Here is a 71,870-nt window from a genome sequence, read left to right as displayed (position 1 = left end):
TGGTTGAAATCTGTAGGCTGCTCGCACAGCGTGCTGAATGATTTAAGCCTATTTTGCTCGCTCAAAACTATTTTTAGTCGCAAATGCGAGTGTGGTGACGGACGGAAAACACGCCGCTATTATTCGGCCTTGCTTTTAACTTATTCCACCGAATACCGAATGTGTGTTTTTTTGCAATATTCGGCCGAATATATTCAGTTACCGAATATTCGGTGCATCCCTATATTTCACTATGTGTATTATACCCCCCACAGGCTACAGCAGTTTAGCCCTAATACACCATCTAAATGCCCAAGATGTAAAGCAGATAAAGGTGATATGATACACGTTTTGGAGGTGCACACACTTGGAAGGATTTTGGAATAAAGTTTATAAATATCCTGGACCCCAGAATATCAATTTTGGGTGATGTAGAAATGTGCAAAGAAGTTAATAATGATGAAAAAAATTAACATTATTAATAATGACAGCAGCAAAAAAATGCATATTAGTTAATTGGAAATCCAAATATGCACCTCCAATAACACAATGGTGGAGAGAACTACTCTCATACTGCACTCCAGAAAAAATCATGTATAATGTTAAAGGTCAATCAATGAAATTTGACAAGATATGGGGCAAACTTATTAATAATATAAAAAAGATAGAAGGGCAGATATTGCTTTAGATTAATTTATGGATATTTCTTGTGTGTATGCAGGTTATGAGAGAATATATTTTTGTTTTTGAATTAAGATTATAATGAAATGATGTTTGTAGGACAGAGAGAATGTTGAATATGTACATATGATGGGTGGGGAAAGTACGGGGTAAAGGAATGAGTAAATGTTAAAAACAAAACAGAGTAGCAGGTGGCACCTTGTACAGTAGCCTCGACCACCAGTGTGTGAATGTTTGTGTGAATGGGTGAATGTGACAAAGTGTAAAAAACGCTTCAAGTGGACGGCTGACTAGAAAGGTGCTATACAAGTGCAGGTCCATTTATCATTTAACATTTTATTGAGAACATTTAAGAACAGTGCTGCACGTTAACTTTTGTCTGCACATTTCTTTTGTCGTCATTGTTGCTGAGTCTGAGGTGTGAGTCATGTGCTCTCGCTCCGCCTCCGCCTCAGGTACCGACATTTGGCACGATTCATTTTAAGTGAATCGGTACTCGGTAGTACCAACGTGAAATGGTACCAAGTACAAAAAGTACCGAGTTTCAGTACCCAACCCTACAGACAAACTAAATCAATATGGACAGCATGGCAAAACAAGAGAGGACGAAACAAACTGAGATTTAGAATTTAGAAAAAAATATGAATAAAACAAACAACAAAAAAAGACTAGAAATTAACTAAAAATAAATAAATAAATGTGGAGTTTAGGCCACCTGAATTAACTAAAAATAAATAAATAAATGTGGAGTTTAGGCCACCTGAAGTGTTACATCACGGTCATTTAACCAAGCCCTGGTCAAATGTCAGTTTTAATTTTGGATACTACTTATCTATTTCTTACTCCTACTTTTTGTGCTCCATTCTAACTTTCTAGTGGAGGATCATGGTCAGTTCATGCTCCTGTGATGTGTTTATCATAGGTCCATTTTCAAATTTGTCCTTGTTTTCTCTCCACACACAAACAGAAATCCAAACCAGTATCTCTACAAATGTGGAACATGTACATGTGTTGAAAATCAGAGTTTAAAATGGCAGCAGAGATAGGAATCCCTCGCTGTTTTCTGCCGAGGGACAGACCGTAAAACCTCAAATTTGCTGCTGTTTCACAGTAGATTGTGAACAAGCTGCATTATTCAGTAGCTGCAATGGAAATCTCTCCATGTGATCCTCTCCATTTGGCCAGTATCCACAGGAATATAAAAAACACACACGCACAGGTTTTGTAGAAAAATGGTCCCAGAAATTCAAAGTGCATCACCAGCAGCAGCAGCAGCAGGATTTTTAAACACTCGGCTAATTTCCACTCGTGCAGACAAGAATCCAAACTTCTGCACATTCCTGCCCTCTGGGAATAATCTGTCTTTATTTCTAATGAATTGCACTGAGATGCATGTATCCCCTGCATCAACAGATCGCAATCTGAATCCAGCAAGCCATGTCTCATAAATTATGCGCTCCCTGAGCTTTTGATAAGCTAATAGACGTCTGAGTGGAGGCAAATTGATGCCGCGCTCATGCGATTCAGACGGAGAGACACGATTCACTATTGATTAATGTTTAGCAGCGGCTGAACGGTGGCCTATCTTGAACATCACACCTCTGTTTATACGACAGAGCACTTTCCTCTCTATTGTTCATTATTCATTAGTCATCTGGACTGCCTGTGGGACTCCCTCCCATCTGCTACGGCTCCATTTCCATATGCCTGGCTCGACCAAGCGAGGCATACATCTGATATGTGGAGAGAGACAGAGAGAGGAGGGAGGGAGGCAGCAGAGGGAGGGTATAAATTCATCTCTTTTTACTCCCTTCATCTCTCTTTCAAAAGGTAATGCATTCATTGATGTTATCATTGGGGGAATTGATGAAATGATAAAACTGGAAATAAATTGCTGCTTTGAACGGAGACGGCAGAGGACTGGGACACAACAGGACTGGTGTGTGAAGAAAGAAGTGTGTTTGAGTGCTGTGGGTGGGCGGCAGGGGAGGGAATTTAAAAAGAAGAGAAGAAGAAATGTATAATTAGGAGTTGGCCGAGCAGGCTACCTACATGGAAAATTCACATTGAATGATCTGACACAGGAAATGCTAAAAAAAGATTCACAGAAGTTTTCTCATTTTTCAATTTCAACGTTGGTTTAACACCTTTATCTCAGCTCGAAACTAAATGAAGGTAATAAGGCATAAAATGGAACAATGGAGCTACTTTGTGCCTTTTTTTGAGGACTGTAATATTCAATATAATCGTGCAAGACATAGAAAACCAGTAATTGAGTTTCAGTGTTCCAGCAGAGTTTGATACTTCTGCTAAATTAACTAAATTTACACCAGAGCTTCTCAACGTGGAGCAGCTGCATGTAGACAGAGCTGTGACTCCAGTGTTTGATATAATTTGTGATAGAAAATAGATTTAATATTCTCCCTTCGTGTTCTGTGAAATGAAAAGTAAAAGTAAAATTCTCAGATTCACATGACAACTTGACAGCTTCCTGAAAGCTCAGCTTGTTGTTTTTCTTTTAGGAACGTGAGACATAAAAACAGGGTAGAAAAATGTGTATTAAATGCTGACTTAGAACCTGAGACACTGAAGACTACAAAAACCTTCCAGTTGCCAGAAAATGTTGCTGTTGTACATACCATTTGTACGTATTATATCAATGTTTCTAAAGTGATGTAGAATATAAGCTGACTTTGTCATCTGCAAGGGAAGGGGATGGTGGATGACGTGACACCTGCCAAGATACAGACCACTGTTTGAGACCAACAAACAACAAAACCAGCTGTGTTTTAGTGACCTGACGCTAGTTAAGAAACGTGGTTCTTTTGTAGTGATCTTCCATCAAGGAAAACGCCACGAAAGTGTTTGGTTTTTTTGACCGATTGTAGAGAGCAAGTGTCGCACACTCCAGCTCCATATGCATTTCTTTTAATTTGATGACGTTTTGGCCTTTGGGCCTTCTTCAAGATCAACTTCTTAAAGATCAACAAATGTTTGTTGATCTTTAAGAAGTTGATCTTGAAGAAGGCCCAAAGGCCAAATTGTTGATTGCAGAGACACATGTTCTCTACAATCAAGTCTATTGCCAGTGATCAGCACCTCAATATAATTCTTGGTGTGTGTTACTTTTATATTTTAATGTTTTCTTACAGGGACATTGCTAAGTTTCCTGCAGGGATCCTACCACGAAAATAATTTTCTTGTTTGTTTTGTTACCATGACACTGCTGCATTTCCTGCAAAAGTTTTGTTTGTTTGATTTTTTTTTTACTGTGACATTTTACAGCTGCTGCAAAGGACTCAGCCTTTAAAGGGTGCTCACTCTACCAGGTGAGCTTGAGGTCACCCTTTTGACCCATCATCCTGCATTTCATGTCAGGATAGCGCCATGGAAAGCTGGGTGTTATGAGCCAAAACATGATCTTTTCCTAACAGTAACCAAGTGGTTTTTATGCCTACACATTTAACGACAATGTTGTTGAACCGCAAAGAAATGTGAAAAATGTAATGTGTCCACTTCATAATAATGTACAAATGTAACATATCTATGGTTTGTGGAAACATACAATGCCAACATTTATTCTGGAAATTGGGTCGATCTTGAGAGATATTAAGAATTATAATAACATGGAGTGGCTTGTTGTCCAGCCCTTTGCTGTGGTAACACACCTGCAAATTCAATAATATTCATGTCTGAGGAGAGGAAGTTGGTGGGGACATGATCAACATAAACCATTTTGGATTGACTTAGTTTATCACAGGCAATAAGTGCATAAAAACGATCAGGACGTGAGTGTGAATTCTACAATGAATCTCACCAACTCTGACATTTCATAAAACATATTTGTAAATGTGCTGAAGTTAGTGCTAACCAGCCTTCTCTCTAAAAAATACAGAATCAGTGGTTTTGTAAAGGGTGAGAAAATATTGGCTTATGAAAATTTAGAAATGTAAAATTTCAACCAGAGCCTGCTCTGTCAGTCAGCTGCTTATACTGTAACTGTATTCTCTGCACACATGGGTGAAACTGCATTGACATTTCTAACAGGAACTGACTGCAGGTTAAGGTTTTTCCTTTGCCCTCTGGTGTAATATTGATCTGTATGACACATACAATATGTAATCAATCAAACTGTCTCATATCCATCATATCAGAGGCGGATGACATTGACTGACCAATACTGTTTGTTTTTTTTTTAATCAAAAACAAAATTGATTGATATTGTTGTTACCCTCATCTGACTGTGACCTCATTCTTTTTCCGTACAGTAAGTCGTAAAATTAACACAAAAGTAAAATACTCAGTTACAACTGAAAATGAATCATATACGTAAAATGTAAAAGCTTCACACATCTTCCCCTCGGCAGCACAGATGATCTATACAATCAGCACAGTTTCAAGGTGGACACCCAAGATTAGTGTCACCCATTCAGTATCTGACCAAATGTCTCTCCTTCTGTTCCTGAGTTATGATGCTGAGTAATAGCCAGTAAAGTGTTCTTGTTCATTATGATGTCACAGTGAAGTTGACCTTTTAGATGTAAATGTCATCATTTCATCATTTTATCCTGTTACATATTTCTTGAGTTCCAGCCAAAAACATGCTTTGTAAGGTCACAGTGACCTTTGACCTTCAACTACCTAATTCTAATCAGTTCATTCTTGAGTCCATGTGGATGTTTGTGCCAAATTTGAGCAAACTCCCTCAAGGTGTTCTAGAGATATCGTGTTCACAAAAATACAACGAACACAAGGTCACAGTGACCTTTGACCACAAAAATATAATCAGTTCATCACTGAGTCTAGGTGGATGTTTGTGCCAGATTTTAAGAAACTGCCTCTTGAGATATCACCTTCGCAAGTATGGGACCAACAAACGGAAACCCAAAAAACAAAATGCCTCTAGGCATAGCTATTGCTGGCAGAGAGGCATAAAAATGTACTTAAGTAAAAAAATAATAAAAATAATAATTTAGCAAATAAAATCATACAGAAGAATGTCAGAAAGTCATCTGGTACATGTTACGGCATCAATCAGGAAACTGAGAATTAGAATGAGAAAAAAATGACCTTAAAGAATCTCGTCAAAATCGCAGGTACATAATTAAATTAAAATCTATAAAACTGGAAATTCTAGGGTTTTCCCTTTACTCTTTTAAGAGTTTAGGGATTTTCATGCATTTTAATTGGTCGAAGGGTCACATATTCATCTCAAGCTTGAAAGAAATCCTATAAAACTCTTCAGATAATGTTTCAAATGCATTGCTCTCAAGCTAAAAACATACATAAACCCTTTCCCACCCAAATCAGTGCATATATGTGATTTTTTTTAGACACAGGAAAAACCTGCTAATAGAAAATAGACTTAGATCTTTTCTACTGCCAGCAGACAAGTATGCTTTTCCAGGTGTGTCATGTTCAACGTCACAAATTCAAATTCAGTGACGACTAATGTCAGATGATGTCTGAGCACAGTTTGGATTGAGATGGATGGAAGTTGTGGCAGTGGGTTATTGCAACGCACAGAAAAAAATTAGTACATCCCCTTAGCGCGTCCACTCCAGTTCTAATCGGACTATCCCACTAAAAACCCACTACAGACAACAGTTAGATGTTAGTGGGTGTTTTTGGGTTTGTGTCCAGTGGGAAAGGGGCTATAATGGAGATTTCGATTTTAACCTGACAATCAACATATTTTATGACCCTATCTCACATGATCAGTAAAATCTTTAAGGCAAAGTAATAAGTAACTACAGCAGTCACATCACCTTAGAGGAGTAAAAAGAACTGGTACAGTATTTCCCTTCATACTTATGTCGAGTACCTAAAATGGTTCAGAGTAATTCACCGAACCAACACAAAGTCACAGTTTGACCCAAACTTCACCCATCAGCCACCTCACCGCTTTGTGACGACCATGAGAGGATTATCAGAGGAGGTAATCTCATGTTCTGTCACAGTAAACTGCACCATAGAGGGTTTTTAGAGCTCTGTGTGTGTGTGGATGTGTGTGTGTGTTCAGCCCTTAGGGGCAGGGCTGTCAGTAACGTGAGACGTGGCCCGTGTTGATGGTCGGGGGGTCCGTCTCTGGAAGGTTAATGAAACGCAGCTCTCTTCTTCCTCACTGCGTCAGGGAAATTCAAACCCCCACTGGAGTCGCAGACGACCGATATATCTGGCTGATCCTGGACTTTTATTCAATATTAGATATCAACTTCTGACATGATGTAAGTTTCTTTCTGAACAAAACTGCAGAGAAGTCGTCTGTGAACTAACAGAGTCACTTTTCTGCTTTGTGTTTTAACCGTTCATGTTGTCTCAGTGTTGCTAGTGCACAACTAGCAAAAGTATTTGCACACACAAGAAAACAAAGAAGAATTCAAACTACATAACAACTACTACAAAATTTGAAAAGGAGGAGGCGGAGCATTCCAAAATTTCAGGTGCTATGGCCGCAAAAGCTTGAGGACGTCATGTCTTAAGGCGAGTGCCAGGGCCTGAATCAAAGGTGTTTTTCATAAAAAACAATCCAAGGTATGAGTATTGTTGTAACAGGATAAAGGGGTGTTATCCTCGGGTGCCGTGAAACAAGTGTTGTACCATAACCCATAATTGTTGTCTAGTGTTCATGCTGGTTCAAATAAACTATTTGATTGTATTTTCCATCTTTGCTGAATGTTCCTCATCTTCTCTACATTCTTACTTGTATTCAACATTCATATCCCACTCATACATTTTTAAATGTTCAGAAAAAATGCCCTCCTCAGGTTTTATAATGGGTCTCCATGGGACAAAGCGAGAGTGAAGAGGGGCTCTAAAATTGTCTAAAAAATTTCCCTTTAACTTGCTGCCATGGCCACAATATTCATTCTACATACACAATTCATACACAAAATGTAGGAAAATTCCTTCCTGTCCTTATGGAATCACTCACACTTACACAATTGGCTCAGTGAGTTTCCAAGCGCAGGGAGAGACAAATTTAAATCAAGGATTACTCATTATGTGTATCATTTAACTTTTAATTACATTCATACTAATCAAACCTATTTACACTTTTCGAACTATTCCTACTACTTCGCCTTCTTCTCACACATTTCAGTCAACGTTGCAGTGAAGCGTCAACCTTTCAAAGAATCTAAAATATTTCTCATCATTCATACATCTTACTATATAACGACGAAAACTCTGTTTGCATGTGTGTGTCTGTTCCATGTTTTTCTCCTCACTGACTTGGTCAATCCATGTGAAATTTGGCACAGTGGTAGAGGGTCATGGGAGGATGCCAATGAAGCAATATTACATCAATTGGCCAAAGGGGGGCGCTATAGCAACCGATTGAAATGTTAAACTTTGAATGGGCATATCTCATGCCCCGTATGTCGTAGAGACATGAAACTTTGCACAGAGATGCCTCTCCTCATGAGGAACAAATTTGCATCAAGAACCCATAACTTCCGTTTATATAGATTTTCCGCCATTTTGAATTTTTTGAAAAACACTTAAAATCGACCTCTTCCTAGGAAGTTTGAGCGATCTGCATGAAACTGGGTGAACATAATCTAGGGACCAATATCTAAAGTTCCCTCTTGGCAAAAGTTGGAAAACTTACTAAAACTGAGCTTCTATAAGGCAATGAATATTGCGGAGGGCGTGGCTCATCACATAAAGGTGTATAACATCTCAAGGGTTTCACCCATCACCACGCAACTTTGTAGGCATATGACCACACATAATCTGAGGGGACCCCTCCATTATTGACCCCATCAAACAAAATGGGGGCGCTAGAGAGCTCATTTCTTATCTAGGCCTAACCGCCATATGGATTTTTACTAAACTTGGTAGATATGTAGAACAGGACGCCTCAAGGTGACTGGAGAAATTTAACTCTAATTGGCAACTGGGTGGCGCTATAACAACAGAAAAATGCTTAAAAATGGCTAAAATGCAACAGATTGCTGTGGCTCCCCCTGTGGACCAATGTTTTGGGGTTTTTCTAATTTTTGGTATGACTAAGTCATGGTATGGTATGCTGTACATAATCACGGAAACTGTCAGTCAGTCATTCTGTCTGTCCCACGTTTTTCTCCTCACTGACGTGGTCAATCTACGTGAAACTGCACATAGGCATTGAGGACTGGCATAGGTAGAAGGTGACAAAGCTACCAATGGGTATGGACTAGTTAATAGTATTATTCAAAATTCAAAGCAAGCAATGTAGTGTAGCATCAGCAACTTAGCAATGAGCATTCACACACACAATTTCTTAAGAAACAGCAATCTCAAGTTAACCTTAGCTCTTCTTAAACAAGCAACATTAAATACTGCTTACATGTCCATCCATTATAACATGAATCCATATAGAAGTATAATATTTAATATTCGATGTATGATGTATTCTAGATGAGCACATTTCCTTTTGATATTTGGTGAAAATGCTTTTGAATGCAGAGCTTTTATTGGTAATTAAGTATTTTTACATTGTGGTATCATCATACTTCAGTAAAGGATGTGACTGCTACACGTGTATGTTGCTTGTGATAAAAAGTTATTTCTCAAATTCTTCTTTCTTCCTCATTATCTCCTCCCTCGTTTCCTTTTTTCCCCCTCAAATCATTCCTTTCTGTTGCTCACACATCCTCATTCCTCCTCATACCACCAGTTGTTCTCCTGAGTTACATTGCACTGTGCTGTATTCCACACAGTGATGACCGCCCAGATGTTTAACGCAAGGCGCTGCAATTATCACGCTCTATTTCTGTGCACATGTGTACGCATGCAGCATGTGCACCCAACGTGTATTTCGGCGGTCGAAAACTGGCGTCCTCTTCTTCACCTAACAAACATTTAAAAACTTCTCCTGCTCCTGGCTGGTAAATGAAATTTGACACTTTGGTTATCTTCTTGCTCTCAAATAGCTGACTCACTTCCTGTTGTGTGTGTGTGTGTGTCTGTCTCGTTTCTATATCATAAACTTCTGCAAAATCATGTCACAGTTCGGTTATGCATCAGTGCTGTGCACCGCGAGTGTATGCAAAGGTGTGTGTGTGTGTGTGTGTGTGTGTGTGTGTGTGTGTGTGTGTTTCTAGTTTTGTCTTTTTTTTTTACTGTAAAAACACTCAGAGTGGTCGGCTTATAATAATCCATGTGCTGGTATGCAATATGAATGTGCAGAGAAGACGGGGGGTCGTGTGTGTAAAAGATGGCTGGGTGGAGGAGGAGTGTGTGCGTCTGTGTGTGTGTGAATGTGTGTGTGTGTGTGTGGCGGGGGGGTGTGGGGGGGTCTCTGGATTGTTGCAGCAGCTGGTTGGCTGCTGGGCTGGTTTCCATGGCAACGTGTGTAAAAAAGAGTACAGGCTCCGTCCCTCAGTCCTGTATTGATGCTCTGTACAAAAGAATAACGTTTTACAATTACATGCCCTCCACTCTCTCCGTCGGTCTGTCATTAATCCTTCTCTTAACTCAAACACTCAAACTGACAGTCATTTCTTTAAAAAAAAAAAAAAAACATGCCCGATATTAAAATATGGGTTTAATTAATAGACAATATGCAGACTCTCCTCATCAGTCTGAATCTGTGGGCGAGATGATTTTTTTTCCCACTCATCTCATCCAAATTCATTTTCTCCACAGAAACAGTAACTGATTCAATTTTTTTTTTGTTGGATTTGCTGCTGCTCATATTCAGCAGGGTGATTAATTTAGTGCGACGCATGGGGGAAACCCACCGAAGGACTTTTGCAGTTCTTCCTCACAAAAATAGTTCAGTAGGTGTGAAACAATCCACCTACAGAGGGACTCTACAAGGAGGTGATATAGAGTCGCCCTCAGCCCTGCAGCCACAGTGATGTTATCTCTGCTTGCAAAGACACAGTTTGATGGTTTGTGTTGAAGTAATTGATTTTATTATTCAGACTGTTTGACAGGTCTGCTTAAAAACTCTGCTGCACAGACGAGCTTCGGTCAGAAACGCAGAATTTGAATTTAAATTCCAGCAGAGAATCTTATCAAGATACTATGAAAGTCAAAGAATGTGCATCACTTATTCTTGAGACTTGGGTTTTTTCTTTTCAATTAGTCTGTGAAAATATATTTTAAAAGATCTAGAGATTTATTTCTTATCTTGTAAGCCCTGACAGAGCTGACGTCTTACACACTTGACAAAAAGTTATTTATTCATTCACTATAAAGCTCAGTTGTAGTGAGAGGCCATTTTATTTTAAGCTGCCAAGAGTTCTGTAACTGCTAATTTAAACCACTAATTTTTGAACCATATCTCTCATTTATTTTTCAATTCAATTCAATAGAAATTTATTTATCCCGAAGGAAATTCTTGTGTCAGAGAATGCTTCAAATTACAGTAACACTAAGAACAGTAACCATTTTAACGATTCACAACCAGTTTGAACCAGACAATCAGTGGGTTCCTTGGGTCAGGGTTACTAACTGGGCCCAGTTTTAGAACAATAGAGTTTTAAATATCTGCCAAAATACAAAAATATACAAGATAAGAAGTGTTTTCAAGGAGCAAAAGCAAAAACCAGTGTCTAATAGAGTAGCAATAGGAGTTAGATAAGTACAAGAGTGACTAAAGATGAACTAAAATGGTGGACTGCGTCTGAAAATCCATGTTGTATTGAATGTGATAAAACAATGAGAAGTATTGCACATGATTTAGAGGAGCTACGGAGCTACATAGTTGACCTGTTATGGTTCAGACACACCTGATGGCAATACTATTTAATGATTTTATTAAAGAATATAAAACTGACCAGTACAGGAAGTGAGACAAGAGTTCTTATATCTAACCTTTTTTATGCCTGATTAAATTGTGTTTTTGTAGAAATAATCATTAAAGCGCAAACATTTCCAGAAAAAATACATTTCAAAATAAGAATGATTATAGCAGAACATTTTGATAGACGGTTAGTTTTAGATTTTGAGGGCTTTTAACACATTTTTTTAATGAATTTAAGAGGGTTTTTTTGGCACAGGGCACATGTAAAAGTTACAAACACGAAAGCAGATCAATTTATTTTATGTGAATCATATTAATTTCATATCAATAAATATTTTAAGAGCAATGTTTCACCCCAGAAACAAAATTAGCCTGTTCATAAGTTACAATTTTATTTTATTTTATTTTTGGTAGGACATGATTTGTCCCGGTTCTTAAATGGGAGGTATAAAACACATTTTCCACCAATTGTTAGATCAGCGGTTGGATCCCCGCTCCCCCAGTCTGCATGTTGAAGTATCCTTGAACAAGATACTGAACCCCAAATTGCTCCAGATGATGCTTCTATCGGTGTGTGAGTGTGTCATAATACACTGGGTAGCAGGTGGCATCTTGTGTGGTAGCCTCGGCCACCAGTGTATGAATGTGTGTGTGAATGAGTGAATGTGACTTGTTGTGTAAAAAGCGCTTTGGGTGGTCAGAGGACTAGAAAGGTGCTGTACAAGTGCAGGTCCATTTACCATTTAAAATAAATTTACAACATAGGTAAAACACTTTGTCTTAAGGTTTAGGCAACAAAAGCACGTGGTTAGGTGAAGAAAAAGACATCATGGCATGGCTTAAAATAACTGCATTTGTTACTAACATCATGTAACGTCACTTGACATCCATTACTAGCATAGTATACTTCACATACGAGCACACTACGTTGTAATTAAAATAACTCCACTAACTACTGGTTTCACACGGGATTATTAACAGCAGGCTCCAGGATGAAAGTCTGGAGTTTGTTTGACCCATCCACCTCCACTCTGGCCTGTACTATGTGGAGTTTGTCGCTTTTTATACTCTGGTAGTTGCCTGAAGTGCCAGAGACTGCTGCTACCTGCTGCGTCTCATACCACCTTGACAGGTGCTTCTGTGCGTTGGTGACTGACGCAAAGGGCCACTGACAAAGCATCTGTATTTGACCAGGCGGGAGAAAAAATGTTGGCATTGTACATTTCTGTAAACTGTGGATATGTTACATTTGTACGTTATTATTAGCAGACATACATTGAAGCTTTACATTTCAACAATGCTGTGGTTAACACACAGTTAGGTTTGGCACTTAGTTACTGTTAGGAAAAAAAAGTTTTGGCTTAAAATACCTGGTTTGAGGAGCACAATTCCAACTGGGAAGCAGAAATGTCTTGGTAAAAAAAAAAAAAATGCTTTGCATGCCTAAAAAGCTGCTGTTAAACTCGGATGACTTGCTAAATCATAACTGGTTTTGTTGTTTAATGGTCTTGAACAGTCGTCTTGCTTCTTTGACACACCATCCAACATTTTCTTTTGCCGTCTGGGCTGATAAAATGATGCAAAAGATGTTTGAAGTTAAATTAAATCATGAGTGTGAAGTGGTGGAGGACGCTCTTAAAGAACAGTGTGGAAAAATGGAAGCAGACACTGTAAAGATTAGGGTTAAAATAAATCCAAGGACCTTGGGGTTAAAATGTATTTTGAGGTCATCATCATATCTGTTGGATGACAGTTGCCATTCTGTATGATTACCTGGTAGCAGACTGAGTGCAAACACTTTTTAAAAAAGACGTACTAAATAGAAAAAAGGTTTAAAGGTTGAACCGTTAAATGAATGAGAACAGTCTTGTGAATACTGTCAGCCTTGAGCTACCTCTGCACTGCATGCAGCAAGTTGGTTTTGGCAGGAAATCTGATGGATTGCTTCACATTGCAGAAGAGAGAAAAAGGGGGCGCTGATCTTTGCAAAACAGAGCTCACACCTGCAGATGTTTTTTCAAAGTTGGAAGCCTTTAAAGGCTGTGGAAACATTACTGTTAACAGATTGTCTTGCTTGAATAAATGACAAAAAATAAGGAGGAAAAACTGACTAGATTCACTGGAAATGTGGCACAAAACAAAGACTTAAAATATGGTTTGTTCCTTAACTAATTTGCATTAGCAACATAGTTTAAAGAGAATGTCACACTGCCAGCACACAGACTTTTCTTCAACATTTCAGCCTTTATATTGCAGCTTCACTGCCAACATCATTCAGATGGTTATTTCTATAATCCTGCATATGGCTAAAATCACTAACAAAAACAATATTTAATGTATATTCAAAATTATTTAAATCCCAAAGAAGTTTTCTCTCAGCTAACAGTTTAGGTTTTGAAATTCAAAGCAGTTTCAAAACATCTAGTACATCTAGGCTGCCAACCAAGAATAATATTTGGCTGTTAAAGGGGCTACTGTTCAGTTCTGCACAGGGAAATATAACTCCCATGAAACACTGCTGTAATTCCACTGATTCAGGACAGTATAGGGCTTAAATGTAAAGTGTAAGACATTAGAAAGCAGTGGAGGACATTTGAAGACAATTCAGTGGAGTATAGAGAGGACATTCAGCTCATTAGAAGACAATAAAGAATACTGCAATACAATAAAAGACAGTGCAGGTTGGTGCAGTGCATTAGAGGACACTACAGGACAGTAGAAGACAATTTAGTAAAGGACAGTAACAAACAGTGAATACCAGCACAGGAGAGCAGACAACAGCAGACAGTACAGTGCAGTAAAGTACAGTAGAGTAAAGTAAAAGACATGATAGAACATGATAGTCCAGGACAGGAGAAGACAGTTCAGTCAGGCATATGGCAGTACAGGTCAGTAGAGAACAGGACAGTAAAAGAAGAAGTCTGGTATTTTGCACTTTGAGCTCCATTTCTGGGTTGTTTATGATGAAATAGAGTGGTTAAGAACAAAATAGTGACGATTGGCCATAGGCAGCAGTGTTAAGCCAGGCAGGGGAAAGTCAAATTCTCCGAAAATGAGCAATCATTACTATTTTGGTCTCAACCACTCTATTTCATCATAAACAACCCAGAAATGGAGCTCAAAGTGCAAAATACCAGACTTCTCCTTTAAGTACAGTAAAAGACAGTCAATAACACTACATGAACAGAACACAGTACAGTACAGTAAATGACAGCATAGGAAAGTACAGAACAGAACATGATGGTAAATGACAGTAGAAGACAGTTAAGTGCAGTAAAAGACAGTCAATGACAGTAGAAGACAGTGAATGACAGTATAATACAGAACATGATATTAAAAGGGCATTAGAGGACAGTTCAGTAAGATAAAAGACAGTGAATACTAGTACAAGACAATAAAGGACAGGTCAGTACAGTAAATGACAGTACAGGACTGTAGAAGACAGTTAAGTGAAGTAGAAGACAGCACAGTAAACACAGTTCAGTACAGTAAATGACAGTATAGGACAATAGAAGACAGTTAAGTGAAGTAGAAGACAGCACAGTAAACACAGTTCAGTACAGTAAATGACAGTATAGGACAATAGAAGACAGTTAAGTGCAGTGAAAGGGCAGTAGCGGAAAGTGCAGTAAAGTAAAAGACAGTAAATGGCAGTACAGGACAGTAGGAGACAGTTAAGTGCAGTAAAAGACAGTAAGTGACAGTATAGGACAGTAAATGACAATACAGGACAATAGAAGACAGTTAAGTGCAGTGAAAGGGCAGTAGAGGAAAGTGCAGTAAAGTAAAAGATAGTAAATGACAGTACAGGACAGTAGAAGACAGTTAAGGATAGTAAAAGGGCATTAGAGGACAGTTCAGTAAGGTAAAAGACAGTGAACTCAAGTACAGGACAATAAAGGACAGGTCAGTACAACAAATAACAATACAGGACAGTAGAAGACAGTTAAATGAAGTTAAAGACAGTAAATGAAAATACGGGAGAGTAGGAGACAGTTAAGTGAAGTTAAAGTATAAGACAGTTAAGTGAAGTTAAAGACAGTAAATGACAGGACAGTAGAAGACAGTTAAGAAGACAGAAAATGAAAATACGGGACAGTAGAAGACAGTTAAGTGAAGCTAAAGACAGTAAATGAAAATACAGGACAGTAGAGGACAGTTAAGAAGACAGTAAATGACAGTACAGGACAGTAGAAGACAGTTAAGTGAAGTTAAAGACAGTAAATGAAAATACGGGACAGTAGAAGACAGTTAAGAAGACAGTAAATGAAAATACAGGACAGTAGAAGACAGTTAAGTGAAGCTAAAGACAGTAAATGAAAATACGGGACAGTAGAAGACAGTTAAGCGAAGTTAAAGACAGTAAATGAAAATACAGGACAGTAGAAGACAGTTAAGAAGACAGTAAATGAAAATACAGGACATTAGGAGACAGTTAGGTGAAGTTAAAGACAGTAAATGAAAATACAGGACAGTAGAAGACAGTTAAGTGAAGTTAAAGACAGTAAATGACAATACAGGACAGTAGAAAACAATTAAGAAGACAGTAAATGAAAATACGGGACAGTAGAAGACAGTTAAGTGAAGTTAAAGACAGTAAATGAAAATACGGGACAGTAGAAGACAGTTAAGTGAAGTTAAAGACAGTAAATGAAAATACAGGACAGTAGAAAACAGTTAAGTGAAGTTAAAGACAGTAAATGAAAATACAGGACAGTAGAAGACAGTTAAGTGAAGTTAAAGACAGTAAATGAAAATACAGGACAGTAGAGACATGACAGCAGAAGACAGCACAGTTCAGCACTGTCAGTGTGTGTGTACAGTAAATATAATGTTACACACATTAACAGGACTAACAGGGGGTTTTACTGACGCATTATTCTGAGTGTATCTTCATTTCTCTCTGTGTTCAAACTGTAAATAGTTATTATGACTGTTCCCTCTGTGTGTTAAAGAGCAGGACTAAACACTTAGACTCACTGAAAAACCCTGCAGCAATTATAGGAAGAGGAAGTGGAACCTCTCACACACTCACACACACACACACACACACACACACACACACACACACACACACTTTCTTTTTTTGTCCTGCTGTGAATTTCAAATAAAAAATGTAAATCAAGCTCCATTAACTTAGTGACTGACAAACATGATGGATGTGACGTCCAGGCTCACATTAAAAGGAGTACGGGTGATGGTGGTCGGCAGGCGGGCATCTGCTGCTGCGTTATCTGCACTTAGAGAATCTAATCTCCTGATTTGTGATTGGCTGCGCAGGCGGACGGCTCTTTTCTGCCCCTGAACAGGATGGATGGATGAATAAATGGATAGATGGAGGGATATATGCATGGATGGGCCTTTAATCATGCTCGACGTAAACGGTCGCAGATTGCTGACAAGTCATACTGTAAACAAAAATTAAACATATACTGCTTTTATTCTGGACTATATTTCAATCTGGGACGTTTAATCTTTATCAGTACTTTTCCTCAGGTATCTCTGGCATCGCTTTCTGACAAATTCATCCACCTAAAAGTATCTGCCTGCATGCTGCACACATTCATGTGTGTTCATTACATGAACACTGGCACCTCCTGGTGGAGGAAATGCAAAATAATTACATCTATTATGTATTTAACTGTCTTTTCACAGCAGAAATCTTTATGTTAGTCAGTCATGCCAGTCTTAAATCTTTTATTTAATTAAAAGAAAAGAGATTATTTAACTGTTTATTTCAATTCAAATCAACTTTTTAAAAGCATTTAAATGTGATTTTCTTGACACAAGTGCAGAAATATGTCTTGTTTGTCTTGTTCTAAGATGCTAAAACTCATTTCTCTCAATTCCCAGTACAAACGTTTTTTTAAAAATTTTTAAAATGAAAATTAGCTTTAAAGAGCGAATACAACATATTTTTTAGTACTGTTTGCCACATGTATTCCTACATGTCAGCTCAAAATATTACAGAAGGTAGATAAAGGAAAGGAGGTAGGCTGTATGTCTATTTTATTGAGAAAGGGACAGTGCACATTAATTAACATGATCTTTTAAGTCACGTAAATGTGCCAGATGTAGCCACACAGGCTAATTTTCATCTGCAGTCCCTGGCACGCTGATGGTTTATGTGTATATAAGAAACAAAAAAATTAAGTTAAACTGGTTCTACAGAAAGGAAAAGACATTAATGTTGCCCATAATTTGGATTACTAAATTAAACAGACTACAGCGGCACAACATTTTGCATTGTAACGTAACACTGCAATGAAAATAACTCATAATGTTATATTTCTGTTGAGTGAAGTGAAGATTTAACTCATTTCTAACATCTTATTGTAATATTAATATTTTTGTATCATTTCACTACATGTTTATTTTGTAATGTGAAGATTCAAAAAATGTGTTTTCTTGGGAAAAAGGCACATTTCCCCTGAAAATTGTTTTTAGAGTTATAGTAATAGTATGACATGTATGATACAGACAGAAACAGTAACTGAAATTTCCACTGAAGTTCATGTTAAAATGTGACGGTCACAGATACCAAAACTATCTGATGATGACTCATCATTCAAAAGCAGAACAGATTAATTTTCTAACTGCTGTTCGCTGGATGGTTGTTCCTGTAATGAAATGACCTACTTCACCAGGTAGTCAGATGTCACTGCCCTGTGGTTATTATTATTACTACAATTATTAATGATAAAAATGATGATAATAATTAATTAATTAATTAATGTTAATTAATAAATAATAATAATAGTTTTCTCCCTTGTCTATACACCTGTTATGCGTCATACAGCTCTACAAATAAATAAATAAAAATACTAATACTGCACTAGAGTTTTTCCCCATCGCTCACTACTGCCCTCACCTTACTGGAAAAAGAAAAGCAGGCAAACCAACTCTAAAAGTTAAAATGTATTTAAATGAGTTCCACCCTTTTTAAACATATATTCTGAATTAAAACAGCATTAAAACTATGAAACTATGATTGTCCCTCATCTAAGCTCAGTGAATGTGCTCTTTGAGTCTTCTTTGTTTTGTTGTTTCACAAAGAAGTTTCACTTCTAATGTGGGTGGATACATCACTGTTGCGTTCAAAGTCTCCTCGGAAATTTAAGTTTTTCAACTGCACATGAAATATTTACACTTTGAGTGGGGTTAGAAATCAAATGGCATGGAGCTCTAGTAAAAGGAGGGATCAGGCTTAAAAACACAGCCTGTTTATCATCAACTTCAATTAATACGCAAGATAATGTTAATGTCCTGCGCCTCCTTTAGTTTAGTTTGGTTTATTTAAGAAGGAGCAGTGTAAATTAATAAATACACAGGGTATAAAAATGCTAGAGGGAGACAAAAGGCTATTTTTTACCCGCCTTGTCCGAGATGTTACACAAGGCTACCTGGAAATAAAACAAAGCACAAAGAAACAAAGAGAGGAAAAAGATAACAGGGATTAAAAAAAAGTTGATGCAATATAAACAGACATACAAATAAATGTGCCCTATATAACAACAACAAATAAGCAAACAAGGGGGGAAAAATCCTCTTCCTTTGTTATTTTTCTTTATTCTGCACTAAGTTTAAGCATTAGTTGTAAGAAGTGTTAATATTCCCACAGTCATTGAACGCCTCATAGTATCAGGGTTAATGCACCGTGTGTGCTCCCCCCGGTCTGTGTGAGAAATGCTCGGGTGGAGAGCAGCCTCTGAGATCTTCACCGGTCTGTCACAGGTTAGTGCGACTCTTTTTAATATTCTCACAAACTAATTTTAACTGAACTATTCCTGATATTTAACCGCATTAATGACCCGCTGTGTTTCACTTTTGTTCAGTAACAACATGCATTAATAACTTTCACACTGCAGCAAGAGCATAAAAGCATAAACGGCTTAATGTGTCTGTGACATTTCTAGTGGTTTCTATTTTAGTTCTCCCTTTTGTTTTGAAACACGCACTGTGAGCTTGTTGGTTAATTTGGCTACATAAAACACATGTAAATCACATTGCATGTAAATGTCCTGAATTCAAAATCTGCCCTGAAGTATACAGGTATTAGCAGCAACCTGTAACTTTAAATATCAAATTAAAATTACTCATCATGCAGCACAGTGACCCCTGTCAATGGCATAATATACTATGTATTATTAATGGTGCTTTAACACTTAAATTATTGACTAAATTAATAATAATCCAACTACTTAGCTACTTTATATGCATGTAGGTGGTTTAATCTATGGTGAGGTATCTTGTATTAACAGATCAGATGGTCTCTGTGTGTAAATATAAAAAGTAACTACAGCAGTCAAATATGCGATGAGTACAAAGGGCAATATTTTCTCTTAAATACAGTAATACATGTTGGAAATACAGGTGCAGGACACCTGAACTGTATAACAGTATTGAGTAAATATAATTAGCTACATTCCAGCCTTGCAAAGAAACAATACATTAGTACATTAGCAGCATTTTGATGTTATAGCTGGTTGAATTTAACTATTTTATATGGAGTTTGGTCGTTACATCAATAGGCATGCATTGTGTTTTATAGTAATACTATAATACTAATCATAATAATAATGCATTTTATTTATAGGTGCCTTTCAAAGCACTCAGGACACCTTACAAGACAAAGTAAAAAAAAAAAAAAAGCATTCATAAAATCAAACATTTCCATAATATACAATATAAGTTAATAAAATGACCAGACACAAATCAGAATCCTAAATATTAGGTATACATCATCTTTAATAAATCATCATCAGTGCAAGTCTCAATATGTGTGTCACCATTAAATCAGACCTGAATATGAAGGTGGAAAGGGAGTGATATGTTGTGAAATCTGACTCTGCAAAGTAACTGTAACTGTAGAATACTGTAAATGACGTGAGTGAACATGTCTGTCACTGAAATGTTGTTTTATATCTTAAAAACGAATCATGTATTTTGTGTCTAAACTCTTCTGTCTGCAAAGAAACTATAGCTGTTAAAAATGACCATATTTCCCTCTTAAACACTGAAGAATTAAAAGGATGATGTAAAATACAAGTACCTCAGAGTTGTGGTGAAAGTACAGTACGTGAGGAAACGAGGGAATGTTGGTTACACTCTCACACTGTGAATTAAAGGAATGCTTTACTCACAAAATGATCATTTGTGTATCAGTTAGTCACGCTGTGTTACCTTGAATTCATGAAGAGAATTTTGTTTTTCTCACATGGATGGTAAACAGCAAACATATTGATTTATTGTTTGATTTTAACAGCAGCAAAGCTATATCAAAGCATCTGTTTTAAGGGCTGCCCCCTGAAAGTTAGAGACTCGAATCACCAGTTGGAGACACCTCAGTCAACTGAGATTCCTCCAAGTTGAGCTGTCAAGGTTTTTTGTTTGTTTGGGTTATTTTGTCAGTCAGTGTACTTATGGGGACGCTTAAGGCCGTGTTTCCGTTTTGATAAAAGTTCCACGTTCAGGCAACAATGTTTTTATGACAATAACCGTGCACACGGATCCGCAAAAATGACCAAAAACGCTGTAGTATACCTCCAGGCGAGTAGTTGGCAGTGTGACTTCATAATGACACAACACACACCTGCACACATGTGCTTCCTTGTACAGATCGTTGATGTATAAACTAACAAAATGGCAACCGCACGAACCGCACATTTGTCTGGACGGACGATGAGGTGTAGTTGCTACAATAAATCTACACTTTGCTGGAGAAGCATTGATAAATTCGACAGAGCTCGAGAGTCCGCCATTGTTGTTGTGATGGTCGACTTTCTCGCCGCTGTGGTGTAAACGATCGGCCAAAAGACAACTAAAGTTTACCGTTTTTGGTTGAAGTTGTTGTTGGATAAACAGGACCTAAATCCCCAGATTTAGCAGCGGAGTGAGCGCTCCTTGCTTTCTGCTCTTCAGCTGAAAGCAGGCAGCTGCAGACACAGAGGCAGCTGCCCAGAGGAAGAGAGGCTTTGTCCGGTCATTCTCCGAGATAACGTTATCTTCTGCCTCCTTGCTTAGAAGCGGTGAATTCACGGCTCACTGCAACTTAATACAACACAGTCTCTGGCTTTTGTTTGATATCTAATGTTGGCAAAAACGTTGTTGCACATTTCTGATCCATCGTTAGCACCGTTAGCTTGTTTACTATATTCATATTGACCAGCTAAATCTGATTCAGCTGACATAATTCTGAGTCGGGTACAGCCCTATTGTTGTTCAACGTGGCCCCGCATCAATCAGTAAATCAATATGTTTGTCGTTTTCGGAAGAGGCGAACATCGTTGAGGGTGAAAAGCCTTTAGGCACTGCAGTTACAGTATTAAAGTTTCTCATCAAATGGCCTCTTTTCCCAAAGAAAGACTAGCAACTAGCAAGGTAGTTAATTAAAGACGGCTGTTGAAAGTCTATCTTCTACCTTTGTATTTGTGACCACTTCAGGGACACTCTGAGCATCTGGGCTCCTCTCAAAGTGGCAGCTATACTCAAAGGCTTCTGTCACACACATGGACCTCCTGTCAATAACAACAATCATCTCCCCTCCTCTTCCTCCTCTTCTCTTGGCTACTTCAAAGAGCTGTGACACACACACACTCACACACACACTGTGCTTTGATGGCTCTCGGTACAGAGGGGTCAGGTGGAAGCCCGTTTGACTTTGCCCTCCCTCATGAAAGCTTTGAGCAAAGGTCTCACTGGTACTTGACCTTCCCTGCATCTCCATCTGTGTGTTTGAGGACGGGCGGGGGTGGCATTTGAGCACCCATGGGTGGTTTGCCGTGAAGCCAACGCACCGCCTCAGATGGCACCCTGATGCCTGCACACATAAAAGTGTGTGCTCAGAGAAAACACGACATAAAAAAAGTGTTTATTCTCTCTGTTGGCTGTACTGAAAGAGATAAACATCAACCACAGAGCCGACCACAGAGATTCGACAGCTCCTGTTCGTACGCCTCGATATTAGATAACCGAGACCGGCTCACAGGAGTGAAACCTGAAGAGGGATAATAAAGCCCATGTTTAAGTCCTCGTGTGGGAAAGCACATTAGATTTCATCAGCAGCTGATTTACAACCTTTGAGCTGCTGTTTTGGTTTTAACAATGACCCCTATGTGTGTACTGTCTAAATCCTCTTACAGTTGGAGTACAGTTACTTCATGAGGAAGAAAGAGGCCATAGATGGTGTAATCTCATTAGGATGTCACCACAGGCTTCATACTCTACATCACTTTAGCTCAAAAGCTGCCATACAACTGTTTTACTTCACTTTATGTTGCGTATTACATAAAATTATGTGAACTTTTATTGAGTATCACATCAGCCCTCTGCGTCAGACCTGTAGCATATCTATATGAAACAGTAACGACCCAAACAAGTAGAAAACAAGTACATTAACTTACGAAGAAAGTAGTAGCACTTAAGAATGATGGGTATGCTGCTGATGCTTCTGCAACAGTAAGCCTTCATCAGAGCTTTAAGGGGAAAAGCCTGACAAGAACGTATTTATAGATCTACTTTTTTATTAAGTAGATAAGCCGTTGAGAAAAAGCAATCTATACAAAATATTCGGTAAAACCTTCCCTTAGATCTGTCAGTTCCGTAACAGTATGTGTACAGACTTTTATCAGGAAAACTGATAAATTAAATTCAACAAACACATCCATCTAGTTTATTTATTAACCTTTCCCCACTAGTTAAGTCAGCTAAATGAAAGTCATTTAAGTAAGTGTTTCCCAACTGGTCCAGCCACAGGTTCCAGATTTCGTCTTCGTTCAACGTCCAGACATACTTGCGTTTGGCCATCATCAAGGTAGTTTGCTGTCTCTGTCAAGTATCTGTCCATTAGTCATTCACTCTACAGCAGGAAACGGCACTTCAAAATAAAAGCTCTGTGCTGGAAATTCACTGTACTTAAAAATAAAGTGTGTTTTTTACAAAGTTGATTCGTAAGCAAATCACTTACGGTACATTCAGAATAGACCAGCCTCTGTTGGTTAGCTGAGCTATTTTATTGTGAGGACACCGTGGCAATGAGAGAACCATTTCAAAAATTGATTTCTCACTAAAATAAGTGCTGGTTGGTGGATCAGATACACGCCAATTAAACACCGTCTCTTGTTCACTCCTCAACTCCTCAGTTTCTCCTTCTTTGCCACAGTACAAAAGAACCAAGACTTGTTCATGTTCCTGCTTATTTCCTGCTCGATGCTGGAGAGAGCGTACCGATTGGCTGTTGACAACGTTCACAGTATTGAACTTCGATATACACATACGCCAAGATTAAAAACTTACTGCTATAATAAACACGTTTGATTCTGTCAGAATGTCAAGATGGGAAAGGTTTGGGGTGACTTGGGGCATTCGTCGACTTGGCATTTTTCTTCTGTAGAAAAGCAGTGGTAGGGTGCTGGGTAACGCCTCATCCCAGCCCTTTTTTAATGACACACTGCACTAGGGTTTTGTTTCTATGATAACAATAGCTTGACAATGACGTTAGCTAGGTAGCTAACACAACGCTACGTTAAAAGAGGACTGACAACACCGCTAACAACAACCTCACAATGATACGAGATTAAAACACAACACTAATGGGGCGATCACACAGAGATGAAACGCTAGAAGCGCAACGCCAGTAAAACAATTGTTTTCCTATGACACGGCGCATCTGACCGGCGTTCAAGGGTCTTTTTAGACGGGCGTTTTTCCGGCATCTTTTTAGACGCGTGTTTTTGTAGACGCTTCTTTTTAGACGCGCGTAGACGCTGAAAAGTTAAAATATTTTCAACTTTTTGAGCATCAGACGCCAGTAGCACCATTCGTCATTGTCGTCATTGGCCCAGGCAGCCAATCAAATCCTCCTTCCTGTTTTGTTGTGGCAGTTACGGCAGTTTACGGCAGTTACGAGCGACAGACAACACAATGCAATCCGAAGACGAGAAATTTATCCTGACAATATTTGATTTTTAAGAATTATACAACACACGCACACCTCAGTACTCGAACAAACACAGAAGGAGACACGCATGGAGCTGTGCGAGCAGCGCAACGAATTTGTCTGTTGAGTACAATGTAATTGGCAACGACGATATCGTTGTAGCAGCTAGTTAACTTTCAGACAGTGGGATATGTGAGAGGGCTGGTGACCTTATTTCATAGTTCACAGTTTCTGTGCTGCATGTTTATGTATGAAAAGTGCTAGAAGTTCACAGTTTCTGTGCTGCATGTTTATGTATGAAAAGTGCTAGATAAACAAAGTTGGATTTGATTTGATAGCTCGTGATAGTTTCATGTAAGCTAGTACTGTCTCTACTGTCTTTGAGGGAAACACTATATTCAAGGGGAGACTAATTGTGTGTGTGTTGCGCACGCACCTCAGCTCCACAGGCGCTCCTTGCTGTTTTGTTTTTTTGTCTAGCGCATATTGAATAAGCGCTTCCAGCGCTTCAAGCGTCTTTGAAGCGTCCACGTCTCTAGCGTCTCAGTTCTGTGTCATCGCCCCCTTAGCCGTAACATTCAGTGTTCGGCTGACCTTCTCACGCAAATGGGCCTTTCTGTCTTTGTTGTAAAGTCTCTGACGTATCGTACAGCTCAGGATACATAGTAGCTAAAGGAGCCGCAGTAACGACACAAGCGGCATTTCGAAAAGCTCAGAGATTTTCAACTAGAAGCGCTCAGAGCAGCCCCGCACATAAAAGCTTGATTGGGAACAACTAAAAAAAGTTGCCAGCGCTGAGAACAACAACAACAACAACAAAAAAAAAAACGCTCCGTGGGCACACATAGCTCGGACTGAGTTATATGACCACCTAATACCAAATGATCAAGATCACAGGAGAGAACAACAACAACTTAAGTAAAACTCTCATGATTTACTCCGACGTTTGTCTATGACAATTAAATTGCTCGTAATGTCGTTCGCTGTAAGACAAGCATAAGTTGTCAAATGGTAGTGACAAGAGTAAATGTACAGTGTCGTTAATGTCACCCTTTTTTTTTTTTGTCAACATCACAGGCATCTGGGCAAACAGACTGCAGCAATCAGTAACCCAGTTACTAGTATTGTATACTGGAAACATGACCACAACATGATTTCTCTGTACTTGTGTAATCTCCATATCCCAATTATGATAATGACCTGGATAAGCCTCATAAAAGGGTCATTTATCTCCATGTACATGTGGAAAAAATGAAATATTATTTGTACTAGGATAAACTCAGTTTCAACCTCAATAAATTCACAGTTGGGCAGCGTCTTACAACACGAAATGTACATTAAAGCACACAGAATCATGCTTTAATGTAACCAGTTTCACAATTATACTGAGGCAAGTTATTTTTTGCACATTAGCCAGACATGAAAACATGTGAAAATGTTACAAAAAAGATTCGGTTGATGGTCAAAGCTGAGTTTACCTAATCATGTCTCAATCTCAGTCTGTGGTTTTCTAATATACAGGCACATACAAGTTAAGGTTTTGGGGGAAAAGAAGTAACTCGAGGAAGATTAAAGTCTAATAAGAGTTCCCAACTCTTCATTAAAACATTAAATCTTCACATAAATGTCCGAAGCTGAAGGTACACCAGCCAATTGAAGTTAGAGGACTTATAATACAGGAAGCAACGGTTGTTAATGCTTTATGATGCTGATAAGGTTTGTTTACAACAGTGACACTGTAAACACAGCAGTTAAATAGGAACTATACTTTAAAAAATCTATCTTTTCAATCACATATGTGGATTGTCAAGTATCAAAAAACATATTGGGACTTTAAGTCAAGTAATCTTTAATATATCAGGATAATTGAGAAGGGATGACGCTAATGTAGAATTCTTTTTACCATCGAGTATGTATTTTTTAGCTTCTAACTTGTATTTAGTTCATCACAATGCATCATCCTACAGAAACCCTCAGTGTCTCGCTGTTCTCTGCCCACCTTCTCAAAATTTAGAGCAGCCGGGTTTTTTGTTGTTTTTCTATCTAGTGTTTGCAACAGCCCCACCTGTGAAGCTTCAAAATGAAAAATAAAAACCACCTCGACACACAGGAAGTGTGGTTACCTCGTTGTAACTCAGGCACCGGAAGTTGTACTCCTCCTGCAGTGAACGCAGCGCTATACGACAAGGTTCAAAGTGTGGGAGTCTGCAGCACTGCACATTTAGGGGGGAGTGCGTGGGTGTGGGTGAGAATATCAATATCAGGATCAATATCAGTCTGTGATTATATGTGCATAATTATATGCAGATGAAGACATTTATGTAAGGTAGATTTAATGGGGTAAAAATAAGATATAATTGAAAGAACTGGTCCAAATTACACGTGAGGACAAATAGAACAAAACTGAGGCCTGTAGCACCAAATAACGTAATCAGTTCCTGAAAAAAATAATAAAATTTGCATTTAACTTGATCAAAAATGTAATAAAACCCAATAATCTAATAATTTGACCAATAATGTAATAAAATGTCCTGACTGATACTGACATTTTTACCATAATACTACATTATTACACAGTACAAAGTGATACAAACTTTGCCTCGTCAGTAAATAAAATATCCCCCCATGAAATTTAACAGATTCTCACAACTGGAAAAGTGAAAAAAACAAAACAAAACTATGACACAGCTCCTCTGCAACACAGACCTCCTGTCTATTTCTGTAAGCTGAAACCATTTCCCTCAGTGGAAACAAAGCTTTTATTTATTTTAATTTCACAGTTAAGAAACAGTAAATTGTGTAGATAATAAAGCCTCCACTAAAATAGCATTTTAAGTCTATTGTGTGATTTATCTTGGCTTCATATGAGCAGAGGAAATCTCTGCTAGCTGCTAGGCTAATTTATACTAAAATGCACTAATAACGTTAGCATGTTGTATTTGTTTGGAAAACGTGTTGTTTTGACAGTGAACCTTGTGAGTTGTAATGGAGCCGAATTTTGTAATATTACCTTTGTTAAATGTTGCTGTTGTCCCTGGTTTTATACGAGTAAAGGAAAAGTCTGCTAGCCGCTAGGCTAATTTATACAATGTAAAATGTCATAGGCTTGTGCTAAAATCATTAGCATGTTGTATTTGTGGGGAAAATGTGTCCAGATAAAGACAAGTGCTTTGTCTGTGAATGCTGCGAGTTATAGTGAAGCTGATTTGTGTACTTGCATTTGAATTTGTGTGTGTGTTGAATATGTGTGCTTTTGGACGAACTCCTTTTACAACACTTCACAGGAAACCCACCGCTAACTAGTGGTTTGGTGGTGTAACTGCAGAATGACAGACACACCATAGCACAAGTATAAATGCTCACAACAGCATAGTGTTGGCTCTGCATAGAATTGACGCACAAGTATAAATCCGCCTTTAAGAAGGTTAACTGCATATTAGAAACACAGCATTGCAGGCTAAACACTGACCAACAACTTAGGTAAAACACTGGATATTTCCATTTCACTGTGCAACAAAAGCATGGACCTAGGTTTTGGAAAAAACATTATGGTTTGGTTCTACGTTCACACGAGAAGCAAACATGGACCTCCTGGGTCAAAGTCCGGTGTTGTTGGACCCATCCGCTACCACTCCTGCCCATTCTATACCGATCTTTCCAGCTCTATAAATTACGTTGTTGTCTGGTGGTGTTTCAAACTTACGCCAATGCTGTATCATACCACCGCAAAAGGATGTCTGTTATTCGTTGGGGTCTGACGCAAAAATCAATGACCAAGCGGCAGTATTTGACGACTGGGAATGAGACCAGGTTGAAAAAAAATTGCCCAAGCCTATTGGTTAGATATTTTTCAATTTGATTGAATACCAAACATTTGATCCATCCCACATGGGATTACAAGACACCTTTTTTTCATACATCTTCCAGTCTTGCATACACAAAAACATGGAGAAGGAAAGAAACAAAAGAAAACTAAAAATAAGACTATAAACATATCCAAAATGAACTGTTCACATTAGGAACTCTCACATATTTACAGATTATCGCGAGAGCTTTTTTTTTCCTTCAAATAAGTATATTTATTTACATTTCCATTGTGCTCTACTGGATTTATTTCCACCGTGAAAGACTTCCTGTGGTTACGTCTCTGTGAGCGACCCTTCTTATATTACACATATTCATTTGATCCATTATCAATATGAAAATATTGATCAGTGCAGCCTTCAACCACCCAGGAAACACAGAATACTTTAATTAAGGGGGTGCATAAAAAACGTTAAGATGTTTAATGTTGGCTCAGAATCCACCTACTGAACTTAATGTTTCTATGTATGCCCAGGGGCTGGGTTATGACACACTATTCACATGACACACTGACTCAGGGTCAGTGAGGGTTTACTGTGAAGAAGGTGACTCGCTGCTTCTGACGATGACGACATGACAACAAGTATTGCGGACTCAGGCACACGCAGTTGCATATTTCTGATCTGCGTTTAGTATTTCAGCTCTATTAATAGTCACCTGCCGGCCTCCTCTCCACCACTGGGACTGACACACACACACACACACACACACACACACACACACAACTCTCTGCCAAGCCTCAAATATCACATCGACCGTCACCAACTCGAAGACTTTGCTATCAAAAGTGCTGCATTAGAGGGGTGTTACTGTAGTTATATCTGTGGTTGATCACACAAAGAAAATGTTTTAGAGATCATTTTATTTTTACAATGTGCTAAAAACGTCTGCCATGTCTGACAGCTGGTGTTTACAAGTGCTGAAGGTAGGGGCGGCTTTATTTTTGCTCCAGGTATAGAGCACTGATTTGTTATCTTGCTTTGGGCTCTTGGGAGTGAACAAGGTTCCTCAAACATTTTCTTAGTTTTTTTGTTTTGTTTACTTTGCAGATTTAGTTTAAAACCCCGCTTCGACAGCCAGCTGGAGCAAAGTTCTGCAGGAAAACTCACTCACAGCTTGTGGTTACAGTGCGGCGGGTGATGAAATATCTCCTTCTTTGTCTCCGTCTCTTCCTCTCACAGGTTCTTTAAAGCGTCAAGGGCGGAAAACAGCAGATCCTCCTCCTCTGCCTCCTCCTCCCCCTGCCAGACTCATCTTGCCTCTGGAGGAAAAGGGGCAGTTGGCGTGTGCTGCGGCGGAGGAAAGGTGGTTGACAGCAACGCCGGAGCCATCTCTCCAAAATCTATCTCTTGAAACTGCTTTGCAAAGACGGTGTCGTCCAAATTTTTCCTTAAGGTTGTTTGGATATTTGCGAGGAGGTCAGAGAATAAAAGCCAGCAGCCATGTCTCCTTTCTTGCGGATTGGGTTCTCCAACTTTGAGATCGATCCCGGTCTGGCCTATCACGAGGAGGTGCTGAACCCGTACTGTGCGGTTTACATGAAGGAGGCCATCGACACAGGTTAGTGACTTGCTTCGCTTGGGTTCATTTGTGTTTGTGAAATATACCTAATGTGTATGACTTATAAACAAGAAAAAGTAGGTTAAATCAGTGGCGGTTCACCAAAGTGTCATCTTCAAATGTCCAAAACCAACGATACTCAGTTTACAATGACATGAAACAGAAAGGAAGTATCAAATCCTCACACTGTGAAGCTCGAACCAGAGAATATTTGTTTTTTGCTTGACAACCGAATCAAACAGTGAAGCAATTATCAGAATCCTCACTAACTAATTTTCTGTCCATTAACTAATTGGTAATCAACTGATTGTTCAAGCACAAGTGATCCAACCAGAGTTAGACCAATATAAATCTGTAGGCAACAGGCCAAGATTTTGGCAATGGAAGTGTTCTGGTTTCTGTTTGCAGTTTGATTAGTACTGACTCATCATGTTTAAGTGGCAGGTAAACAGTCTGTGTGGAGAGGCAGAATGCTTGGGCGAAATGGAACCTCATACTCAATGACTATCGTCTGATGACGAGTTACCTCTAGCTTTCTAAAAAATGTATCTGCAGATATATGTTTAAAGACAAGCATAAATGACTGGGGCATGGAAGAGGAAGACTTTGCTCAGATATCTGCTAGCTACACTGGATCAGCCCGTTACATTGGCCCTCGCCCCCAGAGGCTTTATTGTCATCAGACCGATAGCCGATAGGTTCGGATATCGGACCAATGTCTCAGCATTTGTTGACCTTGAGGAATCAGCTGTAGCTTAGCCATCATCGTCCAATTAGAATGTGCTGATAATCGATTACTAAGGCTGTAATGGTTTGTGTATTCGTACTGAACCTTCACGGTATAAGGGGCACAGGTTGGTGCACGCTGAACACTCGGTATGTAGATTGATGCATCTATTGTGGAACCAACATTCACAAGAGTGAGTTTTGCCAGGAAACTTTTAGCCGTTTGCCGTTTGCTGTGAATCGTTCACACACAGTATGATGAACTCAAATGAAACAGTGGAGCTGGAAGAGCTGTCTGAGTACCTAGATGGTAACAACAGCAATGGAGTTGTGTTGAAGACGAGGACGGTGTGTCGGCGTTGCTTCACAGTTGTAGGGTCTGTGAACAGAAACACATCCAACAAGCTAACGCTCATTCACCGGCGTGCTCTGATGTGCCAGGATGATAAATGTTTGGGTGCTTTGAAGGTTTAAATACAGCCAAGGTGGCACCAATTAAAACACCCCTCCCAAAGCATCCTATCTTATTTTTTTACCATGAAAATGGTTTAACAAAGTTGTCAGTGGGAAAAGAGTTACCTCAGACCCCTGCAAGAGGATTCCGTTTGTCTTTGACACTTCTGTCTGTTCACAGTAAATGAAAAGAAACGTGTCATTGTTCATTTTTTCCACTGTGCCAAACTCGCACTGAACCATGACCTCTGCATACCCTGACTCTGCTACTGATTACATACATGTGTATTGGCACTGTGGAGGCTGTGTCGCCCGGTTTATATGTTTAAGATAATCCCAATACTATCTGTGGGAAGACTTCAACCAAAAATGTATACGTTTTAGTTGTGGTTATACCATCATCCAGGGTTTAGTTTCATAGTTAAAACTAGAGTTTAGTCCGTAAACCAGTTAGGCCATCAACAGAAAATTTATCAGTAAGTCTATCAATAATCGATTCATTGTTTAAAAGTTTAGCTTCATTTCAGCTTTTTAAATGTGACGATGTGCAAACAAGCAATGTGAATCTGTCACCTTGTGCTCTGGGAAACTGTAATTACAAGTTTCTGACACTTTATGGTCAAAATGTTTAATCATTTATTGAGAAAATAAGTAGTAATGAAAGTACATATTAGCTGCAGCCCTACCTTTTCCATCCTTACAAAGAAAACTGCTTCAGATGACAACCTACATAGTATTTTGTGCCTTTAAACGTTTGATAACACAGAATAGCATTTAGACATTTATTCCAGCTCATGACAGCTTTAACATTTGCTCCTTTAAGCCCCACATGCTCACTGGGTCTTTCTCAGAAAAATATTAATTCCTCTGCCACTCAGGAAGTGATGCATTTTATGTTCAGTAACGCAAAAAACTGTGGGTGTTTGGAATAAATAGAAATGCAGAAGTATTGTCATTATTTTTAGACGTCTGACAGAATACGGAGCAAAATGTAGCAACAAGTAAAGTTATAAAAGAACTCACAGGTTGTTTTTTTAGAGAATCAGCTATTTTCACTTTCAGTTTTAAAGAGTTCAACACTGTTCATCATATAGTCGTAGTGACTGCAGCTTATAGGATGACTAAGACTAAGAGTATGTGTGTATGTGCTGTATGTACTGTAACAGTAGGAGGTCTGAGGCATAGGATGCCAGGCTCCATATAGTTGGGCCTGTGTGAGAATTCAACAACAGATAAAGATAGCACTGTCAATGCGAGCAAGTCCATTTATTTTACACAATATCCCTAATTTTTTAAGATCTTCACTGCAGCTGTTGATTCACGGTCATTGTCACAACTTTGGGAAACTTCCCAGCGTGATAACAGACCAAGAGCAGATATCTTTGTTCTGCATCTGGCTATCTTTAACCGCTGGTGAATATGAGTGCAGGATTAGAGCTAAAAACAGAGTGACACTGAGAGGAAAGAGGAGGGCTCTGATGTTTCTTTTCCTCTGTGAAACCACAAGACTGATCCTATACGAGGCTGCACGGAGAGGCCCTGCAGTGTGTTTCATTTACACTGTTCTGACTCAGTGGAGGGACGATGGCCCTTGGTTTCATTTCACTTCAACTCAGATAAAAATCTGTTTTCATGTCTGAATGACACCGACTTAAGCAAGAAAACACAGGAAAAAATACTATTATTATTATCGTTAGTAGACAATAATTATTATTGTCACTATTATATCGATACTCGGGTTGCAACAGTTTGAAGATTTCAAGGTACGATAACCGTCTCAGAAAATAATGCTGTTTCACAGTGTCATGGTATCAAAAAAATATAATTACTATAGGTCAAAATGACGGAAAATGAAGGGTTATTGTTGGTTGAACAGACGTTTTATTACTATAAGTGAAACTTAAAAACATTTTTTTAATGGAAGTCTGTGTGAATAGTTTTTAAAAATAACTATAATTAAGTTCAGATTCTCCGTCTAGTTGCATTTTTTTCCAATATCGTAGATAAGTAAATGAACATGGTACGACAACGGTCAATTTTAATATCATGGTATACCGCTGCAACCTTAACTGATACAACTCATGATGTTTTTACATTGAAACTACAATTATACCTATTAAACAAAAACAATATTTAAACGTAAAATTACAAACAATACCAGATTTTACCTTAGTATTAGCATATATTGTACATCACATAAAATAAGCTTCAGTGGTTTCACTTCGTGATGGAAGAAGAGCTCAGTATAGCTGCTTGATTATGGCAAAAATCATACTCCCAATTATTTTGGTCAATGCTGAGATCACGATCATTTAGCATGGTTACTCATTGACTTTGGAAACAATCACACATTTATGGAACTGTGGATATTCTTGACCTTTAGATCTAATTCAACTGTAGGTGACTCACTGGCCATAATTCATACTGTGACATTTAAAGGTCCAGGGTGTAGGATTTAGAGGCATTTATTGGTAGAATTGTTATGTTTTCGTTACCTTAGAATGAGCCATTTATATCTGCATACGGAGTGGGTCCTCTTCCATGGAGTCCACCATGTTGTTCCTACAGTAGCCCAGAATGGACAAACCAAACACTGGCTATAGGGTCATCTGCGATTTTCCATTGGCAACTGTAGTTCTCCTACAAGCTTGGCAAACGGTAGAAGTTTCAGTTCTGCAACCTCACCGTTAAATGCCACTGAAATTTTATACAGTGGACATTGAAGGCATTTAAATACCCGCATATTGTCAGTAAGAAAAATGAAATAACACCAGTGTCATGTAATGTAACTCTCTATCATAAGACTCTGAACTGTAGATTTTATAATAACTAGATACTGGACCCCAAAATGGCACCTATTCATTCTGGTGTAGTTGCTCAACAGGCGCATATGACAAAAAAGTTATCTAGTTTCTGGGTTTACTTATGCAGTATGCAGCCCGCTGATAATGCGCAGTAGTGTTTCTCCCGCTGGCCCCCCCCACAAGTTCCCGCTTGGCTCACAGACTTTACATTGTGATGACGTCCCAGATTTTTAAACCGCTCTTCTCCAATTGAGGAAAGTTTTACAAATATAAAACCACCATGGTTAAAAAATTCAGATCAGGAGTCATAATTGACCTGGTCTGCATTCGCAAGTGTCCTTTCAACAGTTTTACAGACGTCTCTTTTACAATGGCCTATGGAGAAAACAATTTCTTGCCAGCAGGGGATTTTTTTTTCCGCTGCAATACCACAAGTGGCCACTGGGAAAAATTTGCTGCAAGGCTGAGCAGCTTTCCCGGGGCCTACTTTGAACTGTTGATCACTCCTGAATTGCAGCTTATGCTTCTTTAAACAGGGCAGAGACAACAGACTGGCACTCTGTAGCAGGGCTCAAGCACTTTGACCATATAGTTTAATACTGTATTCTCTATGACGTGCAGTATCATACGAATATGGTCAGATATATATACTGATTAACACTCTTTAGCATTAATTTTTTCTTTGGCACTGTGTAAATCTGAAAAGCACAAAAGTTTTAGCATCAAAATTACTTAAAGTAAAAGTACTCGTTATGCAGACTGGTCCATTTCAGATCTATTAATATTATATTACTGCATTATAATTACTGATGCATTAATGTGTGGTCACTTTAATTTTGCAGCTGGTAAAGGTGGGGATAAGTTAACTACTTTATATACTGCTGAGTAGCTTAATCTACAATGATACATAATTGTATATTAGTTGATATGTATTTTGGTTTCATTATCTGAATCTGCAAATTAACTAAAATATTCAGTGGAGAAAAAAATACAATATATGCCTTCAAATGTAATAAGTAGCATGAAATGGAAACACTGCAGTAATGATTATATTTAAGTAGAGTACTTGGGTAAATGTAGTTACATTTCCTTTCTGCCAACCACCCTGACCTTCACCCAGCTACTGCTGCTGCTAGATGTTTTTATAATGCTGCTTCTAACTACCACTGACCAGAAGTCAGTGCATATTACAATCTGAAACAGACCACCAATGACCTTCACTTTACTAATGCACTGCAAAGCTGAATATAATCTTACCATTGTGGATTTTAAATAAAACTTATACACTGAACATGTCTTTTTTAGCCTTGTGATGTAACAATAGCTTTTTCATAAATTTAGAGGAATTAAAAGTACAACAGTTGCCTCCAAACACAGTGAAGGATGAATATAAAGTTGCTTAAATTTAAATACTTGAGTACAAGTATCTCAAAATAGTGCTTAAGGTCAGTACTTGAGTAAATGTACTAAATTACAGTTCATCCCTGTGAACTGTTTTTGGCAGTTTGCTCAGTGGCCCCATGCTGAGTTTGTGAAATTAAGGGCTGATGATGAGAAACTCCCAGTCTGGCCAAAAAATAAAAATAAAGGAGCAGATAGCTCCCATCAGGCACTCTGGCTCACTGCGGCTGATTTAATCTTCAAATAAAAGTGATGGAAAACTTCAATAAACAGCTTTTTCTTTGAAGTCCTCTACAAAGTTGGGAGTGTTCAGACTCTTCTAGTCTTTTTTAGACTCAGCGAAGCACAAGTGGTGTAACAGAGCTGCAGCAATAAAGGCCTCCAGAGTCTTTTTCCCCTATGGTTTTGTTTTCCAATATAAAGTAAGTGTCATGATTAGCCAGAAGCACCAGCTCAACTCTTAGGAAGCCAAGTCTGAGTCTCTGCACCTGTCTGCTTTTGTCTGTTCCAGTACAATGAAGATTGCCATGGCTTTAAATGAAGACTATTTTTGTATTTTTGGCTCATAGAAAGTATGTTTTTATTAACCAATAAAATGTTTAGTTGACAAAATAATAGAACTATAAAACCCTATTTATACATTACAAGATTCAAGATTCTTTATTGTGACTCCCATAGTAAACACTCGGCATATATGGACGCGAAATATTATTCTCCACGACAACATTTGTAACAGATGAGACACATTAAAAGGAAATAGCAATAAGAGGCAGATACATGTATTTAAAAAAGTAATCACACGTAATAAATATAATAAATGTAATGAATTAAATGGCTGGTTTACTGTAGGTATCAAGTGAACACGGTGCTAAGTGTTTCACTACAACAAGCCTTAGTTCATGTTTTTATTAAGGGACGCCTTTTTATGCAAAATGAACCTTTGTAGCTGCACTTATAAGCTTACAAGCTGGTTCATAAACTCTGTTATCTTAGAGTAAGGCTCTAAATACTTTTGTCAAAAAGTACCATGAAAAGACCAAAAAGCAATGATGTGTTAGTTTGCTTCTCAATACGTTCTGACTTCCGTCCTGAAGCCCTTTGGTTCCTACTGAAGACGTAAAACGTGAAAGAAGACGTCGACAAATATATAGTTCCATTTTTGTAAAGGGTCTGTGAAATTCTAAAACATCTGGGGTCTCTTTTATAAACACTGCATACGCACTAGTGTTGCACAGTATACCGGTACTAAAATAGTACCGCGGTACTAGAGTATTCCAAACGGTACTATACTGCATTTGGAAAATACCGGTACTTTGAAATTGATTCAATTCATTAATTTAGTTAATTTATTTTACTCATTTATGCACACAAACGCCTTTCTTGTTCCTATTGGAGCACAGATTGCGCAAGTGGTGTGTATGACAACACCTGTATCAACATTCGCAGCTGGCGCACGTGAAAAAAGACAAGAGAAAGTCTGCCTCGCAAAGGGAGACAACACGAGACAACACAAACTTGGTGGAACATTTGAGTTACCAAACCGTGACGTCCGTACCGAGGTACTTACCGAACCATGATTTTTTTGGTACCGTTACACCCCTACTATTTATTGTTCTAAAGGTTTGTATCCAAAAGGACTTTTCCTTAGGAAAAGTACCAAAGAGTATCGAAAAGTATCGAAATTCATATTGGTATTGGTACCGAAACAAAGATTTTGGTATCGTGACAACACTAGTACGCACAAAACGAGGCCAGAAAAGAGGCGTGCACCAGGTCCCATGGAAAAGTTGGGATCTATTTAGGCCTTGTTTACACGGATACCGACACAAACAAAAACAGATTTTTATTTATCCCGTATAAAAAAAATCCGGCTTTACACGATCAGTTGTGAAAACGATATCCCTGTTTACACGAAAACGCAAAAACGGCAGCTCTTTGCTGCAATTAGCATGCCAGGCCAGTAGGTGGCAATACGCCATAGAAGAACGTTCTGCCCATGCACAGTGATTTGATTTCCTCTTGGCGCTAGTGATAAAAATAATAATAAACTACATTTTAACCTTATGTAGCATAGTTAGCTGCTATGCATTTACTAATATTGGGCACAGCAGGCGTCTTTGTTTGCCGATGTAGCAGTGATGTTGATGCAGCAGTGCTAAGTTCATTTGTAAGCGCGTAAGTAGTCCCAAAAGTGCTAACAAAACATGAACAACCCGGCATATATCCGCTATTGTTCTAAAATCTCTGTCTATCCTGTTTATCACGTCTCCACAGAAACAGATATTTTTAAAAGCTTTTACTTTAGAGGCTGTTTTTTAAATGCTAACGAACGTTTTGGAGACAGGAAACTGGCAACGCAGATTATGAAATGGAAGCCTGACTGTAGAAATTGTCAAATATTTTTTGGCACATGCCATTTTTTTTTGTCCGCACGTACATTTTTAATATGGATCCCAGGCATTGTTTATAAATGAGACCCCTTGTGACTAGTTTTTAGCTAACGTCACTCAAACAAGAGGACATAGTGCTTTGCTGGGGACTATTTTCAGCAGTTAATAAATTCACACTGGAACCAATCACCTGAGTAAATGCTCGCATTGTACATTTCTGTGAACCACTGATTCATTACATTTATGTATTATGTAGAGGATACAATGAAATTGCACGCTTCTTTATGCTTCAACGACCCTGTGCTTAATGTGTTGTTAGGCTTAGGTACAAAAACCACTTGGTTATGGTTGAAAAATACAATGTTTTCGTGAAAAATACCCGCGTTTTTGGGGCAGTATCCCTGCTGGCGAAACAGCAAAGGGTTGCTAAAGAATACTCAAGTTTAGTGCCTGAAAAACAGCTGGAAGACACAGTGGGTATTTGTTGTCTGTTGTCTCTAGGTGCCACGCCATCCAACATCCCCTCCACCTTCCAATGACAAAATGAGCTCATATACGATACATCACTTAGAAATATTAATATAATACATATTACATGTACAAGTGTAGCGTGTTTGGGGTTTGCAGGCCAGGCCTCTTTATGTGAATGTATGGCTGTAGCAGTAGTTATAGTAACTTGAAAATGAGCACTGTTCTTCTGTAATTGCTCACGTAACTGATTTGTGTCTGTTTCCTTTGTTAGTTTCGGTAACATGAGTTATATCCCCCTGGGTTGATGAAAAACTTGTTTTACAGCTCATGGCAGTAATGTAACAGCGGACCATTCTTGGTTAACTTCCACTTTTAGATTCAAATGAGGGGAACCTGCATGCTGAGTCAATGCTTTTGGGCTCAAATGGTGCTAACAGTGAGGGGATTTCAAATTTTGTTTAGTGTGGATTTAGTTATCAGGAGCAGGTGTTAATCCCTGATATATAAGACCTGCTCTCAAAAACAAAATGGATGCTAATATTTCTTCTCTCTGCTGTGAGCGTAACTCTGAGTCTGGAAGCTATATTCACTCGTATTGGCTGTGTGTGAGGCTACAAAGCTGTTAATCTAGTATTGTGGATGAACTGTGTGTTATATTTGGAATTTAAATAGAAGTACTGGGTCTTCCGGATGGTCATATTACAAAAACCAAACAAAAGAGACTCTTCAATCTTTTGACTTTTGCCGTCAGGAAAAATATTCTGCTCTTTTGGACCGAGGATGCTGCTCCAACAAAAAAACTCGTGGCACAATCTTATAATGCTGTGTGTTCCCGATGACTAGAATCTCTTGTATTCTTCACTCCTCAGTAGAGACTTTTTATAAAGTCTGGGACCCGTAAGCGGGATTTATAGTTGTGCGGCAGACCCTGCGCCTTAGCCTAGGCCATTGTGAGCATTTATACTTGTGCCATGGTGTGTCTGTGTCACTCTGCAGTTACACCTCCAAAACACTAGTCGGCGGCGGAGGTTTCTGTGAAGTGCTGTAAAGTTTAGTTGATTCAAAACACACATTAAACACACATTAAAAACATATTAAACACACATTAAACATAGCTTAATAGAGACAGTTTCAAGAGTGAAAACATTGAATTTCCCCTCAGGCAATTAATAAAGTATATAAACTTAAACAAATCAATCAGACTATAACTGGCAGCATTCACAGACAAACACTTGTCTTTATNTTAGTTGATTCAAAACACACATTAAACACACATTAAAAACATATTAAACACACATTAAACATAGCTTAATAGAGACAATTTCAAACACAAGTACACAGGGGGCGGCAGTAGCTCAGTCTATAGGGACTTGGGTTGGGAACCAGAGGGTCGCCTGTTCGAGTCCCCGCCCGGACCAAAATATGGAGCGTGGACTGGTGGCTGGAGAGGTGCCAGTTCACCTCCTGGGCACTGCCGAGGTGCCCCTGAGCAGCCCCCTCACTCTGACATCTCTCCACTTTGTGCATGTATAGGTCCTGTTTGTGCATGTGTGTGTCTTTCGGACCTGTGTGTAATTGACAAGCAAGAGTGAAAACATTGAATTTCCCCTCAGGCAATTAATAAAGTAAATAAACTTAAACAAATCAGCTTCACTATAACTGGCAGCATTCACAGACAAACACTTGTCTTTATCTGGACACATTTTCCCCACAAATAAAACATGCTAATGTTTTTAGCACAAGCCTATGGCATTTTACATTGTATAAATTAGCCTAGCAGCTAGCGGTCTTTTCTTCTCATATGAAGCCAGGGACAACAGCAACATTTAAAAAAGGTAATGTTACAAAATTCAGCTCCATTACAACTCACAAGGTTCACTGACAAAACAACTGTCTTATACTAAACACATTTTCCAAACAAATACAACATGCTAATGTTATTAGCACAAGCCTATGGCATTTTACATTGTATAAATTAGCCTAGCAACTAGCAGAGATTTCCTCTACTCATATGAAGCCAGGATAAATCACACACAAGACTTAAAATGAAATTTTTGTGGAGGCTTTATTGTCTTCACAGTTTATTGTTTCTTATCTGTGAAATTAAAGTAAATAAAAGTAAATCAGTTTTCTTGTAACCTTGCCATTTGTTTGTTTGTTTGTTGCTGCCTTTGTCTGGTTGGAGGAGGTAATGTCCACTATCCTTTATTTTTCTTTCATTTTCTTATTTCTAACTACTTATTTTATTTGTCACGTCATGTCCGAGCTGCTGTGTTCTGTGATGTATGTAAAAAATGTGATAAATATATTCTTAAAAAACCTCTTTGGAACATCTACAGTGCATAAAAAGGAGGGAAGTATAAACTCCTTCAAAGCAGCCGAGGCGTGAGAGCACACTTATGTCTAAATGCCACCTTGGTAGATTTTCAAAGAATAACACAGGAACTGACAGAGCACTGCCTGACACCAAAACATGTCACCTCTCACTCTGCAGAGCGCCGCAAGGAAACTCAGTTTGAGAAGCACACGCAGAGTCTGGTGTTGCCTGTGTGTCTGGGGAGAAAACAGACATATACTCTCTGGGTGCTTTAATCGGCAGAGACGGCAGCTGGCAGAGCTGGTGGACAGACAGGCGATGAGCGGATGATAGAGAAGGCCGCAGATCACTTTGGGAGTAAAAAGCTTAGCAGGCTTTATTGTTGAGGCAGCAGGATGGCATGTGGCTGTTATGTAAGTGGATATATGGGATGTTATTGCAGAGGAAAATCAGCAGATGTCAATTATGAAGGCCAGGAGTGTGTGGTTTTTTTGTGGCCATGTGATTCAATCGAAAATCTCTCCACACTGTGAGGCAATATTCGTAAAGATCTGCTACCCAGGTGGTGAAGTGTTGAGATGGTTTATCACACAACCTGCAAACTAAATGTAGTACCTATGGCAGCAGAGGAGAATAGAGGTAAAGCATCTAACACTTGCATGTAAGATTACCGTATGTTAATGTAAATAAGTCATGGATTTGAGCTTTAAATGACGGCTTGGGACTGTAAAAGAGCATCTAATCCTCTGAGAGTGACACTCTATACATTCATCCGGTTTTGCCCCCCAGATTAATTCCTGGTGTCGGTTTTCATCCCCGGCAGGAAATCTTCTCATTCTTCCGGGTGTTATTAAACCAAATTTGCGAGTTAACTTCCACGAGGATACAGCTGGTGATATTCTATACTTTTGTTATTGTCAACAAATCCCTGGGAAAAATCCAACACTGCGAGTCCATCAATGCTTTACAAGCTTTCTTACCCTGTGACTTGTTTGTTCATTGTGAAGACATAAATCTTTTAAAACACTTATATTGTAAAAATGCTCAGTAATTTCCTCAATCTTTGGTATTTTCCAACCTGGACCATATTTTCCTATGTTTTTGTGTCTCAGTGACTAATGTGAACACCAGTTTTTTAATAATTGGTCCAGTATTTAGGGAGACTGCTGCAGCTGCAAGATCCACTGAAATGTAATCCCTATGGGCAACTGAGCACTGTTAATTTACATCTGCTAAAAGTGTTTGTTTTTGCCACTGACGGGCTCAGATTGTTAAGTGTCTGACAACATTGAAAGGGAAAGGATCCCTACAGAGATAGAGCTTTTTGTTGAGAAGAAAGATCCATTTTGTTTAACCAGGAACAGCCCCGAAATCGCTATCATCAAACCCACCAGACTCCATTTAAATAAATAGCAATTTAGGCGTGTGTACAGCCAGTATATCTTTATTTCCAACTGGGTGAATTAAGGGTTTATTTCAACCACACCAGAGTTGTTGATTGTTGTAACAGTGGAAAGACAAACCAAGAAGGTTTTTATGAGTTTTATTTTGTTTCTGTCGACTTTGGATGACATGTGTTTTATGGTGACAAAATTCCTGGTTTTTAAAGTGGAATTTGGTGGGTTTGACAATAGTGATTCTGGGGCTACTGTAAATTCAGTGCCTATAACTCTATATAAGAACCTGCCTTTCTGAGACAGTTCTTTAGTCACTTTGCAGACTAACTTGGCTTTTGTTATGTGTTAATAAGAGTCTGTATTGGAAGATCTCCGCTGCCTGCTGCTGTCGTTTCTCCACCAGTTTATTTCAACCAAACCAGAGTTGGTGATTGTTGGAACAGTAGAAAGACTAACCAAGATGTTTTAATGAGTTTTAAGTGTTTTTTAAGATGACAAAATTACTGTTTTTTAAGTGGAATTTGGTGGGTTTGACAATGGCGATATCGGGGCTGTTTCTGGTCAAACAAAAAGGATCTTAACCTTTAAAAAATGCTATCTCTGTAGGGATCCTTTATATAATATTGTCAAACACTTGGGGTGCTTTCACACCTGCCCTGGTTGGTTCGGTTAAACTCAACTCAAGTTCGTTTGCCCCAGCAATGAACACAGCAATCACAGGTGTGCACCAAAACAACCGGACCGAGACCTTCTTGAAGAGGTGGTCTCGGTCCGGTTACAAACGAACTCTGGTGCGGTTGGTTTGTGGTGAGAACATGTTCCGACCTGGATGTGAAGCAACTGCAGTCACATGACACATTGTTTGGGTTAAACATGAGCATGTTACAGTCCTGGAGGATTATTAATGTGCACCTCCTCCTGTACTGCCTTAATATGCACATTCAGCACATCCAATGCATCAAAACATTGTTTTCTAGTTGGAGCCGCGCCTCGTTTTCAAACTGTATGCTTTGACTAAAATGAACAATGACAGCAATATAGTCCACGATGAGCAGCGCTAAAATCAACCTGCGTAGTTGTCCCTCCATTGTGACATTAGAAAGTGTCACATTTATCTTGCAAGTGTACTCTTCTTCAACGTTTGCTTTACTTCCTGGATTTTTCCCACATGGAAATTCTGACCAATCAAGAGCAGCTTTCTCACACAAGGCATTTGATCTGGTCCGCTTGTAAATGCTGCTGTGAGAACACGAACCAACTCTAGGCAATTATACATTGCATTGCAAAAACAAGAAAAAAAGGGTCCAGGTTGAAAAAGATCAAAGTTACCCTTAAAAGAAGTAAAGTGTGCATTTGTTGGAAACTATTTTCAGTGATGGATTAATAAACATTTGGTGCTCTAGTGAGTTTTTCTGGCCGCAAAGTGGTGTTTTTGCACTTAGATCTTTAGGTGCAAAAGATCTGCAGGGTTTAACAATGACAATAATAAAAGAATTAAAACTGTTAGGGAAATACATTCACATATTTTCCATCCTTTATGCAGCCCTGTTGCCATCGTTTTGAGTCTTATATGTCCATTTTACTTCCTGTTGTGCTTCTTGTAGTCTCAAGATGAGTGTCAGTTTTTCCATGAAGATTTCTAAAGAATGATTTTTAAAGAAATATAGAACATACACACTCATTCTTAAAGTGTTTGCAAAGAGCAGACAGTGATGTTGCATCTTACTTCCACCCTGCCAGTTCCAGTAAGACGAAGACATATAATTGCTGACGCACAGGATTTCTAGGTATTGAACTGAAAGTCACAGAGAAAACCAGCCAGTGCAGTTCTTTTCATCTTATCTCCTGTCTGTTGCTGGGAAAAAGTCAAAGAGTCTGTCTTTCTTTATTGCTGTTTGTTTTTCCAGAAAAGGGCCAAGTGTACAAGCAGAAGAAGCCCACCATGTACCCGCCGTGGAGCTCTACGTTTGACGCCCACGTCCATCGGGGTCGCATCATGCACGTCATGGTGAAGGACCGGACGGCGGAGCTGAAGTCTGAGGCCACAGTGGCTCTGGATACGCTGGCAACGCGATGCAAGAAGGAGAACGGGAAGCTGGAGATCTGGGTAAGTGCAGTGGGATGTGTGTGTGTGTGTGTGTGTGTGTGTGTGTGTGTGTGTTTGTATTCCCGGACCAGCTGTTTGGCTACTCTGGTAAAAAATCCAGATGGGCTTACTCATATTAAGGTCAAAAGATCAAATGTTTAAAGTGGTAATCCTCCTCTTAGTCATTTCAAAATTAACCAACAGACTTCTTTTCCCAGGTGGCATTTCAACTTGTAATGGCAGGAAAAGCACAGGTTTAATTAATGACCTTACTGATTAGCTACATCTGTGCGTTTTCTGCTACGACATGTCGAAATATCTGCAGTGAAAAATCTTTTCACTGCATCTCTGAAGGCATTTTATTGTGTTTTTATTTCAATGCTTTTTTAATGAATTACACAGCAAGCTTTGTTTTCTCATGAACATAACTTGTATGTAATCTCAACAAATCTTCTCATCAACAATTAGTTCACATCACTGTATACCAGAATTTTGTGTTTTAATCTTTTAATCACAGTAGCCCTTTTTACACAAAGATCAAGCTACATGGCCGCTACAAAGTCCCGTCTTTACACCACCTTTGCATTTTTACACAGAATCAAACAACGGCAGCATCATGCCGCTCCAGTGTGTGATTATAGACAGCATCCCGGCATCGAAGAAGCATAAGAGGGAGAGTGATGCGTCAGCCTCTAGTGTAACATGTAACATGCATGTCGGCAGCGTTTTATAAACAATAACAATGACATTAACATGGCAATGGTGGCTGATCTTGCCATCTGCTCAGGGGGTAAGGAGCTCCTGGACCTCACCGTTTTCCAAATTTGTGGACATTTTGGGCCACTGTTCTTCTTTAAGTTAGCTGCTGACTGCTACCAGCTATATCTCCTGCAATGGGTCGCATACATAGCGTGTCTTCAAAACATCACACCCATGCCAGCCATTATCCCATCCTGCTAGCTGTCATTTTTATACAGACAATGTTCCGGCACAATGACGGCTCATAGACGAGGCAACTCTGTCCCTTAATTCCAGTAATATACTTTTTATACAAAGCGGCCTAGTGGCATAACAGCGTAAAAATTCCTGCCTAGAGGAGGCAGTGAACACACCACAAACCAGTGTGTATTATGTTGTTACTGTAATCATTAGAAAAGAAAGCCTGTTATGTTATAAGATGCAGACCTTAAGAGTCGAATTAAAGTCATGGAAGCTTTACTTGCTGAGATGCAGCAGGAAAATAAAAGGACTGGTTAGAAGAATCTGGCATACTGGAGGTGACCAGTTGGAATATTTTAACATATCATCCAGCCCTTGTATTTTCTCTCTCTATTTTCATCCAGCAGAATGTTCAATTTACATGCTAAAATAAAGAATTGGGGTGTACTGGTGTCCTAGGGGGTTTAAGACTGTGTAATTGCAGTGTTCCCAGTTTGAGTCCAGCTGGGGACCATTGTTCAGTGTCACCCTCTCTCCTTCTCTACCCTCATTTCTTGTCATCTCTCTATTGTATGCCATTTAATTACGGCCAAAACACCCCGAAAATACTTCTCACAAATTTGTAAGAATCTATCCCGTGGAGGAGGGCCCCAGACCCCGAACAGGGGTTCAGCTTCACATCCTTTTTATCCCACTTTAGCTTGAATTGCTTCTCAAAAATATCCAGGTTACGGAGGCCATCGGTGCCGCTAATTACCCAGTTCTTCCTAAAGTTATTTTTAACTTGTCAGAAATTAGACACAGATCTCTTCCTGTGCGCCAGATAATTTCTTCCTTGGAAAGACTTTGCTTTGGGTGACACCAGAGGCTTCATGCCAACTGTCTCTTATACCAAACTAAGAATTAAACAAATAAAGTAAAACAAATTAATCAAATCAAATACATTCGGAGTTTGCTCCATAGTCTGGTTGTCTGTGTGTTTGTATGTGCCAGACTGCCAGTCTGTCTCAGTGACGCCAAACATGCATTATACAGTTCATGCGTCATCTTCTTGAATTCACATCCTTCCCTTTTTCACTCTGTTTTTCTCATGAATTTCTGTCTAAAATTGTTGCTTTTGTTTCAGTTTTCTTTTTTCTTTCCGTTTCTTTTTGTCTCAGCTGGAGCTGAAGCCGCAGGGCCGCCTGCTGATGGAGGCCAGATATTATCTGGAGAAAAGTGGTGAGTGGTTCAAACAAATCTAACTCCACCTGCTGCCCCAACAACACTTATAAAAACTGTAATATACTGCAGCACACAGGGTTTTGCTATCAACTGCAAGAAAGCTGAAACTACTGCCAAATTAAATCAACTGCTCAAACAAAATCTGTAAAACTGAAAGTGAAAATAACAGATGGTCGTCTCAATAATCTTAAAGGTACAAGGTAGTAAGGTCGACTCAAAAATGAAACATTTTTTCTTTAATGATCAGCATTCCTCCCAGAACTTACTTGTCTACTACATTCTTACAAGTCAACTACAAGTTGTTCCTGCTGCTAGAAACAAGAAAGTATATCATGTCTTGTCTATTAGAGAATATCTGCATCTTTGTGACGAGTCGACTGCCAGTTTAATGGTTTTATTCCAATTCAGATTCCTTTTATGGTCATTTTTGAGATGCCAAATAAAAGCTAGCAGAGCGCCGTCTGATTCAGAATATTTACATGCTTCCTGTAAAAAAACAAGAGCTAGAGAGCGATTTGCCACTGATTTCAATTGGCACTTACAGTTGTAAGACAAACATAGAGGTGGCTGATCCAAAAGGGCTAACGGTGCTAACAGCGCAAACAACAGCTACAATGCTGATGGAGCTGTTAATAAGGACAACCTGAGGGGGAACCAGAGGGTGGTCACTACGCTTCCGTGGCGACGACATCCCTCAATTGCCCTTCGCTAAGCCCCGCCGCTTTGTGATAGTCCGACAAGCTGTCGCAGTAAGCATGGAGTCCACACTGTAACTAACTGCACTCCCTGAAGGAATATTATCATATTTTTGGAGAAATGAAAGAGTGATTCCAGAGAGGAGCAGACAGAGGGGTCTACAGTCTGTGTTTGAAGGATATATCCAGGATGTCAAACTGACTCAGCAGCAACAACAGGTTAAAAAGACAAAGATAGTTAGAAGCTAAAGCCGAACTATAGGCTACAGATCACAGTGTAAAAGTGAACCGCCACATCACTGCTGATCACCACACAAGACAATGAATATAAAGGGAAACTTTGCTGATATTGAACCAGCTGGCTGGCATCGCAGTGTGTGCAGATGAACGGTGTTTGCAAGCCACCGGACCTTCACCACCGGAAGTCAAACAACATTCATCTGCACACACTGCGATGACACAAAGCTGGTTGAATATCAGCAAAGTCTCCCTGCTTCCCTTCACTGGTTCCTGTACAGCAGGGTCGGTCTTTGTTTCACTGTTAATCATTACAAAGCAAAAGCAGCATGTGTATACATTCAGTAGGCTATATCTTCAGTAGCTAGCTAGCTAACCCTACACTTTTCAGGGTCTGATTTTGGTTTTGGAACAGGGAAGAAACGTATATCTTTTTCCAACCTCTCCAGGTAACATGTATCATTAATACACGACGTGCCCCAGGCACAACATTTAGCTCCAAATCCACAAAACCAGCCTGGAAATGAAGGAAATCTGAATCGATGGAGCACAGCTGTGTTGTTGTCGGACCCTGGTCTGAGCCGGCCTGATGCTACGTTATGAGTGACAGTGCTGCGTAACTGTTAGCTAGCTTGTAGGTCCTGTATGGCGAAATTTTTTCCTAGGGTAGTGAAGGCATGGTCTGTCCTACTCTACCTCTATTTGGCTAGTACTCGTTGATTTCCTTGGTTGGATTGGTTAGGTTTAGGCATGAGGAGATCAGCGGTAAAGTAATGGAGTAGAGCAGCTCATGCCTTCACCATCCTGAGAAAGTAAAAAACTAGCATTCTGAACGTTGGTCGGTAACTGGCAGAATTCATAGTCACGGGGAAGGACCTAACAATTTGAGAGAGCGTTTCATTGGACATAAAATTAGTAAATGCCCCCAAGTGCAGGATGATTCATCAACTTGTTTATACTGTTTTCCAGGAAATTACTAAAACTAGTCTTGTCACTGTTGGGTCAGATACTTGCATATTGATGATGATCAGTGCAGGAAACATGACATTAAAATAAACTTAAAAATCTATTTTGATGTCATGGAAACTTTAAAGGGACAGTTCGTACCACCACTGAAGCTGAGTAATGTATTGCTGTGGACTGGGGCAGCAGCAAAACATATTTTTAGCCACTTAAAATAAAAAGTTAATATAAGTTTGGTGTATGCTACATTTAGAATATTTTCAATGCTTCACCTCACCAACAGATTGTGATTTCCGATGGGAAACTGAAACCGATAAATCACTCTCTTCAAAGCCACCAAACTCCATTTAAAAAAACAGAAATGTAACCTCGCTGACTACATAAGTTGTTGGTCTACCACTGCCTCGATCAGTTGGTTTGCTTGTGTTATTGTGAGGTAGTTCAGATGATGATAGATGGTAGACTGAAGCTGTTAATGGCTGACTGATGGAAGGGTGAAGTGCTGAAAATATTCTAAATATAATGTACATTTAAACTGATGTTGATTTTTTAGGTTGCTAAAATACATTTAGCTGCTGCCCCTCATCCACAGTAGTTCACTGATTACTTTCTGTGTCTGTACTCCTGCGTATTTCTCCAAACTGGGGGCGTGCTGACTGACATCTACTGCAGGTAATACACTGAATATGGATAATTACCTCATACAACCCCACTTCAAAATGTCCTATCTATCCCTTTGAATGCATCCATGTAACAGTTATAGGATATTTGAGAGACTATTTAGGATTTCTTAGGGTTGAAAATACTCATATACTGGAAAAATACTGTGTACTGTGATCAAAAAATACAGCCCATCATCCAAACTGTCTGAACAGTCCTTCAAACGTCCGCATCACATGCACCCTCATGTGCTTTAATGAGCCTTAATCATGCCAGCCTAATTTCATTTTCTCAAACTAAAAATAAGACCATTTGAGTCTCTGCCCGCTGCAGGTCCTGGTGGCTGTGTGTGTTTTGTGTTAGAGCCCTTTCACTGGTGCTGTCCTGACATTAACACCATGCCAAGGCACTGAGAAGTCACTGAGAACTAAAAGGAAGAAGCCATCTCATGTTTCTATATATAGACCCTGCAAATAGGAAATTGCTGCTCAGAACAACAGGTGGCACAGCGGCTGGTGCACTGTGACAATTTGGTCCGTGGCACTTCCTCCTGAACTACACACTGACAGATAATAAATTGCCTTACAGTTTTCAAACTGACTCATAATTATATATATATGTGAGCGGCCAAATATTCACCCACTGAGTGATGATCAGCAGCACACAGACTTTCTAAATAGATATCACGCTTTTAAAAAGGATGGCTCAACATTTTGGGAAATAAAAAGAGCCCTTACATTATTCGACTTCTCAACATATGACTTCATACTGTTACCCGTGGCAACAACAAGCATGGCTGAAAGTGAAATTATTACCAACTCTGACTTTTTTAGTGCTCAGAGGGAACTCATTCAGTGGCTCCTCTGGCAGCAGCACAGCGGCTCTCCCTCTCCTCTTGCCGTGCACACACAGGAGTCGGTGTCGTCAAGTGATTTTGTCATAAACCTACATGTAAACCTACATGATGCTCGCGGCTCGACAAAAAACTGAATATATGTGAGTGTGTGATAGTTGTGGTATCATAACAGCCTGTCACAGGTTACAGCGTGATGATTAGAGGAGAAATGGCAGAGCATAAAGGTCCAGGTGGAAAAACAACAACTCGGTCATTTAGGATTTTACTAAAAGAAGGAAATCACTAGGGGTGTCCCCGACTAAGAATTTTCATAGTCGAATCTGATTTGACAGATTTTTAGCCGACTAATCGTCGAATCATGTTGTTTTCCCCCTCATTGATCAATGAGCTCATTTGCGTCAGTTTCCGCTCCAGAGAAAAGAGCTAAAACACCCAAATAAACAAATTTAATTCTTCAGTTGGCATAATAAAATAATAATAATAATAAAAGTAAAAGGGTTATCGTTTTATCTTTATCTTTATTCCTTTCACTTCAAGGTATGATGCTCTAGATGAGCGCAGACGCGCTGCAGCCTTATCCATGTCTTTAACAGGAGTCGTTTCTGACTCGTCAGAACTTGCCATTTCATTCACAAATAAACATCCAAAAACATCATCAAAAGGTTTAGAAACAGTTTTCCTTCTTTCTGACTTCAAGTTACTTCATTAATCAACTCAGGTTCATACAAGTTCATCCACATGGACCGTGCGTCACCGCTCTCAATTGTTTGGCCACATCAGACAAAACGTAGCCAAATAAAAAATCAGAGTCTATCAAGAAAACAATCAGCGGTGAAATTCGTTTCAAGACACTTCAGGTAAACGAATAATCCTTCCAAAAATTTGATTTGAGAGCACATACCTCCTCCTAAGTGTTTGTTTATGCGCTCCACCACCGTAAATCACCGTAGGCCTCGATGCTGCTCTGATGGTCCTGCAGCACACTCACTCACCTCAGCTTATTTGGATCGAGCAACTGGGTGATTCATTCATGCGTAGTAATGATTATGCCTACTGATTGAACACACGCGTCATTTTCAATTTTTCATTAACAGAAATTAGGCTGATGTTTGTATCTAAATAGGCTATATATCATGAATTACTGGAAAACAAATACAGTCTATGTCAAATCAAGATGTTCAGCAGCAGTGAGCACCCCCATATAGTCAGAATGGTACGATCTTGTTCTGGCAGTCGAATCAGACTTCTCCGAATCGAATCACCGAATCATCGACTATTCGGGGTCACCCCTAGAAATCACACTGCCAACCTCGTCTCTCTCTTGAATCAGTCCATTAAAACTCTGGCAGATTAATGCAGATTTTACCAATTTGTCATTTAAAAATAAGAAAGTTAGGTATGTACTATTACAAAAATAATTTGGGTTGTATTTTATCAAACTTCAAGTACTGCCACAATAGTACTGGTACAAAATACTCTGGTAAACAATTTACTCAGGGCGTGCAGATGATTTATGTTTTAAAGGTCTCATCATTTCACAATACACAAGGCAATGTTTTTATGTAAAACAGCAAAAATTAGATCACAAAGTGGGGCTGCAACACAAACGACTGACTCATCCCTAAGAGATGGTATCGACAAAATGAAACTCAGATGTTGGCAAGAAACACTTCTCGATGCACTGAAAGGTGGTAAATCGAAATCTGTGTGAAAGCTGTGAAACCTTTCGCGATGATCGATCACTCTGTCCAGGGAAGGCTGAGTTCTACAACAGTATGTCTTTTTCTTCTTCAAATAAAAGGTTGTATGATGTGTTTCAGACGCCGCAGGTCAGACTGAAGACGACCAGGAGTCCGAACGAGAGAGAGAGGGTCTGTTCGCCCTCCATCAGCGGCGAGGTGCCATCAAACAGGCGAAAGTTCACATTGTCAAATGTCATGAGTTCAGCGCCACGTTCTTCCCTCAACCGACCTTCTGTTCCGTGTGCAAAGAGTTTGTCTGGTGCGCAACAAACTGAAATATAGACCACCAAATTATCATTTACTTCATTATCATGAGTCATTTCAACCTGTTTTTATCTTCACAGGGGTCTTAACAAGCAGGGTTACCAGTGCAGACGTGAGTATCACATTAGTTTCCACACACGTTATGGAGATGGCGTCTTTGCCCCCCCCTCGTGCCTAACTGCCACCTTTGTGTCTTTCAGAGTGCAACGCAGCTATTCACAAAAAATGCATAGACAAAGTAATCGCCAAATGCACTGGTTCAGCCATTAACAGCAAAGAAACAATGGTGAGTATCCGCATCACGCCGATTCTCACACACTCATTGTTCCACATAAATGCTCTCCATGAGTGTGTCACTGTTTCTACGCAGTCACACTTCAATCTGCTGATACAGTGTGCGTAAGAGATTTGTAAACTTGTGGTTATAATGCTTACTAATCAAGAAGTCACCTCACACAGAAGTATCGTTACACCAGACATTCTTGTCTCGGCTCATTCGCTGCTTTTATCTTCTCGCTCTTGTTTCACTTCCTCCTCAGCCACAGGCCCACTGAGCACATGTGAGAATGCAAAACCTCACGTTGTCATAAAAAAAGGACAGAGCTGCCACCCACTGTCTGGATACAGGAAGTGTTTCCTACTACTGCCTGTAGCTTTGTTTGCTTCTGGCCCAACTGCCAAAACCTGTTTGCAAGGCTTAACGACGTGTATTAGGGCGTCCGTGATGAGCTGTGTGATGTGATTTGTGTTCTGCAGATCCACAAGGAGCGCTTCAAGATCGACATGCCCCACAGGTTTAAAGTCTACAACTACAAAAGTCCCACGTTCTGTGAACACTGCGGCACTCTGCTGTGGGGGCTCGCCAAGCAGGGGCTCAAATGTGAGGGTGAGAGGCGGGAGTTTTATGATTTCTGTCATTTATGTGTGGTTGTGTCAATGTAATACACACTGACTTGCTTGTGTTAACGCAGCTGATGACACCATTTGAACGCAGGCGTCTAAAAGAAAATTTTGCCCTTTTGCCAAAAGGAAAAGTTCACAAGTGTCTCTGGATTTTAATGTCTTATATGGAAGTACAACTCACCTCGCACACTTATAATCTAATAGAGTAGCTGCAGGTGGCTGTGGATAAACATTCATAAACTACTGGTATATTAACAGATATTTTATTTCAATGTCACCGCCCTGTGAAACACAAAACAGCCACTTTTCATGAGACAAACTACCTTTTTTTCAGCTTTGCAACAACACATTTTTCAGACCGACTCAAGATTAAAATCAGGTCATTTAAGTGAAGATCAACTGAATAGGATGAATCAATTATTTTAACCCAGCCCTAATATTGACCCAGTGTTTACTACAGTCTAGAGATGCACCGATCCAGCTTTTTCAGTTTTGATACCAATGCTGTGGCTTTGACTATCAGCCGATACCCGATAACTGATTCCGATCCGATACTAGCCTGGAAATCCAGACCCAAATCTAGAAAGATTTAGGGTCTGGCCATGAGTAATGCAAATGGCCCAACTCGAGGGGCGGCACCAAGCATGCATTTGTAAATATCACTGCACACAATTGGATAACACTACGACCAATCAGAACAATACACGGGGTGACGTATACGCTTAGCTACCAGCGGAGCTAACTGGTAGATTAGACTCTTGCCGTATCCGGTCGGCAAAACAGCAAAAACGTCCTTCTTGCAAAGGAAAGATTCGAGCGCCGTCTTCTGTTCCTCTTTTAGAGAAAAAGCCAAGTCTAACTCGTTCATTGTAGCGGCCAAAGCCGTTTCAAACAACTGGTGTTCATCCGTAGCCATCTTGCAATGTTTACTGACTGATTCCGGACTTCGTCATCGCAGCGCTGTCGTCATCTGTTTAGCTCGCCTCTGGCCCGCCTATATCAGATACACCGATGTGATTGGTGCAGCTCAGTTTCATGGGCATAGATAATGAGCATCATTACTGATTGCCAGAGTGACTCGCTGAGCAAATTCAAATTGTGCTCTCGCGAGAACTCTGGATTTCCAGGGTAATCCGATACCATGGTTGACCTAAAAAGCTATATACCTTTACATGTAGAACAGAAAAGACTAGAGGCATCAGGCATTGATGACCACACAGTTCTTTCCTGAGATAAAATGAAACTAGATGAAACAGATTAATACAATGATGAACTATTTATTTTTAACAAAAAGTTAAAAGTGTGAAATACCTCCACACAGCAGATTCTCTCCTTCGCTCCATGACGTATAACGTAGCTCACGTCGCAGTAGATTTAAACGGAAGGCATCGCCTCAGGTATAGGTTGCATTTTCCGATACCCGATCCATCTATTTTGATGATATCAGGGCCGATATTCAATCTAGTTATCGGATTGGTGCACCCCTACTACAGTCGAGTCCAGTCAAGTCAATTCTATTCGTATTACCCAAAATCACAATCCACAAATCGCAAAAATCACAGTCAAATTTGCCTCACACTGTTGGGCTTAACAATCTGTACAGCATACAGTACCTTCTATCCTTAGAGGAATATAAGAAAAGAAGGAACACAGCTTAATAACCCCTTTTCAAAGCCCTGATGATCACACGGTGCATGTGAAAATATGTGGAGGCAGAAAGGGTGAGATGTCATAGATACAGAATTGTGTTCTCAGATAACATGTCTATATTACATCACAGTCATGCTGTGTTTTCTGTGCAGAATGTGGCATGAATGTCCATCATAAATGCCAGAAGAAAGTAGCCAACCTCTGTGGGGTCAACCAAAAACTGATGGCTGAGGCTCTGGCTATCATCGAAAGTAAACAGCAGGTCAGACAAACAAATGTTCTCCTCTTTATAAATGTTTGAATGTGTACATTTTGAGGAATTGTCGAGGTATTGAGAAAAGTTTTCCCCATCAAATTCTGCCTTGGTAAGTTGTTAAGACACCCCTGAGAATTTCATTAGTATGTACTGGAGCACGGTAAGTATGGGTCCATGTACAAAAGGTTTAGAAGGATTTTAGGGTGTATAGTTAAGGTCTTCTGTTTCCCAGAGACATCTTGTAAGTGTCTCAAGAATTTTGTAAAGGCTTTTCCCCCTGACATTTTTTGCTTTAAAATTTTATATGAAATAAACCTCTGATTCTGCTCCTACCTTCTGTCTTCAGGCCAGAAGCACCAGGGATAGTGACATCATTAGTCGAGAAGGCCCAGTAACTGTCAATCAGCCAGGAATGGTCCGAGCTCCATCTGGGGTGGTAACGAGCGCAGCAGGCACAGCCGCACCTGCAAACAAAGGTACGTGACCTCTGAAAAAATCTCTACTTTCATCCAGCACATTTCCTCTTGGTCATTTTTCATATCATGCATTTGTTTCCCCTAATTCTGCGTCCTGACCTGCAGAGCTGCAGGGTGTTTCATGGGACGGACCGACCGACATCAGCAGGTCTATCGCTGAGTCGCCGACAGAAGAAGAGCCTCTGTACGCCGTTCCCAGGAAGGATCACCAGCCTAAATTCACCATCGATGACTTCGTCCTGCACAAGATGCTTGGGAAGGGCAGCTTCGGAAAGGTACTGCAGATGATGTGATCAAAACAAGACAGACAGAGAGAGAGAACAGAGAGAGTTCACCCCCAAATCAAAAATACATATTTTGCCTCTTAACTGTACTTCTGTTTATCAGTCTTATCAGTATAATGGAACTCGGGGGCACTCGGCCTGTGGTGCTCAAAGTAGGGCTGGGCGACATATATAAACTTGTAGGTCTAAGACTCTATAAAGTAATTAGAACTCATACGCAACACGTTCAGAGGACGGCTTTTTTCCATGAGTTTGTCATCAGTGATATTCTTGTCATTCTCATCAACAGAGGGTGGTCACACAGACCGTTATGACTCTTGTGGTCAACACTTCTCTCTCTTCTCACAGCCAGTTTCCACAAAAAACCACTGACTTATTGTTGCTCTGATGTCATGGCAGTTATCACCGTGCATCACAAACAGCATGAGAGGGGGGGGTGTTAGAAGTGGGTTGCAAAAAAAATAACATATGAACTGTCTGGCAGCTTTCACATGTTCTTGCTGTGTTTCCAGGTGTTTTTAGCTGAGCTGAAAAAAAGCGGGCTGTTTTATGCGGTGAAGGCTCTGAAAAAGGACGTGGTGCTGATGGACGATGACGTGGAGTGCACCATGGTGGAGAGGAGGGTTCTCTCTCTAGCCTGGGAAAACCCTTTCCTCACGCACCTTTACTGCACCTTCCAGACCAAGGTAACAATCACGTACACTCGGACTCACACCCTGAAATTAGTTAGCATTTTAGCACTTCTGGTTTCCTAGACTTGAAGTCAATGGAATGGGTTTTTGGTTAGATGCCTTGAATAAGGTCTGTGATTAACACAAGCTTAACAGACTCTACGGCAAAAATACCTCAATAAATACCCCACTCATTAATTCTTAAGTTTTTAAGCGTCTTGAAAAAGGCAATTACGTACAAGTAGCTAAATGAGACTACAGAACATCAACACACCAAACACGGCTGTTGTAGCAACACTGAAGTCATGCTACCGTAGTGTAGTTCCTTTATACCCTAACGTTAGCTTTTTACTTCTGGTGATTGTATTTACGCTTCAAAAATCATGACAGTGGTGTTCATTTGTTTAGACTATCTTACTGAAACATGCTGGTATCATAAACTTTTGTTTGCCTCAGAGTAGGGTAGTCAACCATTAATCAGTTAACCACCGAGCATATTTTTGACTGGTTGCGCATGTCAGTCTATGAGCTAATTTTGCTACTCTCAGGGTTACTGTACTTTGCACCAACCGGGTCTGGTGGGAGCTAGCTAGCGACGCTGCTCATTCAGCAATTACCACTAGTAACACCATCCTGACCTGACAGCATTGCTGTGGAGACATTGCGCCCATCCTCTGGCCTCCTCGCAGGTCGCTTCAGTGAGTAAGTAGCTCAACTTTGAGCCACAATCCTCCCTTTAGCATTGTTGACGACTGTTAGCTCTGTTAGCAACATTAGCAGTGTCAGCACAGCTAGTGGTGCTAACATTGCTAACAATGCTAAATGGGGTTTGCGGCTCAAAATAAAGCCGCTTACTCACTGGGTCTACCAGTGGGACAGAGGGGTGGTCACCATGTTTCTGCATCAACGTCCCAGTGGCGGAGGGCATTACCAGTGGTAAACACCAAATGAGCTGCGCTGCTAGCTAGCTGCTACCAGACCCAGGTGGTATGCAATGCAGAGCTGCCAAGGCTAACATTAGCTAACCAGTGGAGACTGGAGGGTGGGTAGTGGGCACTATTTCCTCATGTTAACGCAGCTAGCCCGCAAAGCCTACAGAAAATTTGAAGACATTGCCTTAAGGCGTTCTTGAGATATTGCGTTCACGAGAAAGGGATGGATGGACGACGCCCTCCTCGGCTACAACTACAACCCTGACCTATCTGTATTTGTTGTATCCAGGAAAACCTGTTCTTCGTGATGGAGTATCTGAATGGAGGAGATCTCATGTTCCACATCCAGAGCTGCCACAAGTTTGATCTGCACAGAGCCACGTATGTATGCGCAACATCCAGTACGGCTGTTAAGACACTACTTTATCTGTGTACTGTTTGGGAGGGATGCTTCTTTCTTGCTATGAAACCTTTGTGGAAACACAGAAACTATTACATTTGTTTTAACATAACTGCTTGTGATTGGGCCAATTTGTCTTCTATAACATCTGTGCTTAATGTGGTGGCTCTGTTTCTTTCATTCACTTCCCTTGTACTTCTGTGATGGAGTCAGCAGGTAGTGATGCAAATGAAATGAGCAAGAGGAAAGACAAAAATAACACCCCCCATGTCATTTGTTTCTTCTTTCAGCTTCTATGCAGCTGAGATCATCTGTGGGCTCCAGTTCCTGCACTCTAAAGGAATCATTTACAGGTAGAGTCTCAGTAGAAGCCAGAAGCAGAACTGAAACTGATGATGACTAAAACTCAAGAGACCCACTGCTTTCTGTTGGTTTAATGTCTCGCTGCTCATATCCTCTGCAGGGATCTGAAGCTGGATAATGTGCTGCTGGACTCCGAGGGTCACATAAAGATAGCAGACTTCGGCATGTGTAAGGAGAACATGCAAGATGAGTCGCGGACCGCCACTTTCTGTGGGACACCTGACTACATCGCTCCTGAGGTGACCGCACACATCATGATATCAGCAACGTAACGTAGTTTTGACTGGCCCAAGTGCAGATATTTTGTCCTGGGCGCTTGAGGCACCCCAACCACAAGCACCACGGACAGCAACCGAAGCGCCATATTTGTCACTTTAATTTCCAGGGCTGGTGCCTGCGGTTATTCCACAGGCTAGTTAATAACATGTCGGGCAGGAAATCCAAAGTGTGGGATCATTTTGAGAAGGTGAAGGACGAACCCAAGGTGATATGTAAACTCATCTTCACTGGTCGACTACAAACATGACGTATCATCTGAAACATGGAAGTAGCTACATGCCCATTAGCCCACAGCGTCATTAACAGGCGGCTCGCTCAGTGTGTGACGTGCACTTGGAGATAAAATATAGGCCTATATTAATGAAGGTTCATTAGTATGGTTTTGTATTTCTCTGTAAGATATCAGCTGCATGTTGTTATCCAAGGCAAATTTAGAAAGGCTACACTGTGTTTTAACAGTGTGTGTGTTTGTGTTTCAGATCCTGCTGGGTCAGAAGTACAACAGCTCAGTGGACTGGTGGTCGTTTGGCGTGCTGCTGTACGAGATGCTGATCGGTCAGTCTCCGTTCCACGGCCGCGACGAAGAGGAGCTGTTTCAGTCCATACGAACCGACAACCCTGCTTATCCCCGCTGGCTCACCAAAGACGCCAAGGACATCCTGATCCAGGTCAGACAGTGTGTGTGTTAGGGGTACTTAACTAATTTATCTGTGGAAATCTGTGACTGATATTTGGTATGTGCGTATCTCAATCAGACATGCACAGTGTGTAACCTCTGGTGTGTCTGTGCTACAGCTGTTTGTCAGGGAGCCTGAGGAGCGCCTGGGAGTGAAGGGAAACATCAGAGAGCACAGTTTCTTCAGTTGCACCGACTGGAGCGCCCTGGAACAACGGAAGGTGGCGCCGCCCTTCAAACCAACCTTAGTAAGTACATTCATAGTTGAAGTAGTAGTAGTAGTAACAGTTAGCTGCAGATATTTTTTGAGCCTACTTTACTTATCTTAAATTGAGATAACAGATTACGTGCACACAAACACACACACACACACACACACACACACACACACACACACCCACCTGGTGTTTCACAACACATTTTCAGACTGTTAAATCAGTATTGTACTGTATGTTTCATTGGTTTCATTTACATTCACACTAATGTTCCAGTATTATATTATATAATATATATATTATGAATTTGATACGGGTCACATAAACAGCACACACCATTTGGATTTTCTGAATTAGGTCTTTATCGAATTTAGCATTTTCGGATTAAAGGAAATGACCACTTTAGAATAAAAATACAGACAGTACTTACTGACCCTCATGCCGACAAGAAGTCCAGTGCAGTTTTTTAATCCACAAAACTCGTTTGGAGGATAACAGCTAGCCGGAATAACAGCCACACTTGAAATGCATGGAACCTACATTTTGAAAATGTAATAAAACTCTGCTAATGCATTTCAAAACTTCAGAACGGATCATCCGTCGTAATCCAAGTGCCCTGAAGCCTAACTGATGGCTAGTGGTGGTGCTAGTTCTCGAGTCTCGCGCGAGTTGCCATGTAAACACAGCACGACTGTAGAGCAGTCTAACTGACCACGGTGAGAAATTATGCTATAAAAGTGGAGTAAATTACGTCTTTTCAAGTCAATTTTGCATGCCGTGGCTTCAGGGCACTTGGATTACGACGGACGAGCCATTCTGACGTTTTGAAATGCATTAGAGGAGTTTTATTACATTATATTAGTCTGTATAATTCAGGTTTTAGGAGCATAGCATTCTTTGGGTTTCACTTGGAGTCTTACCACAGTTTATGACACATGGCCTCTTGTCTGTTTACGATTGGCTCTGTGCACGCCTAAAATTTCTGATCAAAAGAAAAAACATCCACTTTTAAACATGTAGCCATTATGTGCCTTGACATGTTTTCCTTTGCTCTCTCGCAGACGTCGCCCAGCGACTGCAGCAACTTTGACAAAGAGTTCATCAACGAGAAGCCCCGCCTGTCGTGTGCCGACCGGACGCTCATCAACAGCGTCGACCAGACGATGTTCCGAAACTTCTCCTTTGTTAACCCGGGGATGACACGCACGGCGGCGCCACACTGACCACCTGACCAACAACCTACTACCTTACAAGCAGGCCGCTCACTCAGCCACAACCAGCACTTACTGTAACTGAATCAAACTGCAGAGACTTTAGACCGTGAATGTCACAAAACTCAGCTGTATCCGTGACACGATGATAACCACTAAGGGGGTGTCCTGGGTGTAAGGCACATGTAACTGTGACGGGATCTTTATCGCATGTCTTTACTGTCTCTCTCCATATTAAATTTTCTAAATAAAACAAACATATCCACAAATATCCCTTAAAAACAGCCAAACGACAAACACATCTGGGCTGAGACGAAGAGGCAAAGAAGATACACCAAAAGTCTTTACTTAAAAATTTTACCTGAAGTCCGTTGCCTCACATAGAATTTATTAAATACTTAGTGGCATATCGTTAATCACCTATAGAATTCCCCCCTAAAGTATTTAACCCCCTAACTTGCCTTTGTGCTCATCAGGGTGTGTTTATCAATATAAAATGTAATGTAATGAACTTATGGTGCCTCATAATACTTTATGAAGTTCACTTCTTTAATTAAAGCAAACTGAGAAATTCGGTCACACGAAATTGTCCTGTAATTGTTCTATTTTCTGTCCTATTCCATAGCTTTAAGAGTCTTTTACCTACATGTTGGGTACAGAATGTTAAAAAATATTTTAAAAGGTGTTGTGTAAATAAATGTATTCTAATTCTGTTGATATACTAAACTGTCAGCTGGATGTAGATCTGTTAATGTGTACTGTAGTTTTTATTTACGCGTGTTTTCTTATTGTACCTCAGGAGTTTTATTGATGCTGTCATTTGATCAGGTACTTAGATTAGCTGCATACCGCAGTTTTTATTGTTCTCTTCATTGTGAATTCTGTACAATAAAAATGTGTGTGTGGTTTTTTTTTAGAATGCTGTCTCTTTTGTTTCTGACTAAATCAAAACTTCATGTGTCGCTCACTGGATATACAGAGAGAGTGGAGGTGGAGACTGAAAGAAGAGCCAGCTCAGTTTTTCCACTTAATTCTGCCCTGTAAAATATATATTTCCAAGTAAACGGAGATTTACTAAGAAATTCAGAAAACATCTCGAATGGCTTCATTAGAAAAAACACTGAACTGTTGACAACAGTCAGTCCTTTACATGGCACACAGGCAGAAATTATATACGAGATCGTACATGTAATTTTATATCATGATACCAACAATCTGGAAATATAATTCAAAGATGGTTATAGACAAAAAAGCCAAGTGGGAATGTGTGCTTTTAAATTAAATAAGCAAATCCAAGTTATTTCTTCACATTAATGCAAAAATCCTGTGAATCTAATATTGCCATTGAGCAGTTTTGCTGAGTGATTTGCGACTTTGTCCACAATGGCCTTCACCATCTATGTCGCCAGTTTCCTCCTCTCCAAAATGTTCATAAGCATGGGTCACAGCTTCTCAGATTAAGTCTGTTTTTATAGATAATAATTTTTCCGTGGGAAGTGGCATGCGCCTCTTTCAGGCCTCGTTTCGTGCATATGCAATGCTTATAAATGACACCCCAAGGTCTCTACCAGGTGGCCACCCTAAACAGCCACATGGCCTACTGCGCACACTTCAATTTTTCCCAGCTCCTTTACAGTCAAGATGACAGGAGAGAATAACAAAATGGGGCTTTTTTTCATCTGGTATCATACCTAACTTTAGTGGATCATAAAATATACTTTACGGAATTATTCTGCAGATGCTACGGTTCAAAGTGAGGCCAAACTTTCAAAGGGATATCAGTTTTTGAGCCACAAAAAAAGGCCAAAATGTGGCCTGCAACAGACAGCAAGGCTGGTTGTTTTTCCGGAAAACTTGTGGCACCTACTGGCCGGTTAAGACAAGTGAGGAGGCAGCAGATAATGACGGTATAAAACAGTCAATAAAACCGGTTTTTCAACTACTGCAAATCACCGCAACCACAAGAGGTCCTTGAGCATACAGTCATAAATATGCACACAAATTATTAGGCTGATTGGTCCAGTAGTAATTGAGATTAGTTGTGCACAGACCAACATACAGGCGCACACATGCCAAAATGCATGATCCCCTCTAACAACAGCTACACAGTATAAAACAGCAGAAATAAAATCTCTATCTGTTCACAAATCTCTAATTATTATTCACTTATCTTAATATTTAGGCTACAACCACAGAGCAGCTACACTGATTAGATAATAATTTAAATAAAAAGCAAAGGCAGAATTGGACTGAGGAAGATAATGTGACAACTTTAACAGTAAGTCAGACTCACACAACTTAAACCTTTAAACTTGAACCAGTTGTAGTCATTAAGTAACCTAGTACAACTGTTAACCGATTTTAATGAGTTTTCTGCTGAGCCATTGCCGCCATAACCAAGACAAAACACAAGGTTTGTAGGACATGTTGGTGACAGCAGCAGCTAATAACCAGTAATACTACACATATTTAACAGTGCTACTTATAGCATTTGAACAGAAACCCAGGCAGCTTGAGCAACATCTTTCTTCCAAGTGTTTCTTTATTTGGAGTGCGGTAGTGCCCTCAGCTGACATCAAACCTCTTCCCAGTAATCAAGGATAATGTGGTGTACAGTGTGTGTGGCATCATTTCCCTTTAATATGACTTCACTCACACAAAGCCGCGCTATATTTAATGTGAAACTAAATGCGGGGAACAGCAGTGACTTATGTTTGTGTCATTAGATTACAGCATTACTGTGGTTTAGTGAGTCATAAGAATTAATATAATACACTAAAATAAATAGGTTTCCCTAGAAAGGTAGTATAACCATGAGTAAACCAGTACTTAGATATGGCAGTGGAAACCACAGCAAATGCTCTTTCAGTTCATTTCCAAATACAAAATGAGAATTAACTCAAAATCCTTGAACATACATTTGGCGACTGAAGATAAAATGGTAGCAAAATATTTCTTTGTGGAGGTTGCAAAAGAGATAGAAATAATTATGAGTACAACTGTGAAGATACTTGATGACATATGAAAGAAGATAACACACATGTGGAGGCAGACAGGTGAAGACACTAAGAAACCTTGAGGAAAACCATCCATGTGTCCTCTATCTAGCAACATGCTAACACTTTAACATAGGCTAATCAATCACCATGGAGAACAACAGCAAGAGAATGCCAGTAGTTACTAGCTCTCTCTCTGTGAACAATTTATTTCCATTAACAATAAACCACCTGCACTGGTTTAAAAATAACGATGCTAACGTTAGCTGCAGCCCATGCTAACCTAACCCAAATCAAGGCTAACTGCTATGTAGCTTCTCACAGACCACATTTCACTTGCTAACATTATTATAAATCTTATTTTTTGTATAATTAGAAACTGGCAGTATAGTTCAGTCCCAGTTTGTTCCTCTTAACTTCCCTCCTTGTTTTTACATTTGACACATTTGGAATAGCGTCATGCTAACTGTTAGCTGACGGCTAATTTACTTGTTTCTCTAAGTCACAGGTTTTAAAAAAAAAAAAACCGGCGGGTCAACTTGCAACACTTACCGCCATTTTGAAAACATTCCCACACTCGTGAATAACACCTCTGGCCAACTCTTAGGAAAAATATTCCACCTGTGTCACAAGTAAAAACATTTAACTGGCTTCACAGGATGCGGCGGTTTGGTAATGTAAACAAAGATGGCGACCGGAAGTGACATGCCGCAACGGTGCGTAGTTATATTTCTTCCCCGTCTTGAGCAATGCAGGGGAGAATTAAAATGAAACTTTAAATAGTTACTAAGATAATTATTATAGATTTACTTGGATTCAAAATTAATTGAATATTAAAAGTTTTAACTACTACTAACAATTATACGCTACAATACGTCACTTCCTGCCACAATCTTTGTTTAAACAATTTGTACAAACAGGTTAAAATGTCTTTCTTTACGCAGCCAGCTAAATCTATTTGTCTGGTGAGCAACATCTTTGTGCAATCTGGAAATGTTCAAAACAGCAATGTTTGTCAAAGTTTGACTTGTATGTCCTTTGAAAAACTGATGCCCAAGATTTATTTCCATTGAGTCAAATGAAAGTGGAAGCAGGATGTTGTGAGACGTTTCTCCAGAATGACATGACTGACCACACTGGGATTTTGTCCTTGTATTTATTTCATTTAAAGCAGCAGGTGAGTGTTTAGTTTTGAAGTAGGAATGTGGTGTGGTTGGACGATACTGGATATACTGTGAATAAACGTTGAGATTTCCTTGTAACTGCTGTGCAGGTTTATTTTGATGTGAACACAGCTACTAATATGATTTGATGTGGTTTTTCTAGCTGTATATTAAGATTTGCCACATTTCATTTGCACAGTATTCACACCCCAATGGTCAAAACAAACCTTGGCCAAGCTGGTCTCAGAGTAGAATCCCCATTTACACTTGCGTCATTACCGTCCAAGACATTACAAGCCTCGTGTCAGACAATTAAGTTAAAGACAGAGAGGAAAGAAAGAAAAAAGAGAAGCTTCAGGACATCAAACATTTGAAGATTGGGAAGTTGTGTTGGGGCACACACATACAACATTTTTTATTATTCCTCATTTATAGCAATTCTTAGGTATGTCTTGTTTCTTGGGTTATTTTGTTAAATACTTGGCATAGAAACAACTGGATGGCTATTGTGTGATTTCATAGGAAAAAGGTACTTCATCATGTTGCCACATATGGTCCAGAAAGAAGAATTCGTCCAAGCTGAGCGTCTTCATGTTTCAGTCCAGGGAAACTAAAATCACAACTGAAGAGACACAGATGTCCAGCACAGACGAAATGTAACTTTCTAGAGAGTTCGTGAAACATAGTCTACATCACTTTTTATCATTACAGTCAAGAAAGACCTGCATAGGCCACTGTAAAGGGCTCGACACTGTTATAGTCCTGTAGTCCTGTGGTCCTCAGCTGTACAGTAACAATGCGATTGAAAAAAATGAAGAGGTTTCCTTCACACGAATCGGCTATGTCATTCTTAAATGTTAGGGTTATTTTCTTGATATCCAGGAGGCAACATGGTGTAGATACTAGAATGATTCTTCATGTAACGATTGTGTGTTTCTAGCAGTTCAGGAGCGCAGAGGTCTTCATCGGCTCCCGGTGGCGCCAGCAGCACTACAGCGGTTGAGGTTGCGGCTGAGCTGAGGGAAGTGTACTGTGGGTGTTCTGGATGTTGGACCGTAGAGGCCGAGATTTCTGGCTGCTGCCGATTTCCTCGGCTGCTTCACGCTAGGAAACGGGGAAAAGACCTGCTGTTTGGGAGCGACGGTGGACGAGAGCGCAGGGGTCGAAGGGGAAGAGGATAAATGAGATTTGGATGATGACGAGATGGAGGAAAGTGAAGGAGTGGAGGGGGAGGAGGTTTTGTAAAAGGTGGAGGACGCGGGGAGAGTTAGAGAGGAGAGGCTGTTAGCTGATGGGGATGAGGGGAGGCAGGATGCGGAGCTTGGCGTTGGGGTGGAGGGTGGTGTAGGAGAGGACAAGCAGGACGGACCGAGAGAAGTCGATGTAGGGACTGGAGAGGGGGACGGACTGAGAGTGGAGGGTGAGGAGCTGAGGGAGTGGTGAGGTGGAGGTAAAGCGATGGAGGGAAAGAGTCTGTCAGAGGCGGTGCATCTCTCTGAACCTGAGGAGTCAGACTCTTTGTGTCTGTTTGAGGATGGGGGAGGAGGGAGAAGAGGGACCTGGGGTGCAGGTTTGGACTCTGGTAGTGGGTTTGATTCCTCCTCTAGATCCAGGGAGTCCAGCTGCACCACCACCTCTGAAACTTCCGCCTCTTTTATCTCATCCGCATCCTGTGGAGCCTCTTCACACACTGACCCTGTACCAGAGGGGTCAGGAGATGGAGACCCACAGGAGTCACTCCCCTCTTTCTGCTCCTCATCACCTCTCTCATTTTCCTTAATCTTCTCCTCTTCACCCTCAAAGCCCTCAGATCCTCCTTCTTCCTCCTCCTCCTCATCTTCCCTTTCCTCTGAATCTCCAAAGCCCAGCTGTGCCCGAGCCCTGGCTATATTCCTCCGATGTACCCGCACATGAGCGCGCCAGGGCGACCCTGCGCCTCCTCCAGAGCTCCCTGGAGATCCAGTGCTGCTGGAGAGCAGCGAGCCACAACGCTGCCTGGCTGGAGAGCCCTGACTCTGGGACAGAGAAGGAGGTCGAGACCCTGGTAGTGTGGATGTGTTAGTGGATGTGGGTCTGGAGCCTCGGGGATCCCCACGTGGTCTCCGGCCCAGAAGGAGGTGGTTGATTACTGCGCTGGAAGGGTTGAGCTGGGAGGGCAGGACACGGGTGGCGGGACACTTGTCTGGAGGGAAGATTAAAGGTGAGGGGACAGAACAAGACACATTTAAACAGGCTATAACAGATGCAGAGCCCAGGAAGTGGAGACCTTACTATGAGGCTAGCTAGCCTGAAGTGTAATATATTTATTTGTGGTGAAAAATTGATCCATTTTTCTGAAATAAGATTATTATATCAGAGTTGGGGGAAAAGAAATATGGGAAGACTTCTACTTGTCTATCTGAGTTAATGAGACACTAATGTTAGCAATTTAGAAAAACAGCAATTTTTTCCCCATGAAAACTCCTGAAGTTAATATAATCTAATTTTAAGATAATCACTATAATTTAGAAAAACGGAGCACATTTTTTTCTCACATTAATTAATTACACTACTGTACAAAAGTGATCAGACAAGGGGGGGCTGGAGCCTATCCCAGCTGTCATTGGGTGAGAGGCAGGGTACACCCTGGACAGGTCACCAGACTATCACAGGGCTGACACATAGAGACAGACAACCATTCACACTCACATTCACACCTACGGCCAATTTAGAGTCACCAATTAACCTGCATGTCTTTGGACTGTGGGAGGAAGCTGGAGCACCTGGAGGAAACCCACACTGACACGGGGAGAACATGGCAACTCCGCACAGAAAGGCTCTGGCTGGCCAGTGGATTCGAACCCTCTTGTTGTGAGGCGTCAGTGCTAACCACTGTACCACTGTGCTGCCGCATGTAAAACCTCTTCCTAACATGCTGTGAGAGAAAATGTATTTGACATATTTGACTATTGTATTGTACACTTTTTAATATTTTTATTCCCTGGTGTTTTGCTAATTATGTATGTGAAACACAAAAATTAAATAAAATAAAACAACATAAAATAGAATAAAATAAAATAAAATAAAACAATATAAAATAAAATAAAATAAAATTGAATTGAATTGAATTAAATTGGTTAGATTTGTGTGAAGCTTTGCCAAAATAGCACAAGGGCGAGCAGTTTTTCAAACAAATGACGCATCACTTGGCCTGTTCACTGACTCACTGAGCAGGTTGGGAAACACTAAAACAGTCTGGCTTTCATGTGCTCATTCACCTGTTCGCATCACGCCCAGTGTGGACGAGAGATTCCTAAATGGAAACAATGTTAGCCAGCGAACATCAGACTGTTCTTGTGTTTCTTGGGACGGATCAGTTACTCTATAATATGTCCATTTTAAGTTACCAAAGTAATTTGTCCAACCATGTTTAATTTCTAGATATGTAACCAAATATAACATATCATCAAATTTAAGAAGTTGTTTTAAACAAATAACTATTTTACTTAAAAAATGATCCATGAGAAATAAATATATACTACATTACAGAAATGTGCCATTTCTGTTTGAGGAGATGTAACAGCTGAGTCGCGTTTAGAAATACAGTCAGCACCTCCATCAGACACCAGAGGGCATCCAAACATTTATAATCAGGACTCTCACAGGAAGAGACCTACAGTATTTTGGACTACTGGCCGAAAGCACATGAATGTCTCTCATGTTATACACCATACATTGGCTGTTTGTCCAGTGTTGGTAAACTCTGTTGATGTAAACATGTTGTTATAAAAGCTGATTACTGAGCTTACTGAGTGTTTGTATGAGTGATGACTAACATGGAGGGAGAGGGGTGAGTGTGTGCACACATGTTTGAATCTGAAAGAGAAATCTGGCTGTAATTCTGTTATACAAGCCTCATATGTTAGCGTGCGACGAGAGGAGCAACATACATCAAAATGTGAGTGAGAGGAACCTGCAGCATGCAGCCAAAGAAAACATCAGTCATTTGGAGACATCTGTCACAGCTGAAGACGTCCCCAGTGTTTTGTTACATGAAACATTAACTGATGCTTTCCAGAATTAAAGGTACATTAGTTTCACTGTGTTTTGTTGTTATCATGAGTGGAACAGGATAAAAATGTGGATGGTGGACGGTACAGTGTACAGCAGTGGAAGAAAAAGTAAGCAGATCTTACACTTGAGTGATAGAAGCAATACGACAGCACAGTATGTACTTATATATTCCTTTGTGTTTGCACTAATTTCCCTCTTGTTGGACAAACAAAGTATTATCTTATCTTAATCTATTTTAGGTTATGTTATTTTATCTTATCTTAACTTATTTTATTTAAATGTATCTTCTTATTTTATTTAAATGTATCTTATTTCATCTAAATGTATCTTATCTTATTTTATCTAAATTTAACTTATCTATTTATGTTTAAATCTATCTTGTTATTTTATCTTAATTTATTTTATCTTAGCTTATCGTAATTTATTATCTTATTTTATCTAAATTTATCCTATCTTATTTAATCTTGTTTTATCTAAATTTATCTTATCTTTTCTTATTTTATCTTAATTCATTTTAGCTTAGCTTATCTAAATGTATCTTATGTTATTTTATCTTAATTTATTTTATCTTAGCTTATTGTAATTTATTATCTTATTTTATCTAAATTTATCTTATCTTTTCTTATTTTATCTTAATTAATTTTAGCTTAGCTTATCTAAATGTATCTTATCTTAATTTATCTTATCTTATTTTATCTAAATTTATCCTATTTTATTCTATTTAAATTTATCTTATCTTTTCTTATTTTATCTTATTTTATCTTGTCGTATCTTAATTTATGTTATTTTATCTTAACTTGCCTTAACTTAACTTAACTTAAATACTCTGTTATAAGTAAAAGTCCTGCATTTAAACCTTTTCTGAAGTAAAAGTACAAAAGTAATGCCATCAAAATGCAGGTTAAGAGCTGTATAGAGAGAGACAGATAGAGAGATATATAAAATATTATTGGATTGTAATTATTGATGCCTTGCCTGTGTACACTCAATACTTAAATATAACAGCTAGTAAATTTAGCGCTGTTTATATACTCTTGGATAGCTTGTAAATTTCCCCCAGGGGGGACCAACAAAGCCTTATTAATATACTATAGTAATATCATTATTTATTTGTTGATTAAACTTTATTTTATTAATCCAAATGTTTAAAGTCATTTAAGTTCTTACATAAATAAAGTACTAAGTATTGTACTAAAAAGTACAATATTTCCCTCTTCAATGTGGAGGAAATGTTAATTGTTTTTTCAGTTAATTGATTTGTAATTTAGTTATTAAAATGTCAGACGTCCTTAAATGTCTTGTTTTGTCCACAACTAGAGAATATTCACATTTAAGAAGCTGGAATCAGATAACTTTATCTTTTTTTGTCTTAAAAAATTACTCAAACTGATTAACTTATTAACAAACTAGCTCTAGAATAGAGGTATAAACTGGTAGAAACTTCATTACTTTCCACCACTGTTATACAGCAGCTAACAACATATTAACACAACTGTCATTTTCTGCCATTTAAACTGACATTTCAGTAATTAAAATGCATCTGATGGACTTTTCTTGTGTGCAGTAGTGAAAGATGTCTCCAAATAAATATTCAGAATACAGCTGGTTTATTGACCTGCAAAAAGAACAACACCATCACCAGCTGTCTCAGCTAGCTGTCAGGGAAAAAGAAATTCAATTTAATTAAAGCAGAATTTAGCACCCATTTCAAAATGCTCTCAAAATGCCAGTCAGAGTCGACAGTACTGCTCTGAGAAACATTTTCATATGTTAAATTTACCACATGTTCTGTTTGCTTTGAGCACTGCAGCTACATTTGCTGTTTTACAGAGTGAATCATACATGTTTGCATCCTCCAGCATTTTGAGAGCACGACATGTTCTCGAGCTAAAACAACCAAGACCTTATGGTTATGTGTACAGTTATACAACCTGGACAGGAGTCAGTATTTTTGAGGCAGCAGTTCCCTCACCAGATTTCCAACGCTTTTTTCTCCCAGAGGGATTCTCCTCAGTTTATAAAGAGAAAACTCTGAATGGTTAAAATAAGCATGAAAGCATTTGTGTACTTGTTTGGATCTCAGCAGCGACTCTTTAAGCTGCACAATGTTTTATTTCCAGAGGTTATTTTCTTAATTCATGCTAAATCAAATGAGAAAATTAAATTGGAAATCTGTCTTGGGAACCAATGTTAGACGTACAGCAACCATCCACCTTACATTACTCAATTAGTTAAATTCAGCAGGAATAAACCATTAAAGACCCTGAGATCAGCCCCAGAAGACCCAGTTTCACATGATCATTTTGTTAGACACCAGTACCGTCAGTGTGATGGTCGGTACTGTCGCTGTGTTTGTTGGGATGCTCCTGGAGAACCCCTGGACTTGTGGCCACGTCATGTTCAGGTCCTACGAGTCACATATCATCATCAAACACATGTAACTTGATGCTGCCAGGGTAAAACGCTCTCCTAACTGAGATCCCGAGCAAACAGCCTCTCAATGCTCCTGTGCTATTTGCACTTATTTAAATTAGGTCATATGTATACATTTGGGGCAAACTTGCTGCGGCTGCCACCTGAAGTCAAAGATTCAAATCATCAGTCGGAGATTCTTCAAGTCAAGCAGTCGTTTTTTGCAGTGTGCAGTGTATTTCTGGAGACGTTTAAGTCCCTACTTTAGCTGCAATGTGAGCGCCCCTCGCTTTCTCACTTCTCTCCGTTACAGGCAGCTGCAGACACAGACCCAGAGTGAGTCAGAGTGAGAAGGAGGCAGCTGCCCGGAGGAGAGGAGGCTTCACCCTGTCAGGCTCTGAGATGACGTTACCTTCTGTCTTCTGCTTAGAAGAGGCGAATTTAAAGCTCAGAGCAACTAAGCGTAGTTAGCATGCATTAGCTCAAAAGGCTAACTTGACTACTCCAGATAAAGTCATTTGAGTTTTTACAACAGCCACATTCTTTCAATGTGAAACAGCTTTATATATAGTGTTTGTACCAGTTTAAAATTGGTCAAAAATGGCTCCTCTGATAGTTAAGGCAGCCGACCCCTGGTCTATGCAGTCTTTTTTAGTTTTAAAATCCATCAGCCTATGACTAGGATTTAAACAATACAGCCTCTTAGGGACAACGCCTCTAAATTAAAGTAAATATTCTGTTTTGAAATGAAACATTAGTGTGTATTGGGAACAATAAATCACTGTACCATCTATAAAGAAGCCGGGATACAACATAAATCCTAAAGCAGCATACCATGGCATCCATCATAGCAGGTTGCAGTTATGCCATACTAAATGTTTATGTGATGTTTATGTATTTTAATGGATAAAAAAGCATGACAGAAATGTAATTAATATAATTATGCCTCATTTTTATGTGGTGGATTAGGATAAAAAATGGAAATGAACATAAGTAACCCCACTGTACAAACCATTCCCCTAATGTGACAGGCTTCTAATGAAATTGAGGCTTTTCCCTGTTGACATTAATGTAAAAATAATGAACAGAAAAAGCAGTTATAGTCTTATTATGATTATTATGACTCTTTCCTCCCACCTGTGCGTATGTAGAGTTGCATAGCCTGTTGCTGCTGCCGCCTTTTGATGCGAGTGTATTGCTTCTTCAGGGCGCAGATGTCGGTGCTCATTCTCTCCATCATCATGCTGTTGATTGCTGCTTGATGCTCCGCCTTGGCACCACCTCCTCCTCCTCCTCCTCCTCCACCTCCTCCCCCTCCAGCTCCCACCGCTCCTGGGCTCAGCTCTGCGATGTTCCCCTGCTCCCCTCGCTGGTCTGGAGACACAAAGAAGAAGAAAAAAACACTGTTGTCATGTTGTGTATCCCCAATATCAAACTCTTTTTCTATTTACCCAGCAGTGTCTGACACTATCTCTACTCGTTGGATTTAATTTTGTTTTAAGATTTTAGGACAGAAGGAATGAGGAGATTCAAAGATTAGAGTCAA

The 71,870-nt window shown here is 39.7% G+C and overlaps 2 protein-coding genes across 7 annotated transcripts in view; one reads left to right on the top strand and one right to left on the bottom strand.

Moving 5' to 3' along the window:
* Positions 1 to 19,069: 19,069 nt before the first annotated feature.
* On the top strand, positions 19,070 to 60,532 carry prkcq (protein kinase C, theta). Of its 2 annotated transcripts, none has more exons than XM_050036310.1 (18): positions 19,070 to 19,132; positions 29,381 to 29,759; positions 43,626 to 43,825; positions 45,904 to 45,964; positions 51,199 to 51,379; positions 51,465 to 51,496; positions 51,585 to 51,670; positions 52,141 to 52,270; positions 54,090 to 54,199; positions 54,540 to 54,669; positions 54,775 to 54,944; positions 55,466 to 55,639; positions 56,846 to 56,937; positions 57,247 to 57,309; positions 57,420 to 57,558; positions 58,078 to 58,266; positions 58,394 to 58,522; positions 59,551 to 60,532. In XM_050036310.1, exons 2-18 carry the CDS (start codon positions 29,642 to 29,644, stop codon positions 59,710 to 59,712), a joined length of 2,166 nt encoding a protein of 721 aa, XP_049892267.1. In that variant the 5' UTR covers positions 19,070 to 19,132; positions 29,381 to 29,641; the 3' UTR covers positions 59,713 to 60,532. The 2 variants fall into 2 exon arrangements, with proteins under 2 accessions (XP_049892267.1, XP_049892266.1); XM_050036309.1 differs by lacking the exon at positions 19,070 to 19,132 and adding an exon at positions 29,005 to 29,124.
* A 1,639-nt stretch (positions 60,533 to 62,171) lies between these two features.
* The window catches only part of tbc1d30 (TBC1 domain family, member 30), a 37,918-nt gene continuing 28,219 nt past the window's right edge, over positions 62,172 to 71,870 (bottom strand). For 3 of the 5 annotated variants that reach the window (XM_050036270.1, XM_050036272.1, XM_050036274.1), the window contains 3 exons: positions 71,462 to 71,698; positions 70,233 to 70,319; positions 62,172 to 66,041 (listed from right to left, as the gene is read on the bottom strand). In XM_050036270.1, the coding sequence (XP_049892227.1) occupies positions 64,822 to 66,041; positions 70,233 to 70,319; positions 71,462 to 71,698 (1,544 nt within the window). In that variant the 3' untranslated portion in view covers positions 62,172 to 64,821. The remainder of the gene's footprint in view (positions 66,042 to 70,232; positions 70,320 to 71,461; positions 71,699 to 71,870) is intronic. The other 2 variants (XM_050036271.1, XM_050036273.1) reach the window with 1 other exon arrangement.

This window comes from Epinephelus moara, chromosome 23 (assembly GCF_006386435.1).
Source record: "Epinephelus moara isolate mb chromosome 23, YSFRI_EMoa_1.0, whole genome shotgun sequence".
In the NCBI taxonomy this organism is placed as follows: Eukaryota; Metazoa; Chordata; class Actinopteri; order Perciformes; family Serranidae; genus Epinephelus; species Epinephelus moara.
Note: the sequence above shows the minus strand (reverse complement) of the source record. Positions and strands in the feature narration are given on the sequence as shown.

What these genes read in the sequence shown, in the direction of transcription:
- prkcq (XM_050036310.1), top strand. Translation starts at nt 29,642, where the DNA reads ATGTCTCCTTTCTTGCGGATTGGGTTCTCCAACTTTGAGATCGATCCC. An exon ending in GAAGGAGGCCATCGACACAG is followed by an intron (nt 29,760 to 43,625) that starts GTTAGTGACTTG and finishes TTGTTTTTCCAG; the next exon opens with AAAAGGGCCAAGTGTACAAG. An exon ending in GCAGGGTTACCAGTGCAGAC is followed by an intron (nt 51,497 to 51,584) that starts GTGAGTATCACA and finishes TGTGTCTTTCAG; the next exon opens with AGTGCAACGCAGCTATTCAC.